The 71,163-nt window shown below is 48.5% G+C and overlaps 1 long non-coding RNA gene across 1 annotated transcript; it reads left to right on the top strand.

The window, feature by feature from the left end:
* The first annotated feature begins 11,806 nt into the window (after positions 1 to 11,806).
* Positions 11,807 to 56,026, top strand: LOC140387722 (uncharacterized). The gene is made up of 3 exons (XR_011933976.1): positions 11,807 to 11,881; positions 13,628 to 13,737; positions 54,404 to 56,026. It is a non-coding gene; the product is annotated as an uncharacterized lncRNA (long non-coding RNA).
* Positions 56,027 to 71,163: the final 15,137 nt, after the last annotated feature.

Genomic DNA, 71,163 nt, shown 5'->3' with positions numbered 1-71,163 from the left:
GACCTCTTTGTGCTCCTTTTCTGGAGTCAAAATCTTCAAGATTTCTATTGACGTGGTTTCTCTGGACTCTTGGTGTCCTCTTCTGGAGTCAAAATCTTCAGGATTCCTATTGACGTGGTCTCTCTGGACTCGTGGGTGGCCGTCCTCTGATTATTGAGTGCTTCTGTGCAGACGAGCTGAGATATGTCAGTCTCGCTGTGATCCTGCACATCCTGTATGGGAATTGTGATTTCTTCGTTACTTGTCTCACATACAGTGGGTAGACATTCAGTGTCTTCTTCCGGTGGCTCAAATAAGCCTGATAGATCTTCATGGTCTTGTACATGCATGGCGTTCGCTATGGAGTGTTTGCTTGCTTCCATTTTTGAGTCTGCCACCGAGCTGTCTGTGGAGGCTTACGTCACTCTCTTTGTGGAGGCTTGCATCGATCTCTTTGTGGAGTCCTTCATCGCTCTCTCTGTGGAGTCTGTCATCGCTCTCTCTGTGGAGTCTGTCATCGCTCTCTCTGTGGAGTCTGTCATCGCTCTCTTTGTGGAGTCGTGCAGTGTTCTCGCTGTAGAGTCGATCTGTGCTCTCTCAACGGAGTCGTTCTGTGCTCTCTGTGTGGCGTCATCTTCGTCTTGGGTATTGCTGTCATCCAATGTACTGACGATCTGCCATGGCACCATGGTACCATGGTATTGGATTCATCTACCATGAGAAGAGTCCTATTGAGCTTTTCAACCATGTTGCTGATGCTGTGATCAGGATCTCCGAATAACTCAGCCATGTCTGAGCAGTATTGTGTGTATTGTTCGTTGGACAAATCATCGCTTTCTTTTTTGGAGTTGTGATTGTTCTCTTCATGTTCAATGAACAAATCATCTTGTGTGGGGGCTGGGAACCTTCGTGGTGCGTGGACCATTCTCTGTTTCTTGGCGTCAGCCCGCAGCATAATCCTGCACTCACGAGTCGGGATGTCATATATGCTGGGCTGAAGATTCCCCAATCCGAAGAACTCACCGTCGGTGACTTCACGGTACAACACCTCTAGTTGCAGTTCGGATTTGGTACTGGGGTAGCCACCTCCCAAGATGAAATCTTCGTCTGAGTCGTAGTCTACAAGGACCATATCGTTTTCGAAGGCAGTGCTAACTGCTTGTTCCAGGGTGTTGTGACAGTTATTTTCAACTGCTGGTGTAAGTTCGGGCATTGTTCTGTCTTTGAGGTAAGAAAATTGGATTTTGCATCTTTAAATTTCTTTTTGTTCATTTTCGTGCATTTCCCTTTTAAGTGGGCGTAGTCCTGGTCCTCTGACGTCATGACGCTCGTGTGCAGTGTGCCCCGAGCACTAACCCCGTCTCACACACTGTCACCCTACCACCCACCCCTCACCCCCGTGGACGGCTGAAGCCCCACCCTGCACCACATGCGGTTACCCATGCTGTTGCCATTGCCGGGTGACCTGGCCACTGAGGCCATCACCCACCCACCCCCTGGGCTGCATGCGTTGGATTGTCTAACACTGCTGTTTTATGTGTTCCGTTCTCCCCCCCACCCCCCATCCCCGCCCCGGAGATGGTCACACACAACCGCCGGGAGCAGGAGAAGACAGGAGGGGGACTGCCAGATCTGAGGCCCCTCACCATGGCAGAACAGAGGGCCTTGGACGTAGTTGGCAGCCCGGAGGGATGGGAGGTCACTGAGGCGGAGGAAGTGAGACGCCGCTTAGTTGCGGTTCCCTGTGACAAGTGTGTCAACCCTCCCCCCCTCAACACCACTCCCACACCACCCTCACCCCCATATATTCCTCACCCCCACTCCACTGTCACCCCCACCCACACACTCACCCTACACAACCCCCACACCAGCACAACCCACCCCCATGCCCACCCCTACTCCCCCCGGCCTGCAGACTATTCATGCATCTTGTCTTGTGTCTTGCAGGACCTATTGAAGATGGGGCAAGTCCATCTTGACGGGGAGAGCAGCTCAGACACCAGCCCTTCACCTGAGTCGCAGGACACCCCGAGCTCGGGTCGGAGGATGACAGCAGGTTCCCGTCACAGCTGTCTCCAACACCCTCCACCATCCCAGAGACATGACCTCGGTTGGCCATGTTAGTGATGAGGCTCCTGGGACACTTTCCGGTACAGTAGGTGGGGGTAGGAACACCCAATACCCTCCATAATACCCTTGGAGTTTTTTAAACCCTGGCCCATAACACAATAAACACCTGTTACTATTTTACAACCTGCCTTGTGCTCTGTCTGATGGGGGTGAGGTGAGGTTGGTCATCGCGGCCTGGCCGGGGAGGGGGGGGGAGGGGGGGGAATATGCTGATGTTGTGGGGGAGGAATGGCGGACGCTGTTGGAAGCCCGTTCTCTACGCCCCCCCACCCTATCCCCCCCACCACCTTCACCGCCGACCGTCCCCACCACCACCACCCCAATGGATCCGATGTGTGATGGAATGGCCAGCTCGCATGCAGGGGTCACCCAGATGGGCGCTGGAAAGTGCCACCGTGGGCAGGAGTCAGATATGTCGTATGATGCGGAGCACTGGAGCTCATCGCAGAGCACGTTGTCATCATCCTCCATCCGATGGACCAGACTCGGTGTTACGCCCAACCCAGGGCCCCCACCCCATTGTGCGGCAGGTATGTATCACAGAGGGGGTTGCAGGCGGGAGGAGGGGGGTGGGGGTGTCAGGGGTGTGTGAGGGGGGTGGGATTGGGATGCGGTCTCCGTGCCCCTGGCCAGTTACCCCCCCCTCCACCCCCCCCCCTCCCCCCTCCCCCCTCCCCGCCTCCTAGCCGCAGAAGCTGGAGGCGGTCAGAATGTCCCGTACGCATTGGACCTGTCTGGGCTCCATGTTCTGCCCACCCTCGCCCTGCTCCACATCCTCCACGTCAGACGAGGCTTGCCATTCATCCTCCTCCTCCAGCACATCGCCCCTCTGCTGCGCAATGTTGTGGAGGCCGCCACATTGCAGGCGACCCTCTCTGCATCATATTCGACGCCCCATCCAAAGCGGTCCCGCACCTGAATCGTATCTTCAGGAGGCCGAAGCACTGCTCGATCACGGATCTGGTCGCTGTAGGGGGTCGTTGCAGTGGGTCCCCGCATCAGCCTGTGGCCTCCGGTAGGCGTTAGCAGCCACAACTGCAATGGATAACCCCTGTCACCCAGGAGCCAACCCCTCAGCCGGAGGGGGGGGGGGTGGGGTGCGACTTGAACATGTCAGGAATCATCGAGTGTGCCAGGTTGAAGGCATTGTGCATCTGCCCGAGTATCGGGTGCCGACGTGTAGTATGTGCAGCTGATGATCACATATCAGTTGCACGTTCATCGAGTGGAACCCCTTTTAGTTTGTGTAGAGCGGCCTGTCATCTGCAGGTGCCAGTAAGGGGACATGCATCCAGTCAATCAGCCCCTGGACCCGGGGCATACCGTCGATGGCAGCGAACCCTGCTGCCTGGGCATCCTGCTGGTCTCGGTCCACATTGAAATAGACATATTGATCCACCTGGATATATAGGGCCTCCGTCACGGCACGGATGCACCTGCGCACCGAGCTCTGTAAGATCCCGGACAAGTTCCCACTCGGCACCTGGAAGGACCCTGTGGCGTAAAGGTTCAGGGCGACCGTCACCTTGGCGGCCACTGGGAGCGGGTGTCCTCCCCCATACCCCTGCGGTGCCAGCTGTGCCATTATCTGGCAGATGTGTCGCACTGTCTCTTTGCTCAGCTTCAATGGCATGCCCAGTCCGGCAGATCCTCGAATGACAGGCGGTGCCGGTACACACGAGGCCTCATCCGGCGGTACCTTGGCACCTCCTCCTCCTCGGCCTGTTGGGCAGCCGGCCCTCCAACCTGGGCGGCTGCCACATGCCCTCTGCTGCCCACTCCATTGCTGCACGCACTGCTGCTGTCCGCACCATTGCTGCACACGCTGCTGCTGCCTGCTCCGTTGCTGCACGCTCCGTTGCTGCAGGCGCTGCTGCTGCATCTTCCTCCTCCTCCTTGAGCATCTCCAGCTCATACAGCCGCAGGGCATCCCCCAGGGCTGTGGCGGCTAATAAGAAGGCCACCATTGCAGGTTGTATTCCAATATCCATTATCTGCAGGGGGTGAAAGATCGACATGTTGGCATGGTACATATCCCTGTGCCCAACCAGGTCCACTGTGCTACATGGTGGCTCCGGTTGGCACTGTGGGATCCTCCCCCGCATGACACTTCCCCCATCCTCATCCCTGCACCCCTGGCCCCGTCGGTGCCCAGCACTGTGGGGGCCTCTGGCCCTGCTGCCCATCCCTAATGCTAGGGGAACCGTTGGCTGGCACTACCCTCGCCAGGGAATACTGTGGTTGCTGCCCTGGATGGGCCACCGGTGGGTGGAGGCCGGGTTGGGGGGGGGGGGGGGGGCGGTGGGGGGATGTTGGGGAGTGGGGGGGGGGGTGGCGGGGGCTGGCGTGCGGGGGTGGGGGAGGTAGGGGCACCCATAAGGCCTGTGTCACGCTGCAGAACCAGGAGCCAACGTGGGTGGTCAGTGGCTGCGCAGCAAGATGGCCACTGTCATGGCGGTCTGTGCCTGGATACCGCCCCAGTCCCGTGGGGGCGTCACTCTGGCCACTCTGCCCATTCCCCCCATCTCCCCCCACCTCCGCCGGTCCTTGTAGGGCCTCCACCATCCCAGCCAGCGCGGCCAGTGTCCGGGCTGGCAGCCGGCAGTCACTCCTCTCCGGGTCCTACCTCCTTTCCCTCTACCTCAGCAGCCACGGTACTGGTTTCATGATTTCTAAAAGCACACGTGAACCGTGCCGTCGGGAGTTCAGCCCATCGGAGGCGGAGAATCGTGGAGGCCCCGGATAATATCCGGTCGGACCAGCTAATGACATGCAAACGGCGTCTATTGTACGTGTGTTCCGGAACGCATTGACGCCGCTGTCGAGGTGACGGAGAATCACAGTTTGGCGTCAAATCGGCGCCTGCCACGATTTTGCCGTTGGAACCGTTTCTCCGCTCAATCGCCTTTCCCGATTTCGGTGTCGGCCAACGGAGAATCCCGTCCATAGGATATGAAATGGTAAATGGTGCGTACACGTATAAATTAATATAAGACTGAGCTATCAAGTGGAAAGGAACGTCTTCCAATCTACTATAAACTTGAAGATTGAATTTCCACTTTGGAAACACCTGGAGCAATGCATTACTCCACATATATATCTAATATTTTTTAAAAATACATTACCATTTTATTACTGTTGTTTGTGTGTTTGTGTGAGAGGGATTGGGGGCAAGATTTCCTTTAGTTCTGAGGCTGGAGTCTGGGGTCTGAAAGTAGGGAGCAACTGTCGTAATAAATGTATGATCTGTGGGCAGCACGTTGGCACAGTGGCTAGCACAGCTGCCTCATGGCGCCAAGGTCCCAGGTTCGATCCCGGCTCTGGGTCACTGTCCGTGCGTAGTTTGCACATTCTCCCCGTGTCTGCATGGGTCTCGCCCCCACAACCCAAAAAGATGTGCAGGGTAGGTGAATTGGCCATGCTAAAATTTGCCCCTTAATTGAAAAAAAATGAACCGGGTATACTAATTTATTTCAAAACAAATGTGTATGAAGTGTGATTGGTGAATAGGATTTGTGGGATTTCTGTCTTCTGAAGCAGCCCCTTGGGATCGAGCATGACTTGCTTCCACTCTGGCTTGATGTGTTCGGAGATGGCTGGTAAGTTCAATGCATGTCGTGCAGCCTCTGTCATGTGTGGGCCAGCTGGTGGTGCTTGAAGAGTTGGGTAGATGGGTTGTTTTAAGGTTTGGCGCACCCTCCAACCCCTCAGAATTGCCTCTTCACTTCTCTGATGAAGTCTCTCGATGTGTTTGGTGCCGTCCTGGAATGCGCCTTCTTCTTTTTGGCCGATTGCAAGCCAGGGCCTGCCATAAGTCGGTGGGGATGTTTGACCCTTCTTGGGGATCCTTTGATGACATCTCAAAAGCCTTTTCTTTATCCTCCTGGGAACCTCGTGCTGTGAATGAGTTCTGGGTGGAACAGTAGCTTCAGGAGTCTGGTGTCAGCCAATGGACGACACCTCCTGGTATGGGCTTTCTGTCACATGTGATTGGTGATGTGATGAAGGCAGAAAATAACTAATTAGAAAAGGAGTGGAAGTCAGACACCGAGCCAGTCAGAAAGAACAGTAGATGCACCAAAAAATCTGAAGTACGATTCGGTACCACTCAATGTTGCTCAAAGGAGTTGTTGTTGTTAGCTTTGCTTCACATCCATTTATTGTTTTTTCACCCCTTGGGGAATAGTTGGGGAAGGATATCGGAGCTGATAACAGCCCATTGGACGCTCCTTCCATGGCCAACATGTCCTGTGGCTGGATTCAAACCCGGAGCTGCTGGTCCTGCGCTAGGGATGCTACCACCACTCCACAAGGCCTCCTGCTCACAGGAGTGGGGCTAGGAGACTCAACGTTGGAGTTTTTGGAAAGCAAATTGGACAATTTTAGTATGGTGGGTTCAGAATCTTTCCACAGCTCAATCTAAACTTCATTTCAGTGGGATTCCCCAAAGATTGGGGGATGGCCTGGGCCCATATGGGGTGTAGGGCTAGGGACGCCCTCATTGACTCTTGGTTTGGTGACGACCAGGGCTAGGGTATGAAAACCTCTCCCAATATGGGGTCCCACGTCTTCTCACTACAGTCAACATGGTCGCTCCATTCATGTGCAGGACACTAAAGTGATTGGTTGGTCTTGCAGTGAGATCAGAGCGATGCTCATCTTAATCTCCGCTAAATGTCTGACTCCTGTCTGACAGAGTGCTGAATGTCACCTGTCATTGACCCAGAGAGGAAGAATAAGGCATCTCAGCTACTACTGCCTCCTCCAAGGTCAGGAATCCCAATGTATTTTGCTACCTCTTGGTGAGGTGGACAGACATGTGCACATATTCAGTCAATGGCACCCTCAGAATTAGAGTATTCCAGCACACAAGAAGACTGAGCCTGTGCCGGGGGGGGGGGGGGGGGGGGGGGGGGGGGACCTTCCATGGATGGGGGTTGGGGGATGGGGCTGGGATGCCTGCACAAGGAGAGGCACGGTGTTACTGCATCATCAGTGTGGGAGGTGGGAGAGATATTGTGTTGCCATTCTCACACTGCACAGGGAGGAAACACTGCGTTTTTGCGGGGGTTTACGGAGCATGGCGCCATGACATGGCAGTGAGGATGCTCTTTTTTGTTTATCATTGCAAGTTAGTTATTACAATGCTATCTTTTATCTAATATGTCTAGGTTCACCTGTGCCCACTAGATTCCTATCGTTTCTTACTCTTCCTCACCCTGCCACTACATCTAGGTGTTTCCCCAGGATCCACAGCTGGCATTGAAGCGGCCTGCTGACTTCCACGCCCTGTGCCTGAAATTACCTTGGTGGACTCCCCTAGGGGCTCCCGGCCTGCTTTCAGACAGCAAAGGTGTTGCAGTGCTGCCCTTCTCGGTGTGTGAGGCTGGTGGTTTGTCGCTTACAGGGGAGGGGGGTTACCATATGAGAAAACACCCCTGAGATCCCCTGGGTGGATGGCGCCAGGATGCGCTCCTGCCGACCCTTTGCCTTTTGGCTGCCAGGGGGCCCTGGACTCCACCATGGGATAGAGGTGCAGCTGGAGTGAGATCCAGAAGCCCCGCCATCCTCTGGCACAGAGACCCATGGATTTCCAACAATGCATGCACCATGCAGTTGATCCCCTGCACCATGGAGCTCATGCCTTCAGCCATGGAGGTCATGGGTTGAACCATGGAGGGCAAATCCTCCGCCATGTAGTGCATGTCCTGCACTAAGATCTCCAGTGTGGATGTCACCCTTGCAGTGTTGGCCTCGTTGCATTGTAGTGACGGCAGAATCTCCTCGGACAAAAGGTGATGCGAGTCCTCCAGTCAGGCTTGCAGTCTGAGGAGGGATGCTGTCACCCCTTCCTGATACTTGCGACTCTGGCTTTGCAGATCCAGCAGCTCTGGGACGACCAAACCCAAGGGGCACTGGGCTCCAGCACTCCCCTGAGTGTTGGATTCCCGGGACATCCCTGCCACTGACTCCTGTGGATCATCACGGGAGAGGTGCTCACAAGTGAATGACCCAGAAGCCTGTCTACTATTAATTCCACCGAGGTGTAAGTATCTGTGCTGGTGGAAGATGCGGGTGACAGCTTGTGGCCTCTTCAATGTTGGTGCTCGAAATGTCTCCCTCGGAGTTGTCCAGTGGCTGTGAGGGTGGTCCAGGTTGGTCTGCTAATGGACCTGCAAAGGAAGGGAGATGGCATTAGTATGGGGCAGGGAAACACTGATAGTAGAAAGGTCACTCACGTGAGGCTTGTGCCATGGCTGGGTGTGTTGTACCTTTGGCCCGACCTCGCCTTATGCACAGGTGCGTTCCTGCTCCTCAAGGGCTCGTTCCTCAAATGGGGTTTGGGTCTTGAGATCTAGCATCCGGCTGGCTGTGCCCACTCATGTCTGTTGCGCTTGAGTTTGTTCTGCAAAGAGACAGGTGGATTGGATTGGATTTGTTTATTGTCACGTGTACCGAGGTGAAAAGTTTTTTTCTGTGTGCAGCTTAAACGGATCATTTTGTACATTAATAAAAAAGAAAATACATAATAGGGCAACACAAGGTACACAATGTAAATACATAGTCACTGGCATTGGGTGAAGCATACAGGAGTGTAGTATTTATCAGGTCAGTCCATAAGAGGGTTGTTTGGGTGTCTGGTAACCGCGGGGAAGTAGCTGTTTTGGAAACTGTTCATGCGTGTTCTCAGACTTCTGTATCTCCTGCCCGATGGAAGAAGTTGGAAGAGTGAGTAAGCCGAGTGGGAGGGGTCTTTGGTTATACTGCCCGCTTTCCCAAGGCAGCATGAGGTGTAGATGGAGTCAATGGATGAGAGGCGGGTTTGTGTGATGGACTGGGTGGCGTTCACGACTCTCTGAAGTTTTTTGTGATCTTGGGCCGAGCAGTTGCCATACCAGATGGTGATGCAGCCAGATAGGATGCTTTCTATGGTGCACCTGTCAGTTGGTAAGAGTCAGTGTGGACATGCCAAATTTCCTTAATTTCCTGAGGAAGTATAGGCGCTGTTGTGTGTTTTTGGCGGTAACGTCATTGTGACAGATTTGTGGTGATGTGCACACCTAGGGAAGATGGGAAGAGTGTAGGTAGCATTTGTGCTACGTCAGATGGGGATGAAATGTGGCATGCATGGGAGGTGAACGGGAGCAGGGGTGTGAAGGGTGCCGGAGCTATGGGATGTTTATGTGGGGGGGGGGGGGTACATGGAAAATGCTGTCACCCCGCGAGGTGGATAGGAGTGAGATCACGGTGGAGATGTGAGGACTGTGTTAAGGGGTGCTGAGGGAGACATCAGGAGGCTGAAGGATCTTTGTATCCTCGTCACAGCTCCCCCTTCCACCCAACTTTCTGTCATCAGCAAATTTTGAGATATTACATTTTGTTCCCCTAGCTAAATCATTAATATATATTGTGAATAGCTGAGGTCCCAGCACCGTTCCCTGCGGTACCCCACTAGTCACTGCCTGCCAATTTGAAAAAGACCCGTTAATTCCTTCACTTTGTTTCTTGTCTGCCAACCAGGTCTCTACCCATCCCAATACACTACCCCTAATTCCATTCACTTACATTTTGCACGCTAATCCCTTATGCGGAAATTAGTCAAAAACCTTCTGAGATTCCAAATATATCACATCCACTGCCCCACCCCCTCATCAACTCGACTAGTTACATCCTCAAAGAATTCAATCCATGCTGACTCTATCTGAACCTGCCACTGTTTTCTAAGTGCTCAGCTGTTAAATCTGTGATAATGGATTCTAGAATTTTCCCCACTACTAACATCAGGCTTACTGGTCTATAATACCCAGTATTCTCTCTACCTGCTTTTTAAAATAGTGGAGTTACATTAGCTACCCTCCAATCTGCCTTCAATCGCATCGATTTCCCCAATTCCATTTCTCTACTAATATTGATCTCCTTCAGTTCCTCCCGCTCACTAAACCATTCCCCAATGATCTCCTTCAGTTCCTCCCTCTCACTAAACCATTCCCCAAGTGTTCCCCAACATTTCTGGTATCTGATTTGTGTCCTCGTTTGTGAAGACAGAACCAAAGTATGTATTTACTTGCTCAGCCATTTCTTTGTCCCCTATTATTCATTCCACTGTTTCTGATTGTAAAGGACCTACATTTGTCTTCACCAATCTTTTTCTCTTCACGTACTTATATAAACATTTACGGTCAGTTTTTATGTTCCCTACAAGGTTACTCTCGTACTCTATTTTCTCCTTCTTAACCAATCCCTTGGTCCTTCTTTGCTGAAATCTAAACTGCTCCTAATCCTCAGACCTGTTGTTTTTCTTGGCCAATTTGTATGCTTCTACCTTGGATCGAATACTATTTCCTGCCAGTGTTATGCGCTTCATTGCAAATAATTATGTTCTTCTGGTTTACACCATGGATTAGGGTGAGGAGTGATTGAGGACCATGCACAATCTGCCCTCTGCATCTCTTCCTGTTACTGCTGTTGGCATTTCTATGGTTCCTCTGGGAATGAGGTATAAATGGTCACCATGGACTCTGTGACGTGTTGTGCTGGGCAGGCCAGCCCAATAGCTTCAGTAACAACCACCTATTGGAGACAACTTTGCTTCAGCAATTCCATCTCCACTATCAGTGCAATCCAGCAGGTAGCTTGACAGGTTCTGAAAATTGCTGTCAGGAGAGATACCTTAAATTGAAAGGTTTTGTTGAAGTATTATGTGGGTGTTCTGTCTGCTTGACAGATGAACGATTGTATCATAAATAAAGGAAATGTTCACTCTGAATGGCCTACTTGTGTATTCTGATAATGCTTGTGCTGCATTTTCCCCCTTTTGCCCTTGGGAATTAAATCTCAACATAGAATTTATATTAACTTAACACGGCATAGTCAGAGAGAGGTGCTGGTTACTAATAGCGATACAGATCTCATTAAAAAACTACCAAAAATTGTTTTTGTTAATGTTATCACAGAGGTCAAAATATAACTGCATACAAACATATCAATTAGGGGCAGGAGTTGGCCACTTAGCCCCGTGAGCCTTCAGTAAATTCATGGCTGATCTAATTTTAACCTCAGCTGCACATTCCTGCCTCTCTCAAATAAACTTTCACTCCCCTGCTTCTCGAGTTTCGAGACTCAAAGGCTCAGCCTCAACCATGTTTTTTTAGGAAGGGAATTGCAAAGTCTCACAACTTTGCGAGAGAGAATTTTTTTCCTCATCTTTGTCTGAAATGGACGACTCCTTGGGCTGGATTCACCGCAGCCCCGCACCGAAATCACGTTTGGCACGGGAGCGGAGAATCAAATTTCCTGACGGAATCGGGCCCGGCGACACTCCGGCGATTCTCTGGGCCCCGAATATCCGCATGTTTGGGAATTACGCCGGGCGGCTGGGGGGCCATTGCCAGAGGCCCGTCCAGCAATACTCCGCTCACGACCAGCCGACGTGGAACTAACGTGCTATGGCCAGTAGGGATGCTCGCGTGGCGGCTGCGGACTCAGTTCGTGGCTGCCCTGGTGGGGGGGTGGGAGGATCGGGCACCGGGGGGGGGGGGGGGGGGGGGGGGCCTTATGGGCAGGAGGGGGAGAGATTGGGCCGGACGGATCCTCAGGTGCGCAGCCGATCAGGGTGGCCTAGTTTCTTTGTGTGGTTCCACGGTCCGAGCCCGCCGCGGCCGCTGGAGGCTGCCGCCATGCGCATGCGCGGACTCGGAACCGGACTTGCGGGGTCCCGTATCCGGAGCCAAAGCTGCGTGAATCACTCCGGTTCCCTGCTAGCCCCCTGAAGGTAAGTGAATCGGGTTGTATTTTTTCAGGAAACTCGGGAGTGCAATGCCTGCATTTTTATGCCATGTGGCAACATAACCCCACTCTGGGAGAATCCAGCCCCTTGATTTTAAACAGTGGCCCCTAGTTTTAAATTCCCCCACAAGGGGAGACATCCTTTCCACATCCACCCTGTTATAGTCCCCTCAGGATCTACAACTGGTTTTGTAACTAATGGGTAGCTAGTTCTCTGAAGAAATTTTGGCAAAGTAAAATAGTTAATGAATGGGAAAGAGCAAACATTAAAATTTTTTTAAGCTAATAAGCCCGTTTCCTCACAGCGAATCTCCACCAAAAACGCTTGCACTCACTACAATGTTGAAAACAATTGTTCAGAGGAGTTTTCTGCTGGAGATTGAGGGTAAATTCCAGAACTAGTTAGAATCATAGAAAGTTTCCGGCACAGAATGGCCTGATCCATCGTGTCTGTGCCGGCTGAAAACGAAACCACCCAGTCTAAGCCCACTTTCCGGCATTTGGTCCGTAGCGCTGCAGGTTACGTCACTTCAGGTGCAGATCCAGGCACCTTTCAAATGAGTTGAGGGTTTCTATCGCTACCATACTTTCAGGCATCGAGTTCCAGATCCCCAGAACCCTCTGGGTGAAAAAGGCTTTCCTCATTCCCCTCTAATTCTTCCACCGATCATTTTAAATCTATGCTTCAGTGTGACTGATCTCTCTGCTAAAGTAAATAAGCCCTTCCCTTCTATTCTATCCAGGCCCCTCACAATTTTGTGCATCTCAATCAAATCTCCCCTCAGCCTCTAAGCAGACCAACCCCAGCCCATCCAATTTTTCCTCATAGTTACAACTTTCCAGCCCTGGAAACATCCTCGTAAATCTCCTCTGTAACCTCATTATATCCTTTTTGTAATGAGGTGATCAGAACTGCACACAGTACTCAAGTTGTGGTCTAACTAATGTTTATATAGTTCCAGCTTAACCTCCCTATTCTTATATTCAATACTCCGGCTAATAAATGAAAGGATTCCATCTGCCTTCTTAACCACCCTATCGACCAGTCCTGCAAGGGATCTTGGACTGAGTCATGCGGAATCCCACTGGAAACAGCCTTCCAATTGGAACACCTATTACCCTTTGCTTCTGCCACTGAACCAATTTTGTATCGAGCTTGCTACACTCCCCTGGATTCCGTGCACTTTTCTTTTTTTAACAAGTCTGCAAAATGGGACAGTTGTTTTGTGGCAGGGATCTATAAAGGACCTAGAGGACACACGCCAGACAAAGTGGATTGCAGTGGCAAGACATGATGAAAATAACATATATCATATCAGGGGATACAGTCTACCTGTGCAGAGATTGGAAACCTGGAGGGAACCAAACTTCAGAGCAGCAAAAGCCCATACAGAGAGAGATCAGTAAAGCCATATTATTATAATGATGTTGGGCATTAAGGCACTTAAGATTTTGAGTTTAAAAAGTAGCTAAATAAATTTTTTTTCCTCACGATCTCTTTTTTAAAAAAAATTTAGAGTAACAATTTTTTTCTCCAATTAAGGGGCAATTTAGTGTGGCCAATTCACCGACCCCGCACATCTTTGGGTTGTGGGGGTGAGACCCACGCAGACATGGGGAGAATATGCAAACTCCAACAGTGAAAACACTAGGGAGGAACTCAAAAGATCATGCAAGAATTGTTCCTTGACATCATTAAATAAACCAGTGTTTTTCAAACTTTTTTGCCCAGGGCCCATTTTTATCAACCGCCAATCTTCATGACCCATGCTGGCCGATCCTCACGACCCACGCCAGCCGACCTCCATGACCCGCCATTTTCATTTACCTTTAATGTGGCAGGTGAGCCTTCTTGATCCTCACGATCTCTTTTTAAAAAAAAATTTAGAGTACCAATTTTTTTCTCCAATTAAGGGGCAATTTAGTGTGGCCAATTCACCGACCCCGCACATCTTTGGGTTGTGGGGGTGAGACCCACGCAGACATGGGGAGAATATGCGAACTCCATATGGACAAGGTCCTCACGATCTCACTTGCTTTGTCATTCAGTGTTACATTTTTGTTAAGGACTTCAGCTGATGATTTAAGTTGTTGCTGCATCCTTTGAAAAAAATCAAGAGGTTTGTCCTCGAACTCATTTAGTCTTCAAATGCCTTTGAAGTTTTGAGGGTTTTAATCTTCCATTTGCCAGTACATAACACATATGAGCTTTGCATCCTGATTTGCATTTCCACAATTAACAAGCCCATACCTCAAGTAATCATCTTTGTACAGCTTTGTTCCTGATTTCAGCTTCTTCTTAATGGGTTGTTCACCAGAGGCCCTGGAGCTCACACCAACACTGCTATAAAATGGAGGAATCGTCTCTCGCCCAGAGCACGTGACGTCAGTGTATATGAGGTGTGACTTGCTCTGTGCCGCTGCTTTTGGAGAGAAGACCCAATTGATTTTTTAAAAGAATCTGCTTCTGGGTCAGTGCGCTGACGTCAGGAGGAGGCGTTCTGCCTCTCTGGGCTCTGGGCCTGGGCACGATTGAGGGGGCACACATGCGTGGGATCGCCGGCATTCTGAAAGCCGGTTCTGACCAGTGGGCACTTCTTGCCGCGATTGGGAAAGGCGTGATCGATGGCTCCGCAACCCTCCCGACACCCGCCCGCGACCCACCCATGGGCTGTAACCCTGAGTTTGAAAATTACTGAAATAAACAATTGTTTCACACTGGCCAGCCCCTGGATTTTCTGACAAACGATGTTTGTTTGATTTTGCAGTTACAAATATATACAATCGCTTAAAGCCTAAAATAATCTAAAATATTAATCAAATTCTTCTGGTTAAATCCTCAGTTGATAATGTTCCGAATGCATGATTAGGGAATAACTAGGCCAATGGTTTTGTGCCCTGTACAATCAGTGAGGATCCACTGCAGTGCTGTATACAGTCTGATTCTAACTATGCAAACTCTCTTGGACGATTATAAACCACAGCCACTGCTATCGAAGATACAAAGGATGACCTGTTTCATAGGAGGAGATTAGGATCTTTGCTACATCGGTGTCATTGCGCTGTGGTCGAACAGAAAGGAAGAACAGAACATTTTCTTAATAAGTGTATCTTCACACACACACTTCTTTCCCTTTGGGGAATAGTGGGGGAAACATGAGGCTGGATTCTCCGCCTCAAGCTGCCGGTAGCGAAGTTACCGATTAGTCAGAGAATCCAGCATCGAGGTGCCTATCTGTTTCCATTGTTCCGGTCCCCTGCTGGCGTCGGGAGTGAGGTTTGCGCCCCGCGCAGGCGGGAGGATGCCTTTAATAAAAAATTTAAAAAATTCTTTATTCTCCTTTTTCGCATTTTCCCCCAAATTTACACCCACCAACAACAAACGATAATCAGTAACAAATATGTCAATCCCCATATCAATAACAACAATCCCATCCTCCCACCAAACCCAAAACATTCGCCCACATGTTCACAGAACAACTGACAAAAAGGAACCAGGAATCCCATTAACACCCATCGCCCCCCTCCCCCCCGGCCCTCCCACCCACCTACCCCAACTAATGTTCGATGTTATCCAGTTCTTGAAAGTGCATAATGAATAATGCCCATGAATTGTAGAACTCCTCTGTCCTTCCCCTCAGTTCAAACTTAACCTTCTCAAGAGTCAAGAATTCCAACAGATCCCCCCGCCACGCCAGGGCACTGGGTGGAGAGGCTGCCCTCCAACCCATCAGGATCAGTCTTTGGGCGATCAACGAGGCGAAGGCTACAACATCTGCCTCCGTACCCGTTTCCAACCCTGGCTGGTCCGACGCCCCAAATATGACCTCACGGGGGCCTGGGTCCAGTTTCACGTGCACCACTTTAGAAATTGCCCTAAAAACCTCCTTCCAGTAATCCTCTAGCTTTGGACAGGACCAAAACATATGAACATGATTAGCGGGATCCCCCCCGCAACGTTCACACACATCTTCAACTCCTTCAAAGAATCGGCTCATCCTCGCCCTCGTGAGCTGTGCTCTGTATACCACCTTCACCTGTATCAGCCCCAACCTCGCACACGAGGTGGAGGCATTCACTCTCTGGAGCACCTCACACCAGAACCCCTCCTCCATATCCTCTCCCAACTCTTTCCCCCACTTTGCTTTGATCCCTTCCAGTGGTGCCTTCTCCTCTTCCAAAATAGCTCCAATGACCTCTGACACTACCCCTTTCTCCAGTCTCCCTGTCGTCAGCACCTCCTCCAGCAATGTGGAGGCCGGCTCCTCCGGGAAGTTCTATATCTCCTTTCTGGCAAAAATCTCGAACCTGTATGTATCGAAACATTTCCCCCTGCTCCAGACCATACTTCGTTTCCAGCTCTTTCAATCCTGCAAACCGACCCCGAAGAAACAAATCTTTTTGTGTCTTAATCCCCTTTTCCTCCCATTTCCGAAAATTTCCATCCCACCTCCCTGGCTCAAATCTGTGGTTCCCCAGAATCGACATTTCCCTTGACCCTGCCCCCAACCCGAAGTGTTGGCGAAACTGCCTCCAAATTCTCAATGAAGCTATTATTACCGGACTCCCTGAGTATTTCCCCAGGGCTATCGGGAGTGGCGCTGTTGCTAGTGCTTTCAAGCCTCAACCCCCTGCACAAACTCTCCTCCATTCTGACCCACTGAAAATAAACCCCTCTGACCCAGCTCCCCACCTTCTCCACATTTGCTGCCCAGTAGTAATACATCAGGTTCGGAAGACCCAAACCCCCTGCCTGCCTTCCCCCTCTGTAGTAGCACCTTTCTAACTCTGGCCACCTTCCCTCCCCATATGAACGACGTAATCCTTCCCTCAATCTCTCTGAAAAAAGCCTTTGGCAGGAAAATCGGCAGGCATTGAAAAATAAACAGAAATCGTGGCAACACATTCATTTTAACTGCCTGTACCCGACCCGCCAGTGACAGAGGGAGACCATCCCACCTTGCCAGATCGGCTTTCACTCTCCCCACCAAACTAGAAATGTTGTACCCCCTACACTACCGGGCAATCTGCACCCCCAAGTACCTAAAGTGAGTCCCTGCCCTACGGAATGGCAGCCCCCCCAACCCTGCCCCCACACCCTGCCGAGATACCACAAAATACTCACTCTTGTCTAGATTCAGCTTGTACCCCGAGAAAGACCCAAACATTCGAAGTAGCTCCAATATTCCCCCTATCGACAAACTCGGTTCCGACACATATAACAGCAAGTCATTGGCATATAAGGACACCCTATGCTCTATCCCCCCCGTACTATTCCTTTCCATATCCCCGAACTTCTTAATGTGATGGCCAATGGCTCAATCGCGAATGCAAACAGCAGGGGGGACGTAGGACATCCCTGCCTAGTCCCACGGTGGAGAGAAAAGTATCTTGAGCTGATGTTGTTTGTGCGGACACTCCTTATACACCCCTCGGCTCCTTATATAGTAGCTTTACCCAATTCACAAATCTTGGTCCAATCCCAAACCGCTCCAGAACTGCCATCAAGTACCCCCCATTCTACCCGGTCAAACGCCTTCTCAGCGTCCAATGCCACAACCACCTCTGTTTCCTTCCCCTCCGCCGGTGCCATAACGACGTTCAAAACCCGTCTAACGTTTGAAAAGAGCTGCCTCCCTCTCACAAACCCTGTCTGATCCTCACCTATCACCTTCGGAGGCACTCCTCCAGCCTACCCGCCAGTACCTTCGCCAATACTTTTGCGTCCACATTCAGAAGTGATATGGGCCTATACGACCCACACTCCGTCGGATCCTTATCTTTTTTTAGCAACAGGGAGATCGATGCCTGCCCCATGATTTGTGGCAACATCCCCTTCCCTATCGCCTCTTCAAACATCCCCACCATCAGGGGTGCCAGCTTATCCTTCAATTTTTTATAATATTCCATCGGAAACCCATCCGGCCCTGCCACCTTCCCCGACTGCATCCACCCAATCGCATCCTTTATCTCCTGATCCCTTATCGCTCCTTCTAATGTAGCCCTGTCCCCCTCCTCTAACCTCTGGTACTCCAACCCATCTAGAAATTCCTGCATCTCACAATCTCCCCCGGATGGCTCTGACCTGTACAACCTCTCATAAAATTCCTCAAAAACCTTGTTAATCAGATCCGGCACCACCACCAACTTCCCTGCCCTATCCCTCACCTGCACAATTTCCCTTGCCGCTGCTTCCCTCCGGAGCTGCCCTGCTAACAGACGCCAGGCGGGAGGATGCCTGTTTGATTCTCCGGCCTTCTGGGCTGGGAATCACATGGCCAAGAATTATTACTGGTCTTGACAAAAGTAGTCCTGATGCAGTGGACCTTGAGGGGGACAGGGGGTATTTCTTTAAAGGGGGTGATGGTCAGCCGCAGACCTCGCTATTGGAACGGCCACTTAAAATGATAGCCCGATAGCCGCCATTTTGCATTTTGCAATTCTTTTGCATGGCTAAGGATTGGGAATCGCTTCCTGAATTGTGCTCCAGCAGGTGAACAGCGTTGCCGAAATGGAGAATCCGGCCCATAGATTCCCTACAGTGCAGAAGGAGGCCATTCAGCCCATCGAATCTGTACCGACTATCCGAAGGTTTTCTGACTTCTGCAGATTTTGTCTGGGATTATCAGCCTGTTTAACTGCATTATGAACACTCCTTCTATGGCCCAGTGCTGGTGTTGGCTCTGAACCCAGAACTCCAGAGGTAGGGACACTACCACTGTGTCACAAGACCCCCCCTCGTCAGCAGGGCAGTTGAGGGAAAATGTAATAAATGCTTTCAAATCGATGGAGGGACTCGATAGAGTAAATAAGAAGGAACTGTTATGGCGAGAAGGTGAGTCACAAGTGGACATAGATTTAAGGGAATTGCCAAAACAAGAATAGGGGAGATGAGGAGTATTCTTGTGTCCGTTGCGTTGCTGTGATTTTACTACACAGCCTGAGATGGTGGTGGAGGCAGGTTCAAAGGGAATTGGTTATATACATCTAAAAATCTACAGGAAAGTGTAAGGAAATCGGTTTTGTTTGGCAGCTCTTTTAAAGAGGCAGCGCAAAGGTAATGGGCCAAATGGCTATCGTCAGAGTCTATAGAAATAAAAGTGGAAGGGACGGGAAAAGAGAAAATGTCATAAATTTCTCTGCTGTGGAAAAATAAAATATTTCCATTTTTGGCTACACTGTAAGGATGTTCACATCGGAGTTAGTCACTGTAACACCAGTGTTTATGTCAGCTTCACGTTTCAAAGGCCTGCAATTCCCTGGGCCTGCCAACAGATTATGTTTAAACTCCAAACAAACCTTGACACTGGAAAATGTGTTTTATGAATTGGGATTGCTGTTGCGTAGCTTTGTGAACTGTGAGAGTATGTCAGGCATTGGGGCGAGGACAATGGGAGCTGCAGGACTTACTGTCTGTTCATTCTAATCGACAGACAACTCCCACGGGTGTGTGCATCTAAATCCCCTGTAGGATATTCTCAATCCCTGCTCCAGGACAGAAAGCTCTGCCCTAGGAGTGCAAATTTGTAAAACCCACCTAGAGTAGGCATGTCTGGCTCCTCTCATTAGATATGTGGAGGTCAGCCTCAGCAGCAGAGTTACATGCCATGCTAATCTCTACATAGAAGCATTGGAGGAAGGTTACAGAAGGAGGCCATTCGATCGTCTTGCCTGTGCTGAATCTCTGCAAGAGCAACTCACCTAATTTCACTCCTTATCTATCCTTGAAGCCTTGCAGATTTTTCTCTGCACATAATCATTCATTTCCCTTCTGAAAATCTCGATTGTGCCTTCCTCCACCACTCTTTCACGCAGTCCATTGCCCAGCCTAACCATTTGTTGCATAAACACATTTTTTCTCATGTTGGCACTCTTTCTTTGGCCAATTACCTTCAATCTGTGCCCTCTGGCTCTCAACCTTTTTGCCAATGGGGATAATTTCTCCCTATCGACTCCTCCAGATCCTTCATGATTTTGAACACCTCTAAAAAGCCTCCTTTTCATCTTATCTTCTCCATAGGAAACAGATTTGTTCTGCAGAGAGTGAGCGTGGTTTCGATGGGCTGGGTGGCCTCTTTCTGTGCAGGAAATGATTCTGTGACTCTCGGGAGAACAGCCCCAGTTTCTCCAACCTATTCATATCACTAAAATTTCTCATCCCTGGAATCATTCTGGTAATTCTTTTCTTGAACCCTGTCTAATTCCTTCACATTCTTCCTAAGGTATCGAGGAATGGATACAATATTCCAACTGAGGCCAAACCCAATGGTTTATAAACATTCATCATTGTGGATGTGGTGGCTCGAAACATACACTAGAGGCTTCCAGTAATAAACCAAAGGGTTTATTGATGAAAAGCAAAGGCATTTGATAACAGGGATAGAACACGATACAACAACCCTAACTCCCTGGTCCACACTGCCAGGGGTCCTGCTCCCAGGGGCCCGCACAAACTCCCCATTGACCGGGACTCACACGCTCCCGAGCAGGTCACATGGTCAGTGGAGCTCACCTCCTTAAAGGGGCCACATCTCTCCTACCCAAAAACTATGTACAAAAGTTACAATTGTTAACAAGGTCAACTAAGGAAAGAGAGTCCATTAAAAAGTCAATTTGTCTGGAGACCGACAGGCTCTCGTGGACCTCCGTAGACCAGCCACAGACGCGGCACTTTTTTGGGCAATCGAGTGCTCCACAGTTGATACCACCTCAGGAGGCCCCACTTCAATGACAGACGAACTGGCCTCACCGACGTTGACAGGCACAGCCGGTTGAACAGAAGCAGGAATCCCTGGCTCGCATTGGCTGGACCGGGTTACAGGAGTTTTCACGATGCTCATTGGATTTGTTCACCCCATATTGGGGTCGCCATCCTTCGACTCCTTAGGTGGTCAGCGGGATATCTCATCTGGGCTGCAGAGGAACTTGGAGTGGGAGGGGAAAGATCCAGCCGCCATTGTCCAACAACATAGGAAGAACAAGGATGCAGGTTCTGCTGAAGGAATATGAGCAGCTAGAATCGAAATTAAAAAGCAGAACCAAAAAGGTAATAATCTCTGTTACTGCCTGAACCACACCGGCAGGACCTGGCAGGTAAGTTGATGGGGGCAGTCCTCTGGAGGGTGTGGGGGTATCCGACCCCGGGGGGAGGGGTGGCCCACAGTGGCCTCACCCGCGATCGGGGCCCACCGATCTGCGGGCGGGCCTGTTCCATGGGGGCAGTTCTTCCTTCCACGGCGGCCCCTGTAGGGCTCCGCCATGGCCGGCGCGGAGAAGAGAACGCGCGTGCAGCAAAATACGTCGGCCGGTCTGTGCATGCGCAGAACCACGGCAGAGGTTCCTCACAAGCGCGAGTTCACTCCGGCCCTTCGCCGCAAGCGCGAACTCGCGCCATCCCTTCGGCGCCGGTTGGAGCGCCGCCAACACCTCCGGCATCCACCTAACCCCCGAGACAGGTGAGAATTCCTACCTTGGGGCCCATTGACGCCAGAGTCATTGGTGCCGGTTTTCCCGCCGGCGTGGGGACTTAGTCCCCGGAAGGGAGAATCCCGGCCTTTGTGTCTGAAAGCACAAAGCATTAGGAACGAAATGAAAGAGTTAACAGTGCAAATAGAGACAAAAAGGTATGAATGCTGAGACATGGTTACAAGGAGACTAGGTCTGGGAATTGAATATCCAAGGGTACTCAGTATTTTTGAAGGATAGACTGAAAGGTAAAGTTTTTTTTAATAAATGTTTTTTATTGGGTTTTTGAACAAAGTATATTAACCGTTATGTTCACAAAATAGAATACAATACATATACATAGAAGAGAAGGGAACACGCACAAAAAAACAAAACAAACAACAACAAAAAAATAGTTAGAATAAAATAACTGGTAGGGTATAATGTGCTAGCTCAACAACAGCAGCTCTGTACAATTGGCAATATTGTTCTTAGCACATAAGTAGGCATCTGTTTGTTGGGGGGGGGGGGGGGGAACTGGAGGGGGGTACATATACATTTGGGCACCGGGGAAACAAATACAGAACAATTACAGAGGGCACTACACGAATGGATCTGGTGTTGGTGTTGTCGCTTGCTTCTCCCGGACTGTTTTCGCTGCCGTTGGCGTCTGGTGAGCACCTCCGCTTCAGCCGTTCGTCCCGTCTTTCGCCTGGATTTTCCTTGTTCTCTGCTCCTGTAGATGTCAAGTTTGTTATTGTTTCCCGTGCCCTCCTTCCGGCTGTCATTCACTTGCCTTCCCCCCACCTCACTGGTTCCCCTCTATTGTTCCCTGTCTCCTCACTCTTCCACCCCCTCCCCCCTTCCCCTCCCCGTCCCTTCTCCTGTGGTTCACCTTTCTTTTCTCTTAGGTTTAGCTGCTATCCACCTCCCTCCCCAGTCTATTCCTCCCTCCCCCCGCCTCGGCTACTGTCCCCTGATTCTTGGCTACCTGGCTATTCTTCTGCTTGTTTGTTAGCCACAAACAGATCCCGGAACAATTGGGTGAATGGCTCCCACGTTCTGGGGAAGCCGTTGTCTGACCCTCGGATGCTGAATTTGATTTTCTCCATTTGGAGAGATTCCGAGCGGTCGGACAGCCAGTCTGCAGCTTTGGGCGGTGCTGCTGACCGCCAGCCGAGCAGGATTCTACGGCGGGCGATCAGGGAGGCAAAGGCAAGGGCATCCGCCCTCCTCCCCAGGAATAGATCTGGCTGGCCTACCCCGAAGACCGCCACTTTCGGGCAAGGCTCCACCCTCACCCCCACCACTTTGGACATTGCCTCGAAGAAGGCTGTCCAGTACCCCGCAAGTCTGGGGTAGGACCAGAACATGTGGACGTGGTTGGCCAGGCCTCCTTGGCACCGCTCACATCTATCCTCCACCTCTGGGATGAACCTACTAATACAAGTTCTTGTTAAGTGGGCTCTATGTACCACTTTTAGTTGCGTCAGTCTGAGCCTTGCGCACGTGGAGGTGGAGTTGACCCTATGCAGTGCTTCGCTCCCTGGCTAGCTGGAATTTCTCTGTCAGTTCGTCCATTGTTGCGATCCTGCCGTCCGTGTATAGGTCCCTGACTGTCAGTGTCCCTCCGTCCTGTCCCCACCTTTTAAAGGTGGCGTCAGTTCGCGCTGGAGTTAATAATGGGAAGCACAGAAACGTCAGAGATGCAAAATTAATATTTTGTTTCTGTACTCATGTTGGAGGACACTAGTACCATCCCAATAGTAACAGTTAATAGAAAGGGAGGAACTTAGAAAAATCATCATTGTTGGGAAAAAGTACCAAACAAACTATTGGAATTGAAGGCAGACAAGTCCCGATGGCCTGATGGCCTACACCTAGGGTCTTAAAGGATGAGGCAGCAGAGATAGTGGACCAATTGATTATAATATTTCAAAATCCCTGGATATGGGAAAGGTTCCAGTGGACTGGAAAAATGTTAATTTAATGCCTTTATTCAAAAAGTGAGGGAAGCAGAAAGTAGGAAACTATAGACCAACTTGTTTAACATCTGTCATTGGGAAATTGTTAGAATCCATTATTAAGAGAGTAATAACAGGACATTTGGAAAGTCAAAACGCAATCCATCAGAGTCAGCATGGTTTCATGAAGGGTAAATCGTGTTTGACTAATTTGCTAGAGTTCTTCGAAGATGTAACAAGCCAAGTGGATAATGGACATTCTGTAGATGTAGCATATCTGGACTAACAAAAGGCATTTGATAAGGTGCCACACAATAGGTTAATACACAAGGTAAGATCACATGGGATTTGGGGTAATTTATTAACTTGGATATAAGACTGGCTAACTGACTGATAGAGTATTGATTTGTTCATAGTTTTAGGTGTTAGTTGAATGCGTGTAGCTGAGAGGTAAAATTATTAAGTGTCTTGACTGTGGGAATCCAGTCATTGTTTCACATAATGAATTAGCCATTGAATCAGCACTGAGAATGTTCTTGGTCTTATCAACTAATCAGTTACAGCAAGGTCTCCCGGCCGGGCTGTGTAACATGGAATGAGTGAGAAACATATCCAGTACTTTTCCTGAGACTGCGCACGCAGATATTGAGCTAATTTTGATAGGCACCAGTCAATCTTAAGTAATGGCCAATGTTTGATTAATAAATCACCCTCTAAGTAACAGACATTCATTTGAACAAACCAGGAGGACTGAGCTGAGAATTAGAAACCGATGAGAGTAAATTAGGGGTTAAACCAGAGATAAGAATTCCCTTAAAAACAGAACCTCATGGTCCCGGTCTTTGTTCCTGAGTTCCTGAATTATTGAATCATCTGTTTGTTTGCGTTGAAGAGATTTCTTTATGTTTCATGATTTTTGCCATGTGTTCGACCGTTTTAGGTATTGTTTATTTTTTTGTTTCTGAGTTTTAATTAAGTTCTTATTCAAGTGTATTAAAGTGAATAATTAGCAACAAAGTCGTATTTTTGACACCTCCAATCAACCAGACTATCGACTCTTATTAGAAGATAAAATAAGAGTCCCAACACTGACAAAAGGCAGAGAGTTGAGATAAATGAATCTTTTTCTGGTTGGCAAGATGTAACAATTGGATTATCCACAGAATTCTGTCCTTGGGCCCCAACTATTCAGAATATACATTAATGACTTGGATGCAGGAATAGAAGGTACGATAGGCAAATTCGCAGATGACATTAAAATAGGTGGGATACCAAGTTTTAATGAGGAAATAAGAAATTTACAAATGGATATAGATAGGTTAGATGAGTGGACCAAAGTTTGGCAGATGGAGTTTAACGTGGATAAGTGTGAGGTTATCTATTTTGGTCAGAAAAATGGAACGGTAACTTATTATCTAAATGGAGAGAAACCTCAAAGTGCTTCGGTGCAATGGGATCTGCGTGTTCTCGTGCATGAATCTCAGAAAACTAGTGTGCAGGTACAGCAGGTAATAAGGAAGGGCAATGGAACTTTGGCCTTTATAGCTAAAGGGTTACAATATCAAAGTAGAGAAGTGTTGCTGCAACTGTATAAGGCATTGGTGCGACCACACCTGGAGTACTTATTTGAGGAGGGATGTGGTTGCATTAGAGACAGTTCAGAGGAGGTTCACTAGATTGATTTCCGACAGGAGAGGTTGTCTTATGAAGAGAAATTGAGCAGTTTCGGCCTAAAACCTTTCGAGTTTAGAAGAATGAGAGGAGATCTAATTGAGGTACATAAGGTGATAAAAGGGGATTAACAAAGTAGACGTAGAGTGGATGCTTCCTCTTGTTGGGCAATGTAGAATGAGAGATCATGGGCCGGTATTCTCCGGCGCCGTTTTTCGGGGGGGGGGGGGGGGGGGACGGGGGACGGGGAGATTCATGCCACGCCTATCGGGGGCAGTTGGCAGTGGATCTCCTGGCGATTCTCTGGACCCCGATGGGCAAAGCGGCCGTCCGTTTTTTGGTCAGTCCCGCAGGTGTGAATCACTCAACTCACGTGCCGGCGGGACCTGGCAGGTCCTCGGGGGGAGGGGGGGGGGCGCATGGGGATCCGACCCCGGGAGGGCCCCCACAGTGGCCTGGCCCGCGATTGGGACCCACCGATCTGCGGGCGGGCTTGTTCCGTGGGGCACTCCCTTCTTCCGCGCCGGCCCCTGTAGGGCTCCGCCATGGCCGGCGCGGAGAAGAGAACCAAAATACACCGGCCGGTCTGCGTATGTGCAGAACCATGCAGGCGGTTCCAAGCATGTGCGAGATCACGCCGGCCCTTCAGCGCATTTGCGAACTCGCGCCATCCCGTTGTCACCGGCTGGAGCGGCGCCAACCCCTCCGGCGTCCACCTAGCCCCCGAAAATGCAGAGAATTCTGTTGATGCCAGAGTGGAGAAATTACCTCTCTCAAAGGGTCATGAATTTGTGGAATTCCATACCCCAGAGTGTAATAGATATCAGGATTTTAATAAGTTTGAGGAGTTAGACAGGAAGTAATGCAGTAGGCGAGAGGAGATCTGCCATGATCATATTGAACGGTAGAGCGGCTCGAGGGGCTGAATGACCTATACTTGGTCCTAGTTCTTACGTTCTAGGAAGTTTAGAGCTAGAATGATCTCCCGGGGTACCGGTAGTGGCGGAATGCATCCGCATTAGTAATTTGCATCCTAGGCCGGTGCTGAAAAGCATAGTTGTAAACTGCCAATAACAGTGCCCAACGCTGCACCCTCGCTGAGGCGATGGCTGGTATGGGCTTAACCTTCCTTAACAGGCCCAATAATGGGGTGTGGTCAGTCACTATGTCGGACTATCGACCATACACATACTGGTGGAATTTCTTGACACCCAATATAAAGGTCCTTGAGGAAAAGGTGATAGAGTGTTCTGAACTATCTATCATTTTGCCGGATAAAATGGCCCCTCTACTGTAAGGGGATGTGTCACACGTCAGCGCATTTGGTTTTCCGGGATCAAAGTGCACCCGGAGGTTTGGCGACTTCAATGCTTGCTCCACAACTCGGAATGCTTCCTCATGAGGCTCCCTCCATTGTCACTGTTGATTCTTCCTTAATAGCTGGTGTAATGGTGCTAATGTTGTGGCTAGGTTTCAAATAGATTTTCCATAGTAATTGACTATACCAAGCAGTTTTGGGGCAGGGACTTCTCGTATGGCCTTGAACTTTTTCCACTGCATGCAGACCTGCCGAATTTATGCAAAATTCTAGGAATGTCACTTCTGAGGCCTGAATAGTACATTTTTCACATTTTAGGCAGACCCCTGCATCGCAAAAGCTCTGTAATACTTCCTCTAAGCTGGCCATGTATTCTGCTGGTGTAGTGACGGTGACTAACACGTCATCAAGATAAACCATTACCTTGGGAATTCACTGGAGCAGATTTTTCATCAAACACGGTAGCATTGTGGATAGCACAATTGCTTCACAGCTCCAGGGTCCCAGGTTCGATTCCGGCTTGGGTCACTGTCTGTGCGGAGTCTGCACATCCTCCCCGTGTGTGCGTGGATTTCCTCCGGGTGCTCCGGTTTCCTCCCACAGTCCAAAGATGTGCAGGTTAGGTGGATTGGCCATGATAAATTGCCCTTAGTGTCCAAAATTGCCCTTAGTGTTGGGTGGGGTCACTGGGTTATGGGGATGGGGTGGAGGTGTTGACCTTGGGTGGGGTGCTCTTTCCAAGAGCCGGTGCAGACTCGATGGGCCAAATGCCCTCCTTCTGCACTGTAAATTCTATGATAGCGCAGACTGAAGGTATGCAGAATAGCAGTCTGGTATACTGGAAGAGGCCTTTGTGGGTATTGATTGTAGCAAACATCTGAGACTCCTCATCAAACTCTAGTTGCAGGTCAACTTTGAAAAGGTGAGCCCCTCCCCCCCCTCCCCCCCACCGCCAGTTTGACATAGATGTCTTCAATTTGGGGAATCAGAACCTGATTGACCTGAGCAGTTTGATTTGTCAGCTTATAGCCCCCACAATTTTTTATCGAACAAACAGGTTTAAGGAGAGAGATTTTCAGCGCCTCCCACTCTGAAAACTGAATCAGTTGATTATATCCACCTCTTCCAACATCTTTAGCTCTGCTTCAACCTTCTGATGCAATGTGTTTGGCACTGGTCTGGCTCTGAAGAGCTTGAGTGTTGAATCTGGATTGTTATATATGTTGGATTTTACCCCTTTATTCGGGCCCACTTCTTTGTGGAAGATGTCTTCATACCTCCTTGAGGCATCTTAGAGTCAGGTATTTTGAAGATTTACAGCCAGTTGATCCTGATCTTCTGTAACCAGTCTTTTCCCAACAGACTGGGTCTATGTCCTTGCACGACAACCAAAGGCAGATCGGCCTCCTTCCCTCTGTAGGCCACTGGAGTATTGGCTGTTCCGAGGATCTTCAAAATTTCCCTGGTGTATGTTAAAAACTTGGCTGTAGTATTCTTCAAGCATAAAGACAGTGTTCCTGCACATAGATATTAGAAGGTCTGCTCACCCACTATGGCCACTGAAGCTCCAGTGTCAACTTCATTTTAAGGGGACTACCGTTTACCCTTAGGACAATTTCAATTGGAGCCATCTTATTCAATTGGACTGCATTCAACCGATGTATTGCATTCTCTTCTTAGACGTCTTCTCCACTATGTTCAGTGGCACTGTGGACTGTTGCTGCTGTTGTATTTATGAATTGGCGCGCATTGCCTCATGTGGCAATGTGCTTGAATGTGCCCCTTGCATTGCAACAGAAGCTCACAAACTCCTGATCATGGCAGGTCTCTTGGGAATGGTCTCCCCTACAACACTAATAATAATAATAATAATAATCTTTATTGTCACAAGTAGGCTTACATTAACACTGCAATGACGTTACTGTGAAAAGCCCGTAGTCGCCACATTCCGGCACCTGTTCGGGTACACAGAGGGAGAATTCAGAATGTCCAATTCACCTAACAGCTGGGGCTGGATTCTCCGAACCCCGACGCCGAAGTCGGTTCCCCGATTCTCCGGACCCCGAAAAGCGGCATGCTCTCTGAGTACGCCGCGCCACGTATTCCCTACCTGCGGCCATTGCTAGAAGCCCTCCCCACCATTCTCCGCCCCCAACTGGCCGAAGTCCCAACGGCGTGGATTTAATGTGGTCCTGCCGATCGGGATACTAGCGTGGCGGCTGCAGACTCAGTCCATGGCCGCCATGGCCTGGGGCGGGCCGATCAGAGGGCAGGTGGGGCCTCATGTGGGATCGGACTAATTTTGGGCGGGCGGTCCGGATCGGGCACGTGGCCGATCGGGGGCACTATTTGGAGGGTCCAGCTCTGCGGTCTGAGTCCGCTATGAAGCACGGCGTGACCGCTGGAGGCCACCGCCGTGCGCATGCGCGTTCTCTGACCCGGAAGTGCGGGGGCACGTATCTGCAGCAGAAGCTGCTAGATTCACGATGGTCCCCTGCAGGGCTAAGAATAAGTGGCCCTATCACGCCAGTTTTTCTGTCGTGAAAGGCCACAGATTTTACGACGGCGTGGGGACATTGTCCCAAAAACGGTGAATCCAGCCCCACGTCTTTCGGGACCTGGGGGAGGAAACCGGAGCACCCGGAGGAAACCCACGCAGACATGGGGTGAACGTATAGACAGTGACTCAAGCCGGGAATCGAACCTGGGACCCTGGCGCTGTGAAGCAACAGTGCTAACCACTGTGCTACCGTGCCGCCCCACCTAGCTGTCCAACTTCGATTTAGATTAATGCCCAGATTCCTTCCTGCTCCTGGGGTTCTGGTCCTCTCCTGAGACTGTACCTGGCTCTGAGCTGTGCTTGATTAGCCTACCACAGAGCTTGTGGCTCTGTCACCCCATATTTGGTTAACCTCCCCTTCAGCCATACTTTGAAGTTCGGTGCCGCCTTTTTCAGATCACTCCATCACCTGAGCTATATCGATCGCTTTTTCCAACATAATTGTGATCTCCTCCAGAAGCTTACAAGGTAGAGCAGCACTTCAACTGCTCTTGCACAGCCAACCCGACTCAGCTCGCAGCCATGGCGCCGAGACGACCGGCCCCTAGATTTGGAGATGCAGACCTAGGGAGGCTCTTAGAGGCGGTCAAGACCAGTAGGGATGTCCTATTCCCCTGAAGGTCCTGGACGGTGAACCACAGGGCAGCCAGTGCTGCCTGGGATGTAGTGGCAGCAGCCGTCAGCTCGGGTAGCGCGACGAGGAGAACAGGCCTCCAGTGCCGAAAGAACCATCAAGACAGGGTCCAGACTGACGACGGTGTGCTGGACATCAGAATCCTCAACACCTTTGAGGAATGGGCTCTGGAGGTTACGGGGTGGCCGAGGACATAGTGGTCACCAACGTGGAGATTGGCGCACACCGTAAAATTGAGGATCCACCGGGCCCCACCCGGATGACCTGTCAAAAGTGAGTTGTTATTGCCATACAGGCTGACCCTTCCCTCTCGCTGACCACATGTTCATTCTCCCGCAGGACCTCCAGCTGACGGCGCCGACCCATCTGGGGTGGTTCCCAGCGCATCCCATGAGAACACCTCGGAGGAGATCTCTGAGGATGCAACCACAGATGCATCACAAATGTCATCCCCACCCTCCACCAATGCAGAGTCACGCACCTACGGTGGGCAACATTAGTGGTCAGACTTCTGGGGCACAATCTGGTGAGCACCACACAGCTGCTGATGCACATCAGGTGGAGGCAGGACTACCCAGGCGAGACAGCAGTCGGAGGTCTACTGGATCTCAGGACCCAGACAGGTGCTGAGCCTCTGGACCAAGTTTACCTGGAGCTGATTCCGATGCTAGAGTGCGGCTGTGATATTCAGAGAGGGATGTCAGCGACACTCCAGCAGGTCCAACTGAGGCCAACATTGCTAGTATGTCAACCACAGTGGGGAACCTGGTGCACGACGTCAGCAGCGTGAGTGGAGGTGACCAAGTCGTGGCTCAGTCAGTGACGGCTATGGCTGAGGGCCTTGGTCAGACTGTCCAGCTTCATGGGGGACGTGAGCTAGAACCAGACGGACCGTCATGAGGTACTGTGGGACACGTCCCGGTCTCAGATTGGAATGGCCGAGATGCTGCGGACCTTGTCCCAATCGCAGGTGGATATTGCCAAGGCGCTGCGGAGCATGTCCCATCACTGAGGGGCATTGACAAGGGTGTCAATACCATGGTGCAGACAATAGGGAGCCACCAGGGCTGGCTGGGCCAGATTACATGGCGTAGTCAGGGCTCAGTCCAGCGCGTGTGAGCTCCCCACCCGTTTTCACCATCAGAAGGATGTGAACTCCACACTGCAGTGTGCAGCCACTGCCACCTGACTTGTAGAATGGGTTGTGAATCATATTCTATTGATCAGGAAAGAAGCCCATACATGCTGGCTTACAAGGATACACATGCTTGACTTCTAAATAGTAAATTTAAAATGTTTTCCAAACGCTGGTGGAAATGTCTTGAAAAGGGTCAGGCGAATCCATTGTAAGTTGACACATTGCAAAATCAGTCAGACACTGAAACTGGACTTTCCATTGTGTAATGTCAGGCCCAAGCAATGTAAGACAGTCAATCCCAGCTTCCTAACTTGTCCAGATTCTCCAAGGTGGTCTCCTTTTACAGCCGTGCCTCACATTTTGGTGATTTGTTTCTCCATAACAGCATGTGAAGGAATTTATTTGTAAAGTCAACTCTGTGTCGAACATATTTTTAGTAACAGAGGAAGCCAGTGGAACAAGGATGTATTGAATTATATACAATACTCTGCTCACAATAGTAACTCCCCACAATCCAGTCCTTGTTGGGACAACCAACAGATCTAGGTCCTGCTTGGGCCGGCATTATATGTAGATCTAACAAGCTCCAGCTGGGTAGCCTCTGTCCCCTACCTGGGAAGCTCGTACTCCATGAGTCCCACCGGGAGATTGACAATGGTTGTCCCGTGGTCCTCGTGGGGGTTATCACAGTATTGTTCCAATGTTGCTCATTCCCAAGCATTTGAATGGATTCTTTCCATTCATCTGTCATGTTCTGCTTTAGGGCTTAATGCAAGTCTCAGGCTGGGAAAATGTAGCTCAGGAGGTTTCTTGTTGACTTCCTCATGCACTATCCCTCTTCCAAGGTGGGCTGATAATGATAAGGAGCCCTACACAATAGGTAGGATCATTGATCAATTCACTCATCAGATGCCAGAACGTCACTGACCACTAAGCGAGTATTCAGTGCTGGTGCTTCAGTATTCGCCCACTGGAGCTGTCTGAACTAGAGCCTGGTCACAAACTTCGTGACTCAAAGACAATTGTCACTCTTTCTGGAGACAAGTCTCCCACTAAGATATGAATGTATTTAGAGACAATGGACGCGATTCAGCGGACACAAGTTAAAGTCCGCTTTTGGGCATATCTGGAGGGGTGTTTCTCAGCAGCTGCAGCACTGGGAATCACCTGCTATTCAAAGGCACTTTGCCATTTCTTTTTACCTCAGAAAGTTTCTTGTTGCTGAGGCTACACAGAGAAATTTCCTGCTGGCGAGATCAGCTTGTGTTATTCCTTGTGTCTGAATAAAGCTCATAGTCTTACAGTTGGAGTAGATGCTTTATTTGTATGAGTTTGTTCTCTCTCCAGCACTTATACTATGTTACATCTGAGCTGCCTGTCTGTGACTTGCTCACCAGCTGCTGGTCCTGTGAAGAGGCTCCCTGACTTGCTGTCTGTCTGTATTTATACATCTCCCGTGCTCCCTCTAGTGATTGTTTAGTTGTATTGCATTTACATTGACACCTTGTATATATATACAGATATGCAGAACACTACACCCCGCTTTTTTCTTTTACATACTTTCTGTACAGTGTTGAAGAAAATTGTACAAAACAGCTAGATTAATTATGATATATATATCTGTACAAGTGGTGATGATATTGATTATTATACAAAGCCAATTAATATTTATGCGTCCAATCTTAATAAAGAAATTCATGAGTCCAAACTTTATGAATTTGTTTGGTTGAATTTTTTTTTCCTGTTGTTGACGTGGTGATATTGATATTGTAACTTCTTTGTGAATGTCGTCAGTGTTCTTGTGTTTTAAGTAACCAGCAAATCATCACGAGGTGTTCAAATGGTCGAACCACTGATGTTGACTGATGTGGACTTTTATCTGTGCTTGTGGTATCGATTTAGTGTGTCATCTGCCTTGAAGGCTGGTGTGTTTGTTTGTTCCAGAGCAAACATGAATTCATGAGATACGTTGTCATGCCATGGTTTGTACTCTTGTCATTGTTTTGGAGTGTGCTGTTTTATTGTCCTTTGTGTGCAGAGTAGTACCATGTTTTACAGGTCGTTGTTTCATTGTTGTTGTTTCTGTCTTTGTTGTTTTCATTGTCGTTCTTGTTGTTGCTTTAGTCGTGCTTGTTGTTGTCTTTGTTATGCTTCTTGTTGTTATTTTTGTTGTTCTTGTGGTTTTTGTTGTTCTTGTTGTGCTTCTTGTTGTTTTTGTTGTTGCTGTTGTGTAATCTTATAGTAAGCGTTCTGAAGTCACCTGGTACCATGTGTTATTCCTTGTGTCTGAATAAAGCTCGTAGTCTTACAGTGAAAGTAGATGCTTTATTTGTATGAGTTCGTTCTCTCTCCAGCACTCATACTATGTTACATCTGAGATGCCTGTCTGTGTCCTGCTCACCAGCTGCCATTCCTGTGAAGAGTCTCTCTGACTTCCTGTCTGTCTGTATTTATACATCTCCTGTGCTCCCTCTAGTGATTGCTTAGTTGTATTGCATTTACATTGACCCCTTGTATATATACACAGATATGCAGATCACTACACAGCTTGCCAACTGGAATGGCTCCTCGCAGATCGGGGCATCATTTTGAATGGCAGCCCTGATCTCCCACTCGCCCCTTTCAGCCCCCTTCACTTTATTGATCTGCTCCCGCCCCCGATGAGGCCCCTTGGATCCCCTCTCATCCCCTCCAATCGGCAAGGCCTCCCCCAGGCATGGCCCATGATAGTGCCAACCTGGCACCCGGGCACACTGACACTGCCAGTCTGGCAGACTGGTAGTGCCAGCTGGGGCATCTGAGTGGCACTACCAGGGTGCTAGGCTGGTGGTGTCAAGTGCCCAGATGTCAGAGGGAGGGCCAGGATACCAGCCTGCCTGAACCCCGACCACCCGGGGTCTCTAATGCCCTGCAAAACTCAATGAGGTGCCATTATGCCTGATCCACGTTTGTGTAGACCAATACTAAATGGTGCCCTGGCGAGGACTCGCAGACCTAATGACTCATTTAAATATGGATCTCACCCAAGTCTTGCTGCCTATGGACATGGACTGCTTCAGTATCTGAGGAGTCACGAATGGTGCTGAACATTGTGCAATATTCAGCAAGCATCCCCCCTTCTGATCTCATAGTGGAGGGAAGGTCATTGAGGAAGCAACTCCAAAGTGTTTGCGCCTAGGGTGTGTGAATGAATTTATTGTGCAAAGTATACCGCAACAAACATTCAAACACAGCCAGGAACTTGAACCCCTTGATCATTACCAGATTAATGATCTGCATTATTTTACGACAACTATTCTTGGACCATGATACTGGGTTAAACATGTGTAAACTCCTCTTCATGCTCCTATCCATTGCAATTCTAAGCTGTCATCAGTGACAGTGTGTGCAATTTTAATAAAGTAAAACAATTTTAACACAAGTGAAAATTTGCTTCTGTTATCCATGTTGCTTTCAAACATCATTTGTTTTGTTCATTGCAGCTCTTTCCAATAGAAGGTTCCAGTTGTGTTAGCATCTGCTCAGTAACACAACTCATCAATAAATAGAATAGATTAACATCAACAACACATTGCCAGTGGGCAGATACGGGGACTGCTCAATGGTTTTTATTTGTATGTTGTGCTGTAAATGACTGAGTCCATATTCAGTATTTAGTGATTCAGTGATTTAGTATTAATACCTGCAGAGTGAATGAAGCCGCTTAGTAAAAAAAAATTGTATAATCCGGTTTTGACTGTTCTTTCATAAAAATGTTAAGCCTACAATTTTTCCAGTCAGTTTTGACAAAAAATAGAGCAACTTGAATTCTCCTTGTCTTGACCAAAGCTGCAATGAATTCTGGAGCCAAGTGGCCCTGGTGGAACCCGAGCTGCGCAATGGTGAATAGCTAATTGCTGAGTACGTCCTGCTTGACAACGAGGTCAATAACATCTTTCATCACTTTCTGATGATTGAGAGTACACCGATAATGAGCTGGCAATTGGCCATCTTAAATTGTCCTGCTTTTTGTGGAAACACATGGGACATTTTTTACATTGGTTGGTAGATGCCAGTGTTGTAACTGTAAAGCAGAAAATGCTGGATAATCTCAGCAGATCAACAGCATCTGTGGAGAGAGAAGGGAGCTAATGTTTCGAGTCTGGATGACTCTTTGTCAAAGCTAGAGAGAACTGGAAATAGGGTCAGATTTATTCTGTTGTGGGGAGTGGGAAGTGGGGGGGGGGGGTGCGTGGAGCAGTGGGGCTGGATAGAGAGCCAGCAACATGTGGAGATTGATACCTCCCACTCCCCACAACAGAGTAAAAGAAATGTAAAGGGAATGTAAATGGTGATAATGACTGAGAAGGGTGCTGATAATGGCAAATTAAGAGATTAGAATGTGTAATGGCAGAACAAAGGTAAACAGTATGTCAAAGGGCAACCAGGAACAGGGAACAGATGGCCCAAGTGGGATGGGGGGAGGGGGACAATGGTGAGGGGAAAAAGGTTTGATGGAAGAAATGAAAATGAATTGACAGAAATAAAAATGGGGTGAAGATGTAGGTGAGAGTTCACATTCAGAAGTTGTTGAACTCAATGTTAAGTCCGGATGGCGGTAGCGTGCTTAATTGGAAGGTGAGGTGCTGTTTCTCCAGTTTGCACTAGGCTTCACTGGAACACTGCAGCAGGCCAAAGATGAACATTTAGACATGAGAGCATAGACGGTGAGTTGAAATGGCAAGTGAAAGGAAGGTCTGGGTCCTGCTTGCAGACGGACCAAAGATGTTCTGCAAAGTGGTCACCCAGTCAATGTTTATTGTCTCCAATGTAGAGTAGGCCACATTGGGAGCAACAAATGCAATAGACCAGATTGAAGCTTTGCCTCACCTGAAAAGAGTGTTTCGGCCCATTGAGGGTGGCAGGGATGAGGTAAAGAGGCTGGAGTGAGACTGGAATAGGGAATATTCCACAGACTCCACAAAGAGACAGGCAAAATTGGGACCCATGCGGCTACCCAAAGCCACACCTTTATTCGGGAGGAAGTGAGACAAGTTCAAGGAAAAATTGTTCAGTGAGAGGACGAGTTCAGCCAGACGGAGGAGAGTGGTGGTGGATAGAGATTGTTCAGGTCTCTGTTCGAGGAAGAAGCGGAGAGCCCTCAGACCATCCTGGTGGGGAATAGGGGTATAGAGGGTTTGGACATCCATGGTAAACAGGAGGCGGTTAGGGCCTGGGAACGGGAAGTTGTTAATCTGATGTAAGGTGTCAGAGGAATCGTGGATGTAGTTGGGAAGGGACTGGACAAGATGAGAGAGTATGGAGTCAAGATAGGAAGAAATGAGTTCGGTGGTGCAAGAGCAGGCTGGCACGATGGACTTACTGGGGCAATCCTGTTTGTGGATTTTGGGGAGGAGCTAGAAGCGGGCCATCCAGGATTGGGAGACGGAGTTTGGGAACTATGGACGGAAGATCTCCAGAGCAGGAGGTCAGTGACAGACTTGGAAACAATGCTGATGTTCGGTGATGAGGTCATGGTCCAGGGGGAGGCAGGAGGAAGTGTCTGAGAGTTGGTGCTTAGCCTCTGTGAGGTAGAAGTCAGCACGCCAGACAACAGCCCCACCCTTATCGACGGGTTTGATGACATAGTCAGAGTTGGACTTGAGAGAGCGGAGTGCAGCAAGTTCAAAAAGAGACAGGTTAGAGTGGGCGAGAGGAGCAGAGAAATTGAGACAGTCGATGTCATGCCAATAGTTTTTAATAAAAAGATCAAGAGCAGGTAAGTGGCTGGAGGGAGGGATCCAAGTGGATGAAAAATTCTGGAGGCGGGTAAAAAGATCTGTTGAACGGGGGAAGGCTCCTGCCCGAAGAAGTGAGCACGGAGATGAAGGCGACAGAAAAAGAGTTCAGCATCGTGTTGAGCCCGAAATTCGTTGAAGTGGGTATGAAGTTGAGTACTTTGCTGAGTACAGCATGTTCAGCCTCAGAAAGGGGAAGGTCAGAGGGTATGGTGAATACTTGGGAAGGGGTGGGGTTAGAAAGGATGGGATTGGAGGGACAGGAAGGGTGGAGGGTCCTGGGTGAGCGTTGGTATAGATGAGTTGTTAGAGCTTGCGTTCTTTAACACTAACTAGCAAAGCTTGGCTCATTTTGGAGCAGACATTTTCAGTAGTACAGTTGGAATGTTGTCAGGGCCTATAGCCTTGCTGCATCGAATGCATTCAGCCATTTTCTATTAGCAAGTGGAATGGATCAAATTATCTGAAGCCTGCATGTATAATGCTGGGAACCTCAGGAGGAAACCAAAGTGGGTCATCCAGTTGGCACTTTTAGCTGAAGATGGTTGCATATGTTCAGCCTTGTCTTTTGCACTGATGTGTTTGGCTCCCTCATCATTGAAGATGGGATATTTGTGGAACGTGCTCCTTACGTTAGTTGTTTACTTATTCACCACCTTCGGATATGTAAAACCACAGAGCTTGGATCTGGTCGGCTGGTTGTGGGATCACTAAGCTCTGTATTCAGCTGCTGCTGTTTAGCAGGCACATGGGAACATAGGAACAGAAGTAGGCCATTCAGCCCATCGAACCTGCTCAGCCATTCAATAAAATCATGGCTGATCATCCATCTCAATGCTACTTTCCTGTGCTTTCTTCATATTCCTTGATTGCATTCATCTTCAAGAATCTATTAATCTTGAACATGCTCAATGATTGAGCTTCCACAGCCCGCTGGGGTAGAGAATTCAAAAAATTCACCATCCACTGAGTGAAGAAATTCTTCCTCATCTCGGGCTTAAATGGCCTGCCCCTTATCCTGAGATTATATCTGCTGGTTTTCGACTCACCAGACAGAGGAAACATCCTTTCCACATCCACCTTGTCACGCCCTGTATGAATTTTGTAAGTTTCAATAAGGTCACTCCTCATTCTTCGAAATTCCAGGGAATACAGACCCAGCCTTCTCAATTTCTCCTCCTAAAATGATCCCGAATTCCCAGGGATTCCCAGGGATTAATCTGGTGATCCTCCCTTTCTGGAAAGTACATTCTTCCTTAGATATGGGAATCAAAACTGTACACAATACTCCAAGTTATCTCTCAGTTGTCCTGTATTGCAGCTTTACCAGGCTGGCCCCTATCATTTTCATTTATTTGTTTATGGGATGTCGGCATTGCTGGCTAGGCCAGCGTTTATTGCCCACCCTTAATTGCCCTTGAGAAGGTGGTGGTGAGATCCCTTCTTGAACAGTGTGTTCGGAAGGGGTTCCAGGATTTTGATCAAGTGACAGTGAAGAAATGGTGATATAGGGCAGTGTGCACGTGAGAGGGGAACGTACTGGCAGTGGTGCCCCTCTAGACGGCAGAGGTCATGGGTTAGGAAGCTGCTGTTGAAGGAGCCTTGGTGAGTTGCTGAAGTGCATCGTTTACATGGTACACACAGCTGCCACAGTGCATTGGTGGTGGAGGGAGTGAATGTTGTAGGTGGTGGATGAAATGTCAATCAAGAGGACTGCTTTGTGCTGGATGGTGTCAAGCTTCTTGAGCATTGTTGGAGCTGCACTCATCCAGGCAAATGGGGATTATTCCATCACACTCCCAACTTGTGCCTTGTAGATGGTGGATAGGCTTTGGGGACAGGAGGTGAGCTACTCTCTGCAGACTTCCCAGTCTCTGACCCGCTCTCGTAGGCACAGTGTTTAAATGGCTGGTCCAGTTCAGGTTCTGGTCAATGTCCCAGGATGTTGATAATGGGAGATTCAAGTGATGGCAATGTCTTTGAACTTTAAGGGTAGATGGTTATATTTTCTCGTGTTGGAGATGGTTGTTGCCTGGCACCTGAGTGTGGAACAAATGTTCTTTGTCACTTGGCACCCCAAGCCTGAATGTTGTTGAGGTCTTTCTGCATATGGACACAGACTACTTCAGTATCTGAGGTATCACAAATGGTGCTGAACATTGAGAAATCATCAGCAAATATCCCCTCCTCTGACCTTATAATGGAGGATAGGACAATAATGAAGCAGCTGAAGATGGTTGGGCCGAGAACGATACCCCGAGGAATTCCTGCAGCGATATCCCTGACTGCAATGATTGACCCCAACAACCACAACCATCTTCCTTTGTACTCGGTATGAATCCAACCAATGAAAAGCTTTCCCCCAATGCCATTTTTGGTAGGCCTGGGGATTGAACCCGCATTGATCCCCTGGCTTGATGGTAAAGATCGAGTGGGGGAATCTGCACGGCCATGAGGTAACAGATTATTATTCAATACATTTCAGTTCCTGCTGATGGTCACAGTTTTCATTGGTGTTTAGTTTTGAGTTGCTCGATCTGTTCTGAATCTATCCCATTTGGCACAGTGGCAGTGCCACACTGCACAATGGATGGTAGTTCCTATGTCTTGATTTCCACAAGGACTATGGGTTAGTCACTTCTACCAATACTACCTTGACATATGCATATGAGGCATGTAGACTGATGAGGGAAAGGTCAAGTATGTTTATACTTGTTGTTTTTTTTCAACACCTTTCTCAGGATCCAACTGACAGCTATGTCATTCTGAACTCAGCCAGTTGAGTCAGTGGTAGTACTACCAAGCCACTCGTGGTGATGGATTGTGATGGATTTTGATTTCTCCCACCCAGTCTCTGCTCATGCTACCCTCAATGCTTAGTCCAAGTTGCGTTCATAGTGCTGAGTCATCAGCTGAGGAGGAGGAGGGGGAAGGCAGCAGTCGGTGTCAGCTTCCTCATTTATGTTTGAGTTGATGTCATGAGACTTCATGGGATCCAGAGTCAATGCTGAGGACTGTATGGGCCACTCCGAACCAATGATAAACCACTGTGCTGGTGTATTGCCGCCTCTGCTGGTGGGATAGGGCATACACATGGACAGTGATGTGGGAGTCTGGTCATTGTAAGGTATGCTTCAATGAGCAAAACATTTGGCTGGGTTCTCTGGTCCCATGCCGCGTGTTTCTGGGCGCGGGTCATTTGCTGGCGGTGGGACTGTTTACTCCTACCGCTTGTCAATGGGATTTCCCATTGAAGCCACCCCACACGGCTGGGAAACCCGATCGCGAGGGTGCGCTACTGGCGGGAAAAGTGAATCCTGAGAATTCTGGCCATTGTCACACTGTTGCTTGACTAGTGTGTGGAATAGCTTCCCCAATTTTGACATAAGTTGCCAAATATTAGTGAGGAGGACTTTGCAATGTTGACTGACCAGGTTGTACCTTTGTCATTTTCGGTACGTAGGCCGATTCTGCAGTCACCGAGTAAGGATGGCAGATTTCCTTCTCTAAAAGAACGTTAGTGAACCAGGTGGATTTTTACAACAATCTGGTATTTTCATGATCATCATTACTGAGACAAGCTCTTTTTCCCATATTTATTTAATGAATTGAATTTAAGTTCCCCAGTTACCATGGTGTCTCTGGAGCAATAGTCCAGGGGCGGGATTCTCCGACTCCCCGCCGGGTCGGAGAGTCGCCGGGGGGCGGCGTGAATCCCACCCCGCCTCCCCGACGCCGACTGGCGAATTCTTCCACGCCGCGGTTTCGGCGGGGTCGGGAATCGTGCCGCGCCGGTCGGTGGCCGCTGGCAGTGGCCCCGCCCGGCGATTCTCCGGCCCGCGATGGGCCGAGCGGCCACCCGTTTTCAGCCAGTCCCGCCGGCGTAAATCAAACCAGGTCCGTACCGGTGAGACCTGGTTCTACGGCGGCCTGCAGAGTCCTCGGGAGGGCGCGGGGGGGTCTGGCCCCAGGGTGTGCCCCCACCGTGGCCTGGCCCGCGATCGGGGCCCACCAATCCGCAGGCGGGCCTGTGCCGTGGGGGCACTCTTTCCCTCCATGCCAGCTGCTGTCAACCTCCGCCATGGCCGATGCGAAGTACCCCCTAGCGCATGTGCTGGGATGACGGCAGCACACGCTGGCGCTCCCGCGCATGCGCAAACTCGCGGCGGCCGGCGGAGGCTCTTCGGCGCCGGTTGGCGAGGCATCAACTCCGCCGGCGCCGGCCTATCCCCTGAAGGTGCGGAGGATTCCGCACCTTCCGGGCGTCCCGACGCCGGAGTGGTTCATGCCACTCCTCAGCGCCGGTACGGCCCACCCCGCCGGGTAGGCGAGAATCCCGCCCCAGGCCTCTGGATTACATGTCCAGTTCATTATGCTACCATTTACTGTCATCTGCTGACTTCTTTTACCAAGAATGTGATTAGCAAACCAAGGAGCTAAACCTTTCTAACTGAAAAAAGTTTGGAAAGTATAGTTGATCATTTTTGATGCAGTTATTGATTTGCTTCCTCCAGCACTGAATTTGACATATCATTTTACTATATGCTGTCTCATTCTTGTTGATTCTGCCTGTAGAGATTAGGGAATTGATTACCTTTTGGATGAATAATTGACCATTCTTGGTGGCTCAATCAGCAAAGAGTTCATTGCTGCCTTTGGCGATATCCCCCAGATTACCACTGAAGAGAAGAATGGAACAGGGCCAAGCCAGAGAAGATGAGCCCAGATGATGGATTGGCAACGCAAAGATTCAATGCTGATGAAGGAACGGTAGAATTTGTGCCTACCTGACATGCAACTCAGAGGGGAACTTGCAACTGATCTCCCATAATCTTTCTTTGCTTCTTAGTGGTAGAGGTATCAGAACTGGGAGGTGATGTCAAAGTAAGTTTGGTTGGATGCTACAGGGTATCGTACACGTTGTATATACTGCAACTATGGTGCACTGCAGGATGGTGTTAAATGAGTGAATGGGGTCCATGGAGTTCAGTTGCAGGGCTGCTGACAGTTCTGTCCTGGGCGGCACGGTAGCACAGTAGTTAGCACTGTTGCTTCACAGTGCCAGGGTCCCAGGTTCGATTCCCGGTTGGGATCACTGTCTGTGCGGAGTCTGCACGTTCTCTCTGTGCATGTGTGGGTTTCCTCCGGGTGCTCCGGTTTCCTCCCACAATTCCCAATAGAAGTGATGTTAGGTAATTTGGACATTCTGACCTCTCTCTCCGTGTACCTGAACAGGTGCCGGAATGTGGCGACTAGGGGATTTTCACAGTAACTTCATTGCAGTGTTAATGTAAGCCTACTTGTGATAATAAAGATTATTATTAAAGATCAATAATTATTGATCTTCTTCAGTGTTGTTGCAGCTCCATGAATTTAGGCAAATGCTGGGTTTTCCACCACATTGGTGGGGATGCTGTGAAGTGTCAGATGAGCCACTCATTACGGAGTTACCAGCTTTCGATTCGCTCTTGTGATGATGGTGGGGGCCTTGTTGATGGTGGTGCCATTGAAAAATGAAGGGCGATGTTGCTGGGCTTTCTTCTGTTGGCTGACCATTACCTGGCACTCAAATGGCATGAATGTTACCTGCCAGTCATCAATGCAAACCTGGACGTTATCAAGGTCCTATGGCTGACTGACATGGTCAAAAAGACCATAAATGGAACTGAACACTGTAGAATGCTCATGAACAATCCCGCACCCCCTGATCTTATGCTCCCAAAGTGGAGAAGTTAAGAACCCAGTTCCTGATCTCTGTCCCAACTTGCGACTGCAATACCTGGAAAATATCCAAATTAATGTTTTATAATTAGATGTGCTTATCTCTGCAGCAAGATAATAGAAATTGGCTTTGATTGAGGTAAATCTCTGTCCAGGTGCACCAAGACTGCCTCCCAAAACAGCAGAAGTACATTCTACGTTGTGGGCTGAATGTTATGCGCAGGAATGAGATCACTGCATCCCTGACATAGCTAGTTTTTTAATTAAAATTTGTTTTATTCAAAATTTCTCAATAATTTTTACAAACCACTACAAAAAGAAAAACAATGAAAAGAAAACATAGCAATAAAACAGAAAACAACTTAACCATTGAACAAAACAAGGTGGGGTATCTGCCCTTTAAAAATGAAATCCATCCACCGCACAACCCCCCCCCCCCCCCCAACCCCTGGTTTGCTGCTGCTGCTGACCTCCACCTAACGTTCTGCGAGAAAGTCAGGGAACGGTTGCCACCACCTGGAGAACCCCTGCAAGGACCATAAGACCATAAGACATAGGAGCGGAAGTAAGGCCATTCGGCCCATCGAGTCCACTCCACCATTCAATCATGGCTGATTTCAACTCCATTTACCCGCTCTCTCTCCATAGCCCTTAATTCCTCGAGAAATCAAGAATTTATCAACTTCTGTCTTAAAGACACTCAACGTCCCGGCCTCCACCGCCCTCTGTGGCAATGAATTCCACAGACCCACCACTCTCTGGCTGAAGAAATTTCTCCTCATCTCTGTTCTAAAGTGACTCCCTTTTATTCTCAGGCTGTGCCCCGGGTCCTAGTCTCCCCTGCTAATGGAAACAACTTCCCTACATCCACCCTATCTAAGCCATTCATTATCTTGTAAGTTTCGATTAGATCTCCCCTCAACCTCATAAACTCCAATGAATATAATCCCAGGATCCTCAGACGTTCATCGTATGTTAGGCCTACCATTCCTGGGATCATCCGTGTGAATCTCCGCTGGACCCGCTCCAGTGCCAGTATGTCCTTCCTGAGGTGTGGGGCCCAAAATTGCTCACAGTATTCTAAATGGGGCCTAACTAATGCTTTATAAAGCTTCAGAAGTACATCCCTGCTTTTATATTCCAAGCCTCTTGAGATGAATGACAACATTGCATTTGCTTTCTTAATTACGGACTCAACCTGCAAGTTTACCTTTAGAGAATCCTGGACTAGGACTCCCAAGTCCCTTTGCACTTCAGCATTATGAATTTTGTCAGCGTTTAGAAAATAGTCCACGCCTCTATTCTTTTTTCCAAAGTGCAAGACCTCGCACTTGCCCACGTTGAATTTCATCAGCCATTTCTTGGACCACTCTCTTAAACTGTCTAAATCTTTCTGCAGCCTCCCCACCTCCTCCATACTACCTGCCCCTCCACCTATCTTTGTATCATCGGCAAACTTAGCCAGAATGCCCTCAGTCCCGTCATCTAGATCGTTAATATATAAAGAGAACAGCTGTGGCCCCAACACTGAACCCTGCGGGACACCACTCGTCACCGGTTGCCATTCCGAAAAAGAACCTTTTATCCCAACTCTCTGCCTTCTGCCTGACAGCCAGTCGTCAATCCATGTTAGTACCTTGCCTCGAATACCATGGGCCCTTATTTTACTCAGCAGTCTCCCGTGAGGCACCTTATCAAAGGCCTTTTGGAAGTCAAGATAGATAACATCCATTGGCTCTCCTTGGTCTAACCTATTTGTTATCTCTTCAAAGAATTCTAACAGGTTTGTCAGGCACGACATCCCCTTACTAAATCCATGCTGACTTGTCCTAATCTGACCCTGCACTTCCAAGAATTTAGAAATCTCATCCTTAACAATGGATTCTAGAATCTTGCCAACAACCGAGGTTAGGCTAATTGGCCTATAATTTTCCATCTTTTTCCGTGTTCCCTTCTTGAACAGGGGGGTTACAACAGCAATTTTCCAATCCTCTGGGACTTTCCCTGACTCCAGTGACTTTTGAAAGATCATAACTAACGCCTCTACTATTTCTTCAGCTATCTCCTTTAGAACTCTAGGATGTAGCCCATCTGGGCCCGGAGATTTATCAATTTTTAGACCTCTTAGTTTCTCTAGCACTTTCTCCTTTGTGATGGCTACCATATTCAACTCTGCCCCCTGACTCTCCGGAATTGTTGGGATATTACTCATGTCTTCTACTGTGAAGACTGACGCAAAGTACTTATTCAGTTCCTCAGCTATTTCCTTGTCTCCCATCACAAAATTACCAGCGTCATTTTGGAGCGGCCCAATGTCAACTTTTGCCTCCCGTTTGTTTTTAATGTATTTAAAGAAACATTTACTATCATTCCTAATGTTACTGGCTAGCCAACCTTCAAATTTGATCCTCTCTTTCCTTATCTCTCTCTTTGTTATCGTCTGTTTGTTTTTGTAGCCTTCCCAATCTTCTGACTTCCCACTACTCTTTGCCACATTATAGGCTTTCTCTTTTGCTTTGATGCATTCCCTAACTTCCTTTGTCAGCCATGGCTGCCTAATCCCCCCTCTGATAACCTTTCTTTTCTTTGGGATGAACCTCTGTACTGTGTCCTCAATTACTCCCAGAAACTCCTGCCATTGCTGTTCTACTGTGTTTCCCACTAGGCTCTGCTCCCTGTCGATTTTCATCAGTTCCTCCCTCATGCCCCTGTAGTTACCTTTATTTAACTGTAACACCTCTACATCTGATTCTACCTGCTTTCTTTCAAATTGGAGATTAAATTCGACCATACTATGATCACTGCCTCCTAAGTGCTCCCTTACTTTAAGATCTTTAATCAAGTCTGGCTCATTACATAACACTAAGTCCAGAATGGCCTGTTCCCTCGTGGGCTCCATCACAAGCTGTTCCAAAAAGCCCTCCTGTAAACATTCAATGAATTCCCTTTCCTTGGGTCCACTGGCAGTATTATTTACCCAGTCCACCTGCATATTAAAGTCCCCCATGATCACTGTGACCTTGCCTTTCTGACATGCACTTTCTATTTCGTGGTGCATTTTGTGCTCCTGGTCCTGACCACTGTTAGGAGGCCTGTACATAACTCCCATTATGGTTTTTTTTGCCTTTGTGGTTCCTCAACTCTACCCACAAAAACTCCACATCATCTGACCCTATGTCGTTTCGTGCTATTGATTTAATTTCATTCCTAATTAAGAAGGCAACCCCGCCCCCTCTGCCCACCTCTCTGTCTTTTCGATAGGTTGTGAATCCCTGGATGTTTAAATGCCAGTCCTGAACCCCCTGCAACCATGTCTCTGTGATGCCTACCACATCATACCTGCCAGTCACAATCTGGGCCACAAGCTCATCTACCTTCTACTGTGAAGCCGGAGCTCTTCAAGCAGCCAACACTTTCTGCAGATGTGGTCGCTGCAGCTCGCAATGGGATCTGCCAGCTCCCACATCAAGCAGCTCAAGCACATCACCTGACCAGCCATCACTAATTAATTAATTAGTTTAATTTAAGTTTATGGTGGGGGCAGCTTCAGCCAATCAGACACTACCCTGCACTTTTAACTGAAAAACAGCACAATTAGATTAACCACTTACCTTTCCTGGTTACCTCACTGAACCAAACTAGCAAATTCTCACTGTCTGTATCTCTCACTCCTGCTGTGTCTCCTTGACCTGCGCAATGCTAATAATATAATATAATAATGCTAATAATAATATAATATGGCACTTACCTCACACCAATGGACCCTCGCAAGGCAAACTTTATCCTCTCCAACCTGAGAAGTCCCGCCATGTCACTGACTCAAGCCTCTACGCTTGGGGGTTTCGCGTCCCTCCCCATTAACAAGAGCCTTCTCCGGGCTACCAAGGAGGCAAAGGCCAGAACTCCGGTGTCTTTCAACTCCTGCACTCCCGGATTATCTGATACCCCAAATATCGCTGTCCCCCAGCTCGGCTTTACCCGAGTATCCAAGACCTTGGACATAGCCTTTGCAAAGCCTTTCCAAAATCCTGTAAGTGCCGGGTATGCCCAGAACATAAGGACATGATTTGCTGGGCTCCCTGAGCACCTCACACACTTGTCCTCCACCCCAAAGAACTTGATCATCCTCGCCACTGTCATATGCGCCCGGTGCACCACCTTAAACTGAATCAGGCTAAGCCTGGCGCAAGATGAGGAGGAATTGACCCTGCCCAGGGCGTCAGCCCACAGGCCCTCATCCAGTTCCTCACCCACCTCCTCCACCCACTTGCCCTTCAGCTCCTCCACCGAGGCCTCCTCTGCCTCCTGCAGCTCCTGATATATTTCCGATATTTTGCCCTCCCCTACCCACACGCCCGAGACCACCCTGTCCTGTATCCTCTGGACAGCGGGAATTCTCCCACCTACTTTTTCACGAACGCCCGAACTTGCATGTACCGAAAGGTATTCCCCGGGGTGGCCCAAATTTCTCCTCCAGCACCCTCAGACAAGCAAAAGTCCCATCAGTGAACAAGTCCCCCATACTTTTGATACCCGCCCTGTGCCAACTTAGGAACCCCCCAGAACGAACCTGTGATTGTTCCATATCGGGGCCCAGACTGAAGCCCTTGCCTCCTCCCTGTGCCGTCTCCACTGCCCCCAGGTCCTCAATGTCGCCACCACCACCGGGCTCGTGGTATACCGTGTCAGCAGAAGTGGCAACGGTGACGTTATCAGTGCCCCCAAGCTAGTATCTTTACAAGACGCCGCTTCCAACCGTTTCCACGCCACCCCTTCTCCCTCCATTACCCATTTCCGAATCATGGATATATTCGCTGCCCAGTAATATCTGCAAAAGTTCGGCAGCGCCAACCCCTCCCCCCGCTTCCCCCGACTACGCTCCAAGAACAGTCTCTTAGCACGCGGGGTCCTATTTGCCAACACAAATCCCGTAATAATCCTATTTACCTGCTCGAAAAAGGACTTGGGGATGAGAATGGGAAGGCACTGGAAGACGAACAAGAACCTGGGGAGGACCGTCATCTTTACGGACTGCACCCTGCCCGCCAGGGAGAGTGGCAACATGTCCCACCTCTTAAAGTCCTCCTCCATCTGATCCACCAGCTGCGCTAAATTGAGCTTGTGCAGGACCCCCCAGCTCTTAGCCACCTGAATGCCCAAGTAACGACAGCTCCTCTCCACCATCGTAAGCGGTAGCTCTCCCAGTCTCTTTTCCTGGCCCCTCGCATGTATCACAAAAAGCTCGCTTTTTCCAACATTCAGCTTATACCCCAAAAGGTCTCCAAAATCCCTAAGAATCTGCATGACCTCCCCCATCCCCTCCACCAGATCCGCAATGTACAGGAACAGGTCATCCGCATACAGTGAAACACGATGCTCCTCCCCCCCCCGAACCAACCCCCTCCAGTTTCTGGACTCCCTCAACGCCATGGCCAGTGGCTCGACCGCCAGGGCAAACAGCAGGGGGGACAGGGGGCACCCCTGCCTCATCCCTCGATGTAATTTAAAGTACTCCGACCGCAGTCGGTTTGTCGACACACTCACTACTGGGGCCTGATGCAACAATTTGACCCACCCTATAAATTCCTCTCCAAACCCAAATCTGCCGAACACTTCCCACAGGTACTCCCACTCCACCCGATCGAAGGCTTTCTCGGCGTCCATTGCCACTACCACTTCTGCATCCCCCCCTTCCGAGGGCACCATGATCACATTCAGGAGCCTCTGCACATTCATATTCAACTGCCTGCCCTTCACAAACCCCGTCTGATCCTCATTGATCACTCCCGGGACACAGCCCTCGATTCTAGTGGTCAGAATCTTGGCCAACAGCTTAGTATCCATATTAAGGAGCGAAATTGGCCTATACGAGCCACATTGCAAAGGGTTCTTATCTCGCTTGAGGATAAGCGAGATCAGAGCCTGCGACATCGTCGGGGGAAGGGTTCCCTTTTCCTATGCCTCATTGAAAGTCCTCAACAACAGCGGACCCAGCAGCTCCGAGAATTTCCTATAAAACTCTACGGGATATCCATCCGGTCCCGGGGCCTTGCCCGCTTGCATACCTCCTATCCCCTTGACCAGTTCCTCCATCTCAATCAGGGCCCCCAATTCCTCTACTGGCCCCTTCTCCGCCTGTGGAAACTTCAATTGGTCCAGGAACTGCCTCATCCACCCCCCCACCCCCCCCGGGGATTCTGACTCGTACAATTTGCCATAAAAGTCCTTGAAGACCTCGTTAATCCTTGCCTAGCTCAGCACCGTGTTACCCCCCCCCCCCCAATCTCTAATTCCCCCAATCTCCCTGGCCGCCTCTCTCTTCCGCAGCTGATGTGCCAGCATCCTACTTGCCTTCTCCCCATACTCGTACACTGCTCCCTGTACCTTCCTCAACTGGGCCTCAGCCTTCCCCGTGGTAAGCAAGTCAAACTCCACCTGCAGACTCCGGCGCTCCTTCAGCAACCCCTCCTCGGAGGATTCCGCATACCTCCTGTCCACCCTAAGTATCTCCCCCACCAATCTCTCCATCTCCATCCTATCCCTCTTTTCTCTGTGGGCCCTGACTGAAATTAGCTCCCCTCTGGCAACTGCCTTCAGCGCCTCCCAGACCACACTCACCGAAACCTCCCCATTAACATTGGTCTCCACATAGCTTTGGATACACCTCCGAACCTGCCCACAAACCTCCTCGTCCACCAGTAGTCCCGCGTCCATTCACCACAGAGGGCGTTGGCCTCTCTCCTCCCCCAGCCCCAACTCCACCCAGTGCGGGGCATGGTCCGAGATCGCAATGGCCGAATACTCCACCCCCCTCCACTCTCGGGATTAGCGCCCTACTTACCCGAAAAAATCAATCCGCGAGTACGCCTTGTGCACATGGGAGAAGAAGGAAAATTCCTTCGCCCTTGGCCTGGCAAATCTCCACGGATCCACTCCCCCCCCATCTGGTCCATGAACTCCCTCAGGACCTTGGCCGCTGCCGGCCTCTTACCCGACCTCAACCTAGACCGATCCAGTGCCGGGTCCAGGACCATGTTAAAGTCCCCCCCCCCATTACCAAACTGCATGACTCCAGGGGTGAAATTCTCCCCCAACGGCGCGATGTCCGCCGACTGGCGCCAAAAACGGCGCCAATCAGACGGGCATCGCGCCGGCCCAAAGGTGCGGAATGCTCCGCATCTTTGACGGCCTAGCCCCAACATTGAGGGGCTAAGCCGACGCCGGAGGGATTTCCGCCCCGCCAGCTGGCGGAAATGCGTTTGTTGCCCCGCCAGCTGGCGCGGAAATGCGGCGCATGCGCAGGAACGTCAGCGGCCGCTGTCAGTTTCCCGGCGTATGCGCGGGAGCGTCAGCGGCCGCTGAAAGTTTCCCGCGCATGCGCAGTGGGGAGAGTCTCTTCTGCCTCCGCCATGGTGGAGGCCGTGGCGGAGGCGGAAGGGAAAGAGTGCCCCCACGGCACAGGCCCGCCCGCGGATCGGTGGGCCCCGATCGCGGGCCAGGCCACCGTGGGGGCACCCCCCGGGGTCAGATCGCCCCGCGCCCCCCCCCCCCCCCCCAGGACCCCGGAGCCCGCCCACGCCACCTGGTCCCGCCGGTAAATACCAGGTTTGATTTACGCCGGCGGGACAGGCAATTTCTGGGCGGGACTTTGGCCCATCCGGGCCGGAGAATTGAGCGGGGGGTCCCGCCAACCGGCGCGGCCCGATTCCTGCCCCCGCCCAATCTCCGGTACCGGAGACTTCGGCGGGGGCGGGGGGCGGGATTCACGGCGGCCAACGGCCATTCTCCGACCCGGCGGGGGGTCGGAGAATGACGCCCCATATCCGGAATCATACTCAACATCCGCGTCATGAACCCTGCATCATCCCAGTTCGGAGCATACACATTCACTAGCACCACCCTGGCCCCCTGCAACCTGTCACTCACCATAACATATCGACCCCCTTTATCCGCCACAATACCCGCCGCATCAAATGCCACCCTCTTGCTCACCAAAATTGCGACCCCGCTGTTCTTCGCATCCAGCCCTGAGTGGAAAACCTGCCCCACCCATCCTTTCCTCAGCCTGGTTTGATCCGCGATCTTCAGGTACGTTTCTTGTAGCATGGCTACCCCTGCCTTTAGCCCCTTTAAGTGCGAAAACACACGGGTCATCTTGACCGGCCCTTTCAGGCCTCTCTCGTTCCACGTGCTCAGCCTGGTCCCCCCCACCGCCGACTAGCCATCTCCTATTTTAGGCCAGCCACGTGCCCGCGCCTCCCGCACCCTCCAGCCCCCCAGGCGGAGGATCCCCGTCCCGACCCTCCCCTTTAACATCGATTCCCCCTCAGTCAGCACAGTAGCATCCCAGACCCCCCTTAACTTCCCCCCCAGTCAAGCATCCGCTTAACTCCCCTACCCCCCAATTGCACTCCAGTAAGTCAGCTGACTTATGCTGACCCCGGCCGCTCCCGCCTCCACCTTCAATCCCCTTACAAATCTCTAACCCCCCCCCCCCCACCTAAGTGGGGTAGAGAGAGTCCCCCCCCCCTACACCCCGTGTGAACAGAAAAAGAAAAACAAACCAAAGTACCGTACACTCAAAACCCAGATTCAGGTGCCTCCCCCACCATTCCGTGGGTAAACCGCGCTCCCTATCTGGGCCGACCCCCCCTCCTGTGACACAGCTCTTCCCAACTGCGACCTCGCCCAAAGCCTTGAGGGCCCAGGGCAAAGGGGCCATAAAAACACAAGAAAACAAGGGGAAAACCCCAACATAACACCGCCCCCTCCCCCCCACCAACAACCCCCACAACCTACTGCAGTCCATTAACTCGAGTCCAGCTTCTCATTCTTTATGAAAGTCTACGCCTCGTCCAGCGTGTCAAAATACTGGTGCCAGTCCTGATATGTAACCCACAGCCTCGCCGGTTGTAACAGCCCGAACTTCACCCACTTTCCGTGGAGGACCGCCTTGGCCCGGTTGAATCCCGCATGCTTCTTGGCCAGCTCTGCATTCCAGTCCTGATGAATACGGATCTCGGTGTTCTCCCACCTGCTGCTCCGCTCCTTCTTCGCCCATCGCAGGATACACTCCTTGTCGGTGAAGCGGTGGAACATTACCACCATAGCTCTCGGAGGCTCGTTCGCCCACGGACTCCTTGCCAGGACTCTGTGTGCCCCATCCAGTTCCAGGGCCGCGGGAAAGCTCCTGCACCCATCAGCGTACCCAGCATCGTTGTCACATACGCCCCAGCATCCGACCCCTCCACGCCTTCAGGGAGACCCAGAATCCGCAGGTTCTGCCTCCTTGACCTATTCTCCAGGTCCTCCAGATTCTCCTGCCATTTTCTGTGCAGTGCCTCGTGAGCCTCCACTCTAACCGCCAGGTCCAGAATCTCGTCTTCATTATCAGAGGCCTTCTGCTGCACCTCCCTGATCGCCGTCCCCTGCATCTTCTGGTTCTCCACCAACCTTTCAATCGACGCCTTCCTGGGGGCCAGCATCTCCGCCTTTAAATCCGCAAAGCTGCTCCCGTGACCACTGGGCCCACGCTGCCTAATCCCCGCCAGCCACCATCTTGCTTTTTCGCGCCCGTTCTCCTCTCTTCTCCAAAGCCGCTTTTTTGACTGCCCCACTCCTGGTCCACTCCATACAGCGCTGGGGGACCCTCACTGTTTCCTTCCCACACCGGGAATCGTCGTCAAAGTGCCGCTGGAGCTCCTTGCAAGGGCCCAAAAGTCCATTATCGGTGGGCGCTGCTGACTGTGCGACCTACCTAGGCATAGCCGTAACCGGAAGTCCCCGACATAGCTAGTTAACAGCTGCTGGGCCTTTATTTGGCTTGAGGTGGGACTTTGTCCAGATCAGAAAGAAGTCCCGGCTCTAAGAGCCAATCAAATGACGAGCAGCTCTCTTGCCCCAGCAGTGCCACTGGGAGTGGTGGCCACTGCTGGGACTACAGCGAATCCCCACAAGAAGACAAGCCAGGAGCCCAGAACAGAATTAATCTGGGGTCTATCCAGGGCCAGTGATCAACCAGGGCTAGCAAAGGCTGCCATCAAGCAGAGGGGGTGACTGAAGGGATCCTAGAAGGGCAGTGGTAGGGAGCACTCCTCTTCCTCCCAGCCAATGAGGAGTGCTTTAAAAGGCACTTATCTTCTGGAGTTGGCAGCTCTTGCCTCCATTTCTCTGATTGCTTTCCCAAGCAGTGTAAAAGTCAGGCAGCCACTATTCAAGTTAAATCTGACTTCCAATTGTAATCCGAGAGCCTGATTTAAATATGCTAATGATGGCTGCCTGTCTATTCAAGGCATATCACACAACGCACCATTGTAAAAACAGCAGCAATTGCAGATGCTTTTAGTGGGGTCACATATTGTTTTTTTGTGATGTGTGACCCTCCTCTCTCAACTGAATTGCTCGGGCCCCATTAAGAGAGATTTAACATCTGTGTCAATCATATTTTTGTTTGCAAATTGGTTACCGACAATTGAAGGGATGTTTTCCGCAATTTGAAAGATTGATTTAGGGAAAAGAATTGTGAATAATTGCTGCAGCATTTGTAGGACAGCAGTGAACTGTGTCGACTGGTGATAGGCACAGACAGGACCATGGGGTGAAGCGTGTACAGGTAAACAAGGCCGACCATCAGGGCACAGGGTTTCAATCCTGGTGCAATAATTACATTAAACAACACACACACACACACAAAACTGTGAAGTTCTGGCCTTCCAGATCAGCTAAAAACCCCTGGAAGAATGATGCCCACTCGCGATGTATGGTCAACATGTTGATTCCTCCTAACCTGTTGTTGATTTTTTGATTCAATAGTTTCTTGAAGTGCTTGCTCGCTGTATGCTTCAGTTGACATTTGTTTAACAAGTAGTAAATTTGAACAAATCAAGTGAAAGTGTGACACAAATTTGTTGCATGATGTTGAAACATGACGGACAAAGGGGAACCTAACTGTGTGTGTATGTGCATCTCATTATGTATAATGCACATAAATAAATAAAATACTTATGTTTTTATGATGCTTGCTGGCAGAAGATGGCACTTACTACTATGAATGACTATGTAAATCTGCCTTTCTGTTTACGATAGGACAAGGAACAACAGACGCCCATCTCAGTAATAACATGGCAGCATTTCACTTACAGCTTATGCTCCATTATGAAGTATTTGCCCCTGTCATAACCCACAATTATAAATTATTACACCACACAAGGGATAGATGCGGCCCGACAAATCTGTGATGGCTCTTTCAAAAAAGCAATCCAGTTAGTCCCATTTCCCTACATGCCTGCAATTTGTTGTCCTTAAAGTATTTAATGCAATTCCCTTTTGAAAGCTACTGTTGAATCTGTTTCCACTGATCAGACAGTGCATTCCAATTTATCTGCCCAAAAAAAGATTTCTCATGTTGTCTCTGGTTTTTCTCTAGTGTTGAAAATCTGTGCCTTAACTCTAACTCACAACATGCCTGGCTCCTGCTGGCAATGTTGTAATGAATGTGAAGTGCAGTTATAATCTACCACATGCGATTAACGTTCAAGTTTATCATTACCATCACTGAGGAACAGGATCAAAATTTGTGTCAGTGCTCATCAACTCCACTCTCTTGGATAATAATAATAATCTTTATTGTCACAAGTAGACTTACATTAACACTGCAATGAAGTTACTGTGAAAAGCCCCTAGTCGCCACATTCCGGCGCCTGTTTGGGTACACAGAGGGAGAATTCAGAATGCTCAAATTATCTAACAGCAAGTCTTTTGGGACTTATGGGAGGAAACCAGAGCACACAGAGAAAACCCACGCAGACATGAGGAGAATATGCAGACTCCACACAGACAGTGAACCAGGCCGGGAATAGAACCTGGGACCCTGGAACTGTGAAGCAACAGTGTTACCGACTGTGCCACCGTGCTGCACTTGGAAAGGCAACATTTATGAACGGTCAAAAAAATTAAGTATTTTTCAAAGTAAGGTGCACTTATTTTGTAACTCTAAAGTCTTCTTAAAATTTGAAAAAAATAAAACTGGTGTTATTGTAAAGAGCAAGAACATTTATTTACCTTCTTCAATTCTGTACTTGTCTTCCTGGTAAAATTAATTAGCTCTGGCTCAGCAGTAACCTCTCTTGTCTTTGAGTCAGAAAGTTAAAGATGCAAATCCCGCTCAGGAGACTTGAGTGCATAATCTGATTCTAGGTCGACACACCAGTTCAGTAATGAACATCGCACTATCAGAGATCTTTTGGGTGCAACACTAAATTGATTCCCATTGTCCTTCACAGGTGGATGATCAATATTCTTGAACGCTATTTGGTCGAACAGCGGGAGAGTTCTCCCTGGTGTCCTGGCCAGTAATGATGTCTCCATCTAGATCGCTAAAATGGATTGTGTAGTCATTTATCACATTGCTGCCTGTGGAGCCTTACTGTGTGCAAACTGGCTGTCATATTACCTGCATGATGGCAGGGACTACACTTCAAAAATGCACCTAATTGGCTGTAAAGCACTTTGAAATGTCTTGAGGTTGTCAGGTTCCATATAAATACAATTTCTTTTTTCCTTGTTCCATGGCTGTGTACTGAAAAGTGTAAATCAGACCAGTTCAGCAGTATGAAAAGAAGTGGTCATGTGATTCTTCTATTTATGTTCTGTAGTGAAGTTGTGGAAACCCAATATTTTAACTTGCAAGTGCAAATGTCAAAGTTCAGCATTTTCCTCTGCAATTGTTACCATCACCTGAATCTTCACACTTTAACAGGGATTAACAAATTTCAACAATAAGAGAGAGCCAAAAGGAATGCGATTCTCTGCTATCACACAGCTATTACAGATGCAGGCTCAATTTCACGGATGGGTTATTGTGCTATTCATAAGGAGTTCAGTGACACGATCGGTCACATCAACAACATTCCTCCCAGTGACCAATGCTTTAAATTATGGCTAGGTCTTTATCTTCTCTCTTGTTTTTCACAGCTCCTGAAAGGTTATGCAGATTGCTTAAGGGACAAAATATATGCCAAGCAAAGTTGTCATGTTTTCATTAATCATTTGAGTGAAAGATTTGTGAGGAACAACGGCTTAAAGGTTTTTCTCTGGATCTGATCGGACTCAGTCTACATTAATTGGTTTGAAGTCATCCCTCACTGCCGGCTCGAAGGGATCTAAATGATTAGTTCATTGTGGGAGAAAGTCTGCAGAGCAATAATTTTCTTCAATTCAGCATAAATTGGCAATCTTACTTTGTAAATCGAGAGGAATGCTGGTGTGGAAAGTGACACTCGGGGCAACAGGAATTGACGAATCAAACACTATTGTATCAACATGACACAACGTGGCACACCATTAATGTAGAGTCATGCTGGGATCGGAGAGTGGGGTCCAATCTCATGTGGGAAAATCAGACCGAATTTCAGTATGGTTGCCTGTGCCATTTTAATGTAACCACCTCATTATCAATTTATTTCTGCTTTTGGACCAATAGAACAGACTGCAGGACACAGTTATCCAGTATTTAAAGGGCCAATCCAATGCTGAAGTTTGGATTTGGAAGCAAGCGAGAAAGAATTTTTACATTGCATTCAGGTCAAAGTGAGAGTTTGGCTGATGATGGATAAATGAGAGTTTGGCTCAAGATGGATTGGAACTTTATGGGAAAACAAAATGTTAGATAAAGCTTTGTGTGAAGGAATGTCAAGACAGGCTTTTTTGGTAGCAAGCTGTAATCACTTGTTTTAGTACCAGACAAATTGCAGTAACGGCCTTGGGAATGGTTGCGCTGGCTTTAAAGATAATTATAATTGAGGGGGCTGCCCTCAGCAATGAACCAAAAATGTATAAGAACTGCTGTCAGATGTATTGACTTTGGCTTACTGTTGTAACTCTCAGAGATACAGCGGTCTTAGCACCGGCCGTGAAATAAAGTATACGTTGAAGTAACGAGGTGTTCGACTGATCATTTCACCCGGACTGGCAGCAAAGAATCCTCATTTGGTGTCAGAAGTGGGATTTCAAGGAGCCTCCCTGGAACCTGACGGCATAACAGACTGATCGCATTCGGACGCTGAGGAGGGAATGGGCTACCAAACGTGAGTACCCTTGTTACCACTTTGGTTTCCCCCTCTGCTGTCCCGAGTGTGGCCACGCCCTGCTGTTCGGTTTCGGAGGAGACTCTGATGAAATCAAAACAGTCCGGCGAACCCGTTACGAATAAGGGTTGAAAGGGTTGGAGTCCCTGGGAGGTTAGAATCCTTCCTAAAGTCCCGGGTTGGAAACCCTGGGAGGTTAGAGTCCTCCCTAAAAGGTCCAGGGTTGGAGTCCCTGGGAGGTTAGAGTCCTTCCTAAAGTCCCGGGTTGGAAACCTTGGGAGGTTAGAGTCCTCCTTATATCTCTGGGTAAATACCCGTGAGAGGTTAGAATCCTCTCCAAATTAGTAAGATGATTGAATGACGATGATCCTTAGGGTTGCCTAATACCTTCGCGATAAAAGGTGGTTTTCGATAAATAAGTGTATCAACCGGTGTCTAGACTTGTTCGACACTTCGGGTTGATCAGATTGAATATTACGGAGAACGGATAACTCTGTCCAAATTATATATTATAAAATTTAAATGGTGGTGCGGATAACACCCAAAGAAAACATAATAAACAGGGCTTGACTGTTGCGTGCCCTGTCGGAACATTCAAACAATTTGATTTAGCCTCTTGATTGGGTAACGGGGCAGGATAACCCCGTTTAAATTCTTGATTGAATAAGCGATTTAGGATCGCTATCAAAAATAAGCAGGTAACCACAAGGATCATCTGAGGATAGGAGACAATGGGTAATACTTTAGATAGCACCTCTGATAGTGGAAGCGCGCTTCAAACTCTTTGTGAACAGTATCCGGAACATTCTCAGCAGCTGCGGCAGTTATCGGGAGAATTGCATAAGAAATTGGGAAAGGGGAAATGGCCCCTGGGAGGATCAAAAGATTTGCCTACGGTTATAGAGGCACAGCAGATTATTTGGCAACATAACCGTAGCTCCACAGCTAAGAAATTGATTGAGTTATGGCGGGAGTACTGCCAAAAATTAAAAGATACATCTTTATTGGCTAATTGGCAGGCTAACGCTTTAAAATTGGGTATTGAATTAACAGAAGGGGGAATTGTTAAGACTGCGGAGGTTTTGAAAAAAGGAATGTGCCCACCATAGAAAAAGACCTAAGTCTATAAAAAACCCCATTTCTATTTCAGGACCATACGGTCAAATGGCCGGCCTTGCCTTGACCGAGGGAGACGATGAGGATGACCCTGAAAATTGTCAATATAGGGGACGACCGACCGTTACACCGCCACCACGACCGCCTCCACCTTACATTCAAGCCCTTTATCCACCGCTCCCACCGCCAGTACCACCACCTCCACCGTCGCAAGGAGGTCCGGCAACCCACACTCGTTCTAAAACCCGTGCTAATCAATTCCCACAGATGAATCATGAGTTAGTCCTGGGAAAAGGGGGGCACCAGAGGTGGATTTCCCTGATTACCCAGACGATTATCAACCGCAGTGTCAGTTTCCCGTCCGGCAAGTTCCCAATATAGCATACAACCCTGCCAACCACAGGGGCCCAACAACCAGGCATTTCAAAATAATTATTATAATTAATAAATTAATCAAATTTTATACTACTGATTCAGTATTAATAAATTATACAATATGTTAATAATACAGTCAAACAGTTGATTGATCAGTAACATTTCAATAATAGTATTTCAGCTCAAATTCATCGATTGGGGGTACAGTTGGGTTAGTTTGAATCATTCTAATATTTGGTCCCCTGCGCTTAGCGAATAGTTTTTTATGCACTTAGCACATTGGTATGTTATGTAAATGATGAATACAGCTACACAGGAGAATAGGATTATTCTTATTGTGGACATTCCAGTGTGTTCAAGCCACCCACAAATTTTATCCCAGAGAGAGATAAATTGGGGTGGATCAAGTTTTGGATTTCTTTTTGGATATGTAATGCCAAATCTTTAACTTCTTTAGAGTTATTGGGAATGAAAGTACAACATTCTGCACTTTGACATCTTCTGGATTATACACAAAAGCTTGTTGAAAGGGTTACTTTTCTTGCAGAGACAAAAAGAGGCGTATAGCTTGGAATGATGCCATTTGCATCTCCAAACTTTAAAAAAAATATATATTTGTCACTCAAATGGACTGGGAGTAAAAGTTGGATTGCTGCCAAATTCCCGTTATCAAATGTATTTGAACGATCTGTTCTTTTTAATCAGAGTTGTTTTGTTTTTTTAAAACCGCTTCCACATTGTTTGAAATTTTAATTCCCAAGCTAATTCTAAACATTTATTTTAAAATATCAAACACAATAACTTATTAAACACATATAATTGAACCAATCTTATGCTGTCTCTTGGTTTTCTCTAGATGAATTCGTCGATTCCATTAAAGAAAGCACTACTAACAAGATATGTTAATTTCTTAAAATTAATAAAGCAATATTCAGAATAATGACAGTTCTCTTAAGTTGACAGTTCTTGACTATCCCGCCTGCACTCAGATCCTTGCTTCTATTTACAACAGCCTCCAGTAGGTGGCTAACCTTACCCTCCAGCAGGGCATTGTGGTTTATAGTTCCCACTCTGTCACGGCACTGCTCGGACAGCTCCAAACCCAACATTTAACCATGGCTCGGCAGAACAAATACGAGATTTATCTCCTGAATAATCCCAAGCTCCAATTTCGCCACTGCGCCACTATCAATCCAGCAAGTTTTCTCTCCAAACCACCCTTGGAATACTCACAGCCAGGCCACGATTGCCTGACACTCCTCAGAGAGGAAGCCTCCGACACTCCCCTGCCTGATGTAGACTTAACTGTTTTCACCGACGGCAGTGCTTCCGTCGGCGAAAGGGTGGATAGATTATCAGGGTACGCTATAGTTAATCAGCAGGGAGAAACCTTGGAAGCAGCAGCATTTGAAACATCGTTCTCCGACCAACAAGCCGAGCTATTTGCACTTATCCGAGCGTGCGTGTTAGGAGAGAAAAAAGAAAATAAACATTTATACAGACTCCAGATACGCATTTGGAGTCACACAAGACTTTGGTCAATTATGGAAGAACAGGGGATTTCTTACATCTGCAGGCACTCAGATATCCCACAAACAGTTAGTTACACAATTACTACAGGCTTTAAACAAATAGCTGTAATAAAGTGCGCTGCCCAAACGACAGGCAAAACACTGGTAGACGCAGGTAATCGGCAAGCGGACCACCAAGCCAAAGAGGCTTCTCGCTTGAAAGACACGGTGGTACCAAAAATGATGAGCCAGACTAAAAGCTCTAAGGATCAGTCTCCCTCTGAAAAGCCAATGCCGACCATTACTGATGTCATTCAGTTACAGGAGGACGCTCCTGCCTGTGTAAAAAGACTATGGGAAGAATTGGGATGTTGTTATGATCCTGTAAATAAATTGTGGGTCACCCCGGCAGGGCAAACGTGTATGCCCGATGCATTAGCAGCCTGGGTCACCAAATGTGTTCACTTTGCAACTCATTGTGGTGCGCGAGCTACGGGTGATGTATTGCTCAAGACTTGGTGGCATCCAAAACTGCAAGATATAGCGCAAAATATTAGCAGTCGTTGCCTAGTATGTCAGCAGTATAATCCTGGTAAAGCAATACCCTGTGAAATGGGTAAAATCCTGCTACTGGAAGGTCCCTTTGAGACACTCCAAATGGATTACATTGAGTTGAAAAGATGCCAATGTTATAAACATGTATTGGTTATTGTTGATGTATTTAGCAAATGGATAGAAGCTTACCCCACAGTAGATAACAAAGCTTCCACGGTAGTAAAAGTTTTGATGCGAGAAATTGTTCCTAGATTTGGGATTCCATATCAATTAAGCTCTGATTATGGACCTCATTTTGTGGGACAGATCAATGAGGAATTTTGTATTCAGCTGGGAATAAAACAACAATTACATTGCGCATACCGACCCCAAGCAGCGGGAATGGTAGAAAGGGCTAATCAGACATTAAAAACAAAACTGGCAAAACTACAGGCAGAGACTGGAGCCATTTAGCTCAAATTATTGCCTATTGCCCTCTTCCAAATACGTGCAACCCCAGCTGGAAAGACGCGACTGAGTACCGCCAAAATTTTATACGGAAGACCCTTGCGTACTCCTTGGGATCAAGGGAAACAAGGGAAACAAGGGCAGCACGGTAGCCTTGTGGATAGCACAATTGCTTCACAGCGCCAGGGTCCCAGGTTCGATTCCCGGCTTGGGTCACTGTCTGTGCGGAGTCTGCACGTTCTCCCCGTGTCTGCGTGGGTTTCCTCCGGGTGCTCCGGTTTCCTCCCACAGTCCAAAGATGTGCAGGTTAGGTGGATTGGCCATGATAAATTGCCCTTAGTGTCCAAAATTGCCCTTAGTGGTGGGTGGGGTTACTGGGTTATGGGGATAGGGTGGCGGTGTTGACCTTGGGTAGGGTGCTCTTTCCAAGAGCCGGTGCAGACTCGATGGGCTGAATGGCCTCCTTCTGCACTGTAAATTCTATGTTCTATGTTCTAAAATAAGGAAGTACAGTTTCACCATATGACCACTGAAATGGCCAACTATGTGATAACCTTGACTAAAGTACTAAAGGGCCTCCATTCACGGGTACCAGCCGCTTATGAGGAGATACCTCCCTTGTCCAGTCCTGTCACTATTCATAGAATTTACAGTGCAGAAGGAGGCCATTCGGCCCATCAAGTCTGCACCGGCTCTTGGAAAGAGTACCCTACCCAAGGTCAACACCTCCACCCTATCCTCATAACCCAGTAACCCCACCCAACACTAAGGGCAATTTTGGACACTAAGGGCAATTTAGCAAGGCCAATCCACCTAACCTGCACATCTTTGGACTGTGGGAGGAAACCGGAGCACCCGGAGGAAACCCACGCACACGCGGGGAGGATGTGCAGACTCCGCACAGACAGTGACCCAAGCTGGAATCGAACCTGGGACCCTGGAGCTGCGAAGCAATTGTGCTAGCCACAATGCTACCGTGCTGCCCACTATTAATCCGGGGGAGTATGTTCTGATTCGTATTGGGTTAGGAAAGGATTAGAACCCCGATGGGAAGGACCACACCAGGTCCTACTCACTACTCCCACTGCTGTAAAAGTGGAAGGCAGAAATGCCTGGGTCCACATCCACCATTGTAAGGTTGTGAAAATGCAATAGAGAATAACCCTCTGTTTCGAGCCCTAGGTAATAACTCCGACATCCCTTAAAGGATGAAGGACAGCCTTATTATCGTAACCCTGCTGGGACTTTTGGAAATGGGAGGAGAGGCCAAGCGAAGAACCTGTGGCCCCAAGGGAAGACGGACTCATCACCTCTGTCGAGGAGACACCTTACAGTGTACCAGTCAAGGCCCAGGAGAAGGACCTTGGAACGCGACCCCTGCGGACGGATGTTCGGCCTACGTACAACGATGCAATCGGACCATACTCATCAGTGGAGTGACTAAGGGCAACCTACCCTGTCATCAGGTCAACTGTAAATGGGACTATAGCTGCAGAAACAAAAAAAAAGACTTTACCCTTGGGTAAGTAAGGCTGCGGAAAAAAAGGGAATTACATGTAAACACGTATTTGTATATGTCATATGTGTACGCAAAGGATATGAATGTTTCTGGTTGCTGGGTATGTACACATATCCCGACCCATGCTAAGGGAGGGATCCCCTCAGACCTGTTTCCCTTAACCTGTCGGAAACAGTAGAATGGTATATTTACCAGGATGGTACTCGTCAATCCCCCAGGACTATAAGAATTGCATTTATGGTAAGACACCCAGACGGCGGGGCAGCTTCTAGTTTATCGTTTCTCCCCATATCCCCAAGACCTTGGAAAGAGAACACCTTTGAGATGTGGTACCAACCAAGTTATAACAAATCCCACCAGCCTCCGTTTCTTACCCTCACTAATACCACCAACATGGGAAGACCACTGGGAATAATATGTTTAGTAAGGAATGTGGTTAAAGGGATATTTGTAGGTGCGAGTCAATGCGAGCACAGATTTGTGGTGGCCAACATATCTGAGGTCTATCCCGTATATACGACTCCTCAGTTTTATGGGTGTACACTGGACGTCCCATACGCTAACGGGACAGGCACCTTCAAGTACTCCCTGATGGCCCAAGGGTTTGATGTGGACAAACTCACTTCGTACAATGGGACGTATTTTATTTGTGGCCACAAGGCATATCCCTGGCTGCCAGAGAATTGGACGGGATCCTGTTATCTGGGGTATGTAGTCCCCTTTATACACCACCTCGCCAATTTAGGCGACCATTACCAAATGATGAAACGACAAAAGAGAGAAATAACCAAAACGCAACGATACTTTGGGATCCTGCTTCCCCCTATCGGGGTAGCTCTTGCAATGAAGGAAATAAGGAAGATAGCAAAAATCCTGGAGGAGGTAGCAAACGACACCACTGAAGCATTGACTGAGATAAATAATGAAATGGTGGCAATCCGAACCGTCGCTTTACAGAACCGAATGGCCCTCGGTTACCTCCTAGCAGACAAAGGCGGCACTCGTGCAATGATAGGTTCTGAGTGCTGCACCTATATACCTGATAGTTCAGAAAATATTACGCATCTCGTAGACCACATCTGCAAAGAGGTTAAGAAATTGCATGAAATATCAAGAGATGGGTGGTTAGATTGGTTGTTTGCCGGATCATACCAGTGCATGGATTGATAATCCTGGTAGTTGTAATACTTGTAATAATTATGCTTAGTTCCTAATGAAATGCTTGTGTAAAAGTGTCAGTGCAGCAGTAATTTCTCAACAGTTAATGCAGCAACATGAAGTGAGCCTTAACGAGTTAATGGATGTAAAAGTAAGTGCTGAGGAATATGAGGAAATGATAGAAGTGCAAATAGAATGGGAGAGACTGAGACGATTGGCTATGGATTAGAAGTTATCATGAAATGATAAAAGGGGAGAATGAGAGTTTGGCTGATGGTGGATAAATGAGAGTTTGGCTCAAGATGGATTGGATCTTTATGGGAAAACAAAATGTTAGATAAAGCTTTGTGTGAAGGAATGTCAAGACAGGCTTTTTTGGTAGCAAGCTGTAATCACTTGTTTTAGTACCAGACAAATTGCAGTAACGGCCTTGGGAATGGTTGCGCTGGCTTTAAAGATAATTATAATTGAGGGGGCTGCCCTCAGCAATGAAGCAAAAATGTATAAGAACTGCTGTCAGATGTATTGACTTTGGCTTACTGTTGTAACTCTCAGAGATACAGCGGTCTTAGCACCGGCCGTGAAATAAAGTATACGTTGAAGTAACGAGGTGTTCGACTGATCATTTCATCCAGACTGGCAGCAAAGAATCCTCAAAAGGAGTGGCCCACTTCATTGTACTGCTTGGGGCTGTGAGGTGTTTGAGAGAGAGAGAGAGAGAGAATCTTTAATTAGCAAACGGTGGGATAGTGGTCAGCAGTGCTGTCTCACAACGCCAGGGACCCGAGTTCGATATTGATCTCGGGTAATGTAGCCACCTGGGTTGGCCAATTGCCGACTTAAAATGGAGAACAGCAAAGGCTGAAGGGAAATTCAGCCAACACAGGCAAAAACTAGCAGGTGCAAGTTTACTGTGTATTAGACTCTGCAAAAGCCCAGACAGCATCGATACCAGCAACCATCGGCATAATAATGTAGCAGCCATCTACATACTAATGAGCGATCCCCGGGAACAATCGAAACATTTGAGATAAACAAGGCCAAGCCAGACTCCTCGGCGCCAGCAGGAGCCAACACAAAAGAGATTAACGGACACCTAAAGACCGCCCATCGATCAGGGAACAGCTCCAGTATTGGAGAAATCGAACCAAGCGATTGGAACGAAGTCCAATCACTTGAACCCAGGTACGGGGTCCGCCCCGAAAGGCGGGAAGCCCCTGGGGACTATAAAGTAAAGCCCCCAAGTTCAAATCATCCTTCTTGACAGGGTCACTCAGCAACGCGAAGCAACCCCTGAGAGCGACCCGTCCAGCTGCCTCCAAGAACGTAAGTCTCAAGTCGACGCTCGCTACGAGATAGGCGCTCCTAGCTACCAGTCCATACCGGCTTTGAATCCCGCAGTTTCAGAATCCGAACGAAAGGTCATTTGTTCCCCTGACCTGGTGGGCCAGTCCGAAGCTAAGTATAGGCCTGTTAGTTATAGAAATAGCTTAGAAAGTAGAATTTATGCATGAGTAGCGATTTACTGTGCATTATAAATGTGCTTTGATTTGAATCTTACTAATTGGTGTATTGAGTTATTGATCATTACTTGAAATTGAACCTCGTGGCGGTATCATAGAGATACCTGGCGACTCTAGAGCAAAGGTTATAAAACAGAGCCAATTGAACCAACCAAAAGTTAGCAACAGTAACCGTGTGGAGTTTGCACATTCTCCCTGTGGTCTGCATGGGTTTCCTCCGGGTACTCCTGTTTCCCCCCTCAGTCCAAAGAATAGATGGATTGGCTCTGCCAGATTGCCCCTTAGTGCCCAAAGGTAAGGTGGGGTTACAGGGTGGTAGGGTGGTGGGCTGAGGTAGGGTCAGAAGGTCGGTACAGACTCGATGGGCCAAATGGCCTCCTCCTGCACTGTAGGGATTCCAAGATTCTTGGAAATGGAGGAAGAAACATGCTGCCATCAAAAATAAGAAGTGGTTGGAGATATTTCAGGAGGTTAGCCGTTGGATCATTGTGCCATGTTCCTGAGTTCATTGCAGGAAATACATTAATCTTCTAACAAGGTTACGAAAGATTTGCACATTAACGTACAGGCTGCCATGTGCAACACCCCTCATATCACATCACATCACACCTCACACCCACTCATCCATGCACATACTCATTTCCCTATCTACTGATCCGCAGCTGTCAGTCACCCTCATCCTTATTGTCCTCAGCAGACTTTCTGCATCCTGACCATTAGAGAAAAGCATTTCCCAGCCATCTGGTGACAAAATTAACTATCATTGTTCCACATGCCATACAGCACTTAGTTATGTTGAATGACTTCAAGACTGGGTGAAGTATGATCATCATTATAACAGTAATTTGCAACTACCTTGCCAGGATTAATTCATGTTCTTTCTCTCTATCAGGGCTTTCGCACGAGCAGTGGGAATCAATTGACCTCAAAGGCATTGAATCCGCAAGCTATTTTTGAGATTTCTTCAGTTTTCCTTTCATCCAGTTCCCTTATTAACCTGATTCCCTGAGAAGGTACATACTAACGGTACCGCTAATGCTATACGCACATTTATTTAAAATTGCAAAGATCACGGCAGCGACAATGATTGCAAGCCCCTCACACTTTTGATTGTACCTTCTTACACAGAGCCAACAATCTCAAATCCTGGGTTTGTGAATTGTCCATTAACATATTGAAGGTGTTTCAGTGGGGAAGGTTATTGCTTGTCACACCATCAGGTTTGCTCTAAAGGAATGATTCTAAGGGATTAACATGTCCAAGGAATGTGGGGACATACCCAGACATCCTGCAAACCATCTATTTCTGTTATAAGTGCAATTTACAGGACTACAGTTTGACCACATGAGTTAAAAGGTCAAGACAAATAATTTAACTGGATAGATGTACACCCATTGTTTGGTCTGATGCCATCCGTGACTAGTATAGTCAAGAAATCACTTATTATGTGTATGTTAGCTTTGCAAGAATTTCTCTTCTGTTCCATTTCTAAGGTTCTGTAGAATTCTAGGAGGCCAATTTCTGAAAATTGCACCTCACAAACAACCTGGAAACTATAGGCCGGTGAGCCTCATATTGGTAGTAGGTAAATTATTGGAGAGAATTCTCAGGGACAGGATTTATATCCATTTGGACTCATAAGCAATAGGCAGCATGGTTTTGCCGGAATTGAACCATGGTCCCTGGTGCCATGAGGCAGTAGCGCTAACCACTGTGCCGCCGTGCTGTCCCTATTGAGTCCATGCAGGCCTTAAACATGGCCCTGCACATTTTGGAGGTCAATATGTCTGCTGTTCTAAATACCATGACAATCAGTTTAGCCTTGGCCTTACAGTGCCGCACTGATCTGTACCAAAGGTACTAGTGAAGTACAGCTGGCCATGAGAAGGATGATGGTGAAAGGGAACATAGAAGCGGGAAATCCACTCAAATTCCTATTTTACTCCTTTCCCATTGTCAGCCACCCCAACCCTTCACTCCGTGCCCAATATGTGGCCTTTATGGCTGAGATTGCCCCTACATACGTGCAGTTGAAGCTATATTTGAAGGAGGTCTCAGCGGTGTTGCTCTATTTATTTATCTTGGTGAACCACAAGCCTTTCCCTTATATCGATCAAATGACTACACAACCAGTTAGTTAGTTCAAAAGATGGTTTATTTACATACACAAGAGTTATCTCAACATGAAAAACACAATATCTACTATGATTTAAACTACACCTGTCAGCTACGATAACCTATACTTAACTTCAGGGCGACCGGCAGTGTGCAAATGGATAAAGGCCTTTATCTGTATTTCACTTGGCTGGTTCGAAGAAGGTGGTTGTGTCTCTACTGGGCTCAGCCGCCAGGTAGCGATCATTGTTCTTGAACTTAATTGCCTGTTTCTGCTGCAATTGGCTGGCACAGGCCGGATCCAAGAGAGACAGAACACATGGCTGTGCTCTCTTTTATCCCCCTGGGATTTTGTGCTCTTTGGGGTGGTCCATAACCTTGGACCCAAAAGTTCGACAGGGCTCTGATCACTCTCTTCGATTTCGGCCAATAAAGGGGCGGGTGCCTTGGTAGCTGGGCAATTCCTTAGCGGTTATTGACCTTGGCAGTTGTGCTTTCTGAGCAAGGGAGTGGCGCGATCAGTCTGTGGCTGTACCGGTTGCTTGATTGGAGTTCTATTGTCCTGGGAAAATGGGCCATTAAAATGTAAACGAGCAGGGGTTTCGGTCAGGTCTGGTTACCTGTGTTTTAGATATACATAGGCTGTGTATCTGTCTGTCTCCTGGGTTGGACATAATTCCCATGGTCCTTTGCAGATGGCCATCTTAAAAGGCTACATTCCATCCTCTTGATCCTGAACGCAAAGCGTGGTGGATCACACTATTGATCCCTGTTCATCCTTGGTGGACCGGTCACCCTTGGTCAAGGCAAGGTTCTACTCTACTCTATCGTATGGTTTGGGTCATTTACCTAATATTCCATTAATACATTCATAAATTAATTAATCTCCAATGGTTACTATAATTTAGGTCATTATAACATTTAATTTATCCGCACAGTTGATCTCTAGCTAACGCTCTCTAAGCTACTCTCATGCTGCTGGTGACTATCAAAGAACTTATATTCAGTACAAAATTTAAAACTGCAGCATCACATTTCTACTTAATCCTAATAAAGTTACAGAGGTACATGGTTTATTTTTAGCAACGATTGTTACATGAGTTCATTTTGTTGAATTCCAAAGAAGGGGGTTTGGACTGTATATATCGGGGAGCGGGAGGCTTTTGCTCACCATTTACGGAGTCGGGGTGTCTGAATGACACTGTAGATTATTGCAATTACTAGAAGGGTCTCTACTGGGCGGCGCCAGCAGGCAGGAATTTACCTTGTACCTCTAATATAGGGGCAGTGCCGTATTACATGTAATATACTAGTAGTGGTGACTACCACAGGAGGACTGTGTCCCACATGGTATTGTTCTGTTGCACCATCTTCCTAATGGTCGCTTTTAAAGTTTGATTCATTCTCTTGACAATGCCACTGGATTGGGGGTGATATGCTCTATGGAATTTCATCCTGATCCCAAAAATTGTTAAAACATTTTGCATGACAGAAATCTTTGGATCCTCGCTGTCTTCAGGGGATGTCCCGGAGGACTGGAGAATAGCCAATGTTGTTCCTCTGTTTAAGAAGGGTGGCAGGGATAATCCCGGGAACTACAGGCCGGTGAGCCTTACTTCAGTGGTAGGGAAATTACTGGAGAGAATTCTTCGAGACAGGATCTACTCCCATTTGGAAGCAAATGGACGTATTAGTGAGAGGCAGCACGGTTTTGTGAAGGGGAGGTCGTGTCTCACTAACTTGATAGAGTTTTTCGAGGAGGTCACTAAGATGATTGATGCAGGTAGGGCAGTAGATGTTGTCTATATGGACTTCAGTAAGGCCTTTGACAAGGTCCCTCATGGTAGACTAGTACAAAAGGTGGAGTCACACGGGATCAGGGGTGAACTGGCAAGGTGGATACAGAACTGGCTAGGCCATAGAAGGCAGAGGGTAGCAATGGAGGGATGCTTTTCTAATTGGAGGGCTGTGACCAGTGGTGTTCCACAGGGATCAGTGCTGGGACCTTTGCTCTTTGTAGTATATATAAATGATTTGGAGGAAAATGTAACTGGTCTGATTAGTAAGTTTGCAGACGACACAAAGGTTGGTGGAATTGCGGATAGCGATGAGGACTGTCTGAGGATACAGCAGGATTTAGATTGTCTGGAGACTTGGGCGGAGAGATGGCAGATGGAGTTTAACCTGGACAAATGTGAGGTAATGCATTTTGGAAGGGCTAATGCAGGTAGGGAATATACGGTGAATGGTAGAACCCTCAAGAGTATTGAAAGTCAAAGAGATCTAGGAGTACAGGTCCACAGATCACTGAAAGGGGCTACACAGGTGGAGAAGGTAGTCAAGAAGGCATACGGCATGCTTGCCTTCATTGGCCGGGGCATTGAGTATAAGAATTGGCAAGTCATGTTGCAGCTGTATAGAACCTTAGTTAGGCCACACTTGGAGTATAGTGTTCAATTCTGGTCGCCACACTACCAGAAGGATGTGGAGGCTTTAGAGAGGGTGCAGAAGAGATTTACCAGAATGTTGCCTGGTATGGAGGGCATAAGCTATGAGGAGCGATTGAATAAACTCGGTTTGTTCTCACTGGAACGAAGGAGGTTGAGGGGCGACCTGATAGAGGTATACAAAATTATGAGGGGCATAGACAGAGTGGATAGTCAGAGGCTTTTCCCCAGGGTAGAGGGGTCAATTACTAGGGGGCATAGGTTTAAGGTGAGAGGGGCAAAGTTTAGAGTAGATGTACGAGGCAAGTTTTTTACGCAGAGGGTAGTGGGTGCCTGGAACTCACTACCGGAGGAGGTAGTGGAGGCAGGGACGATAGGGACATTTAAGGGGCATCTTGACAAATATATGAATAGGATGGGAATAGAAGGATACGGACCCAGGAAGTGTAGAAGATTGTAGTTTAGTCGGGCAGTATGGTCGGCGCGGGCTTGGAGGGCCGAAGGGCCTGTTCCTGTGCTGTACATTTCTTTGTTCTTTCTTTGTTCTTTGTTGACTCTGCCGGTGAAGTGGGAACCTTGGTCTGACTCAATGCTGCGGGGGAGACCCCAGCGTGTGAATATCTGTTGGGTCAAAATCTTAGCGGTGGCCTTTGCTGTGTTTGTCCGTGAGGGAAATGCTTCTACCCATTTAGTAAAGTTGTCGATTACAACCAGCACGTACTTGAAACCGTTTCTGCAAGGGGGAAGGGGGCCAATGTAATCGATTTGCAAATTTGTCCAAGGGCCATTCACAGGTCGGGTGTGTCTTAATTGTCCTTTCTTTGAGTAACGTTCAGGATTGTTCTGAGCACAGATAAAGCAATTCTCGACATAATGGGTTACATTGCCTTTTAAATTGGGCCACCAACACAAAGGTCCTAAATGGGCAATGGTACTGTCTGTCCCCTTATGTCCGTGTCCGTCATGAAATTGGTAAATGAGCTGGTTTCTGTCCTGGGTGGGGACCACATAAATTCCGTTTTTTAAAACTATGCTGTCCTGTACAGTCAGTGCATCCTTCCATTTATCATAGGGGGCTGGCAAGGTGCCGTCTAAAACCTGTTTGAGGGTGTCGTCTGCTTTTTGTGCTTGAGATAGATCCTTAATATTGGTCTGGGAAACCTGGACTGAGTGTATCGGTTCGCTTTCGGGTGGCTGCCAGAAGCGACCATGGCGGGATCCTGCTTTAGCTAAGGCGTCTGCCTTTACATTACCGGGTGGGGAGGAGCGATGATGGCTTCTTACTTTAATGATACCGTATGTGCGGCCTGAGGCTGTCTTGAGAATGTGCTTTCACAACGGGGCAGAGGGTAGGGGTTTTCCATCGGCTAAATCAAAACCTCGAGATTCCCACAGGGGCAGGAATTCTGTTAAACTGTTGCACACATACAGGCTGTCGGAGTGTATGTCTGTGGGAGTTGGAAAAGAGTTGGGGTGCTGAATTACATAGGCTATGGCTGCGAGTTCTGCTGCTTGTGAACCTAGGTGGCTGGGCAATTTTAAAGAGATCTCTTCTAGTGGGCATCCCTGCGCGTCTTCCACGTAAATCCCACAACCAGTAATTCTAACTCCATTTTTGGTTGTGGAAGAACCGTCTACATAAATTTTTTAAGTATCCCCTGTGGTTTGGGAATCCTGTGTCTTACTGCCTGCTCGTGGGTTTGGTGACTTTGGGATAAAGGGTCCTGTGTGGTGTTGGGCTACTATGATTTGGCACTCATGTGGGATCCCTGCATATTGGAGATTATTGGCCAGAAATGTGTGGGTTTTGGTGCGTTTTATCGTAATGTAATAGTCGTGTCCAGCGAGCTGCTCTGATTTGTCTAACTGAACCTTCCTTTAATCTACCGTCTAGTAATAGTTGTGGAGGGGTGTGCTCGGTCAAGATCGTGACTGGGTTGAGGCCGGTGATGTACGCCAAGTACGGTGATGAACTGTCCAAAAGACTGCAAGCAAGTGCCGTTCACAGGCTGAGAATCCTTGCTCTACAGGGTCTAATACTCTTGAGGCATAGGCTACAGGACCTAAGTGATCGTGTCGTTCTTGCAGGAACACTGCTGATACTTCTGTGGCATAGGGCAAGTCTGGGTCTGGAACTTGGAAAGCGGGGGCTGTGCCGAGGGTGCGTTTTAAATCGTAAATGGCGTCTGTA

The sequence above is a fragment of the Scyliorhinus torazame genome, chromosome 13 (genome assembly GCF_047496885.1).
Source record: "Scyliorhinus torazame isolate Kashiwa2021f chromosome 13, sScyTor2.1, whole genome shotgun sequence".
In the NCBI taxonomy this organism is placed as follows: Eukaryota; Metazoa; Chordata; class Chondrichthyes; order Carcharhiniformes; family Scyliorhinidae; genus Scyliorhinus; species Scyliorhinus torazame.
Note: the sequence above shows the minus strand (reverse complement) of the source record. Positions and strands in the feature narration are given on the sequence as shown.